Genomic DNA, 70,450 nt, shown 5'->3' with positions numbered 1-70,450 from the left:
ATTTTAATTAATGGCAAATTAATTACCATGCATGTAGGAGAATCTTAGAAATTAACCTTATTCTATATAGAATGATTTGTAAATTACCTTCACCCCCTATGATAATGAAGCCTACCAACATCAAAAAAGGATGTAGCTGTAGAGAGAAATTAATGGACATGTAAGGCTTTTTTTGCATGATAGAAATTGCAAACGTACATAAAAAATCAAGTCAAGCAAAAAGGTATACTTTGCATAAAATTAAAGTTTTAGTTGATCAACCACAAATTTTTTACAGAAATAACCGATGATTTAGCAAATATATCTTACATATATATATATATATAGACAAAACTTAGGTACAGTATTTTAAGTGTTGTTCCTTAGATTTCTCTTTTAAGATTCAGGCATGTCGCTACTTAACTAAAAAATATACTTTCATCCCATGAAAAAAATTCACATGGCTGAATCTTAAGAGGAGAACCTAAGGAATAACACCTAAATACTGTACCTAACTCTTGCCTCTCTCTCTCTCTATATATATATATATATATATATATCACGTGAAGATCAAATAATTCGACATGTGGAAAAGATACTTAATTTTAACCATTATGGCGTTTAACATGTTTTTATTTATATATATAAATATATATATATATTTTTTTTCTTTAATATGCTCAAAATGTATAAATGTATGTATGTGTTTACGAGAGACCAGGACAACTCAAATTTGGGAATCTGTTTTGCACTCTAACATAAGTGATACTTTACCCAATATTTTCCTTTCTTATTTAGTATTTGTTTAGCTGGAAGGAAATGATATGCATATTTATGGTAATTGATTGTGATTTACCACCAATATGATGATTGTGCATGATTTTTAGTCCATCGAAAAAATATAAGAATTTATAGACCGAGAAGAACATAAAAATTTTCGGCTACAAAATTTCTGGAGGATATGAAATTATGCAAAGTATTGGTATGTGAATTAATAAAATAATAAAATAAAAAAAGCCAAAATAATTTTTTAAAACTCCCAAAGAATATCACGAATACACGTCTAGCTATAACTATAAGTCTATAATAAACATTCATTTGGCACCACACGCATGTTACAGCACATGAGTGTTCAGAATCACCCTAAAATAGATAATGGGATAAGCACAAGACTCACAGCTCATGTGAAGAAGGAATTCGAAACCTCATTAATTATTTTGATTCCAATATGGGTAGGTTGCTATGTGTCCTAGCTACATTAATTTCCTAACATACACACAGAAGGGAAAACAAAAAAAACAAAACCAAAAAAAAAACCCTTAAAGTCTAAATATTATATAATTTTTTTATGTCGTAAATATATATAATATAATAATAATGACCCTCACATGGGTACTTTTATAAATTACTATTTATTTAAAAAATAATATCAAATGTTTTAGGTAAATTTTACCTTTTTAGGTAAATTTTACTTGTACTAGAGTTAAGATATTTAATAATTTTGTGGAGCCGTATGATAGTGATACTCATTTTATTCAAATAAAAATTATTAATTCTTCCGAAAAAAAGAAAAGAAAAAAGAGACAATTAGAAAGGTAGGTTTTATTTGATGGGTAGGTACGTGCTACCAAACTAGGCAACTACCTATCACTACTACCAGTTTCTCAAAAAAACTATCACTACTACCAAACAAACAGCTTGGGATTTTAACTGGTTTAGGCTATAGGTAAATGTTACAATGGCAACAAGTAATTTTCCATTTATTAGAAAATATAACCCTAGTTCAAGAAAGAAAGTCTTTTTTTTTTTTTTTTTTTTGCTAATCAAGAAAGAAAGTCTTTTCATTTCATCAAGTTCGTACTAATATTTTATTATCTAAAAGAGTTGGTATTGTTGATTAAGAATCAACCTATCACTCTTGGTTTAAGTGTGAACCGCTTTACTAGAAGCTAGCCAAATTTCAAATAATTGACATTAAGACCCAAAAAAACAAAAAAATAGTGCTTGGCTTAGCTGTCCTGTGCATTTTGTTACTGATATTAAACTATATATATATATATATATATGATTAAAAAAGTTTGAAACAGTCCAAGCCAATTGGAGTGGCATCCAATACCATATTCAAAGTGAGAGAGGATCAAGAAAAATTCCAAATGCCAATAAACAAGAGGAATAATACCTAGGTCACCCATTAAACCATAACTTAAAAGTAAAAGTAAAATATTAAGATAGTATTCATTAACAATAAAAAGATCAAAAAATCAAATTTAACACTAAACTTGTTAATGTCCAGAGAAACCAAGAAACACAAGATTTCTTCATTTCCCAACACACACACACACACAAAAATCAAAACAAACAGTGAAACAAACACAAACTTTGATAGACATGGTCAACCGACTCAACCTCACAGGAAAACACCCAAAAACCAAACGAAAATTACAGAACCCAGAAGAGAGAAAGAGAGATAGAGAGAGAGAGGGAGAGAGAGCTTCTACAATTCTACAAAACCCCACAAATTACAACCAAACAAAACCTAGTACTGGAAATCATAACAAGTGTATATATGTATATACATGATACAAATTTAAAAACCCTTCAAGAAATCTAACAAAAACCACCAACCCAAGAAGCAAAAAGAGAGAGAAAGATAGAGTTAGAGTTAGAAAAACTTACATTGAAGATGAGGCTCTTGTTGGGAGCTTCCCATGCGAAACCACCTCTGAAATCTAAGGTCCAAACCAACACTAAAACCAGACCCAAAATTGCCAGCACGTGTGCCACAAACGTGAAAGGAATAGCCTTTACACCAAGTACCATGTTTCTCTGAACCAAAAAAACTCTATCCCCTCTACCCTGATCTTTGTAAAATAGCTATATACGGAAATGAAAGCAATCTCTTATGGCTAAATATATTCTGGTGGTAACGTCTTTTAATTGCTTGCCTTTTCTTGCTGATTGTTATTTTTAGCTGATTTGACCGTCGGATGAAAATCTTTTTATCATCATTATTGGATGGTTGCTGCCACGTTGATTTCTCTGATTGGGAGAGTACTGTTGGTTTTTGGGGTCTAGGGTGTACCCCACAACTTTGTGTCTTTTCTTCTACCCCTCATTCTTTACTTACCTTTCAACATTTTGCATATATTTCATCTGAGATATTATTGTGCTATTATTATTGTCGACTTTCTGATGTATGAGATAACCTATTGCGTTTCCACTCATACCTAAGACTTCAATACTTATGCTAGCAAACTTTTTTGTGTGTGTTTTTGGTCGTTTTCTCTTTCTTTGGTAAACAACCTCGTGGATGGAATTTGATTCCTTAGGGTTTGTTAGAAATTCATTTATTTTGTTATAGTTGAAAATTTTTTATTAAAAATATTGTAAATAAAAGTAAAAGTTAACTGAAATAATATAATAAAATCTATAAATAGTATCAAAAAGTATGGTGGAACCTATAAATAGTAATAAAAATAAATTACACTTGCTCACTAAATAGGACCTTACTGTTTTATATTTGATTATTCAAATATGATTCACGTTTATTATTAAAATATTGTTTAGCTACCTAGCTAGGCATCTTGGTTTATATTAAAAAGAAAATGAGATTTTTTTTTAATAAGTTCGACTCATTTTTATGTAATTATGTTGATTTGATATTGTATTGAATTGTGTTAAGCGTCGTATTGTATGGATTGAATTGTGTTAACTATTACATCGGATACTTATTAAGCGGTAAATATATAGGAATATCTTATATAAAGAGAGAGAACTTTGGAATTAGTGAAAAAAAATTGTAAATTTTTGAAAAATAATTAATAATATATGGGGAGGAGATAGGTAACTTTTATAATTTATATACATACAGTGAACTTAGACACAATTTGGACCGCAAAGACTAGCAGCTTATGTCATCTGTGACGTCATAATTTTTAAAAAGTAGTGGGGGCTTATCAAATGTTAAATGACAATCGTCCTTTGTTCTTAGCATTGGCAGTTGGCTGTGTTAGTGATGGTGATTTCTTATGATCATGTGGAATGGTACGTGCCTCTTGAGGAAATTGGGCCCACTCAGTGACTCGACTCAACCGTGACTATCATTAAGAGATTGGAGCCAAGCGTATGGATTGGCATCTTTGAATTTTTGTACATCAAGAGATTAGCATTTAGTGACCAGTGAAAATCGGAGGATTTTATAAACAAAGTTTGGTTACAAATTACTTCTTTTTTTTTTTTTCACAAATTTCCTGTTAAATTATATATTTTTTCTTATATTATTTATGTTTGTAAAATTTTTATAAGATAAAAAATTAAAAGCTACGTTATCAATTAATTGTTTAAATTGTAAATTTTTATAATTTAAAATTATGTATAAAAAATAAGTTTATGAATCATATAATAAATAACATCTGATTGGCATAAAATTTGGCATGTGTATTAAGAGTGTAAAGAACATGTAATTTAACGATTTTCAAAATATATAGTAATGTTAATTTTTTTTTTTAACAGTTGTGTTCTTAGGTTACAACTAAGTTTGTAATCAAATTTTTTCTGAATTTTATTTTTCAGAAGATAATTACTTTGTGAATTTCAAGGGAGGGGAAAAAAAACTTTCTATAAGCTTATTATTATAATTTGTATGTATCAAAATTCGAAAACTAAGTGTCAAGTAAAGCTTCTTATATTTGTTACGTTGGTTGTGTAAAACTTTAAATTGGAATTTTTCTTTTTCTTTTTTTGGTAATCAAATTGGAAATTTTCACGACCATAATCTTGACGTAATGTTAACTTATAAGTTAGAAAATGGTCCATCATTTCCTGTCTTTAAAAGAACCCTCATTTGGTAAGCTTGTGGCTAATCCTCACTCGTATGTGACATTAGAGCCATTCACATTCCCTCATGACTTGACATTTGACAAATGACAACAAGTTAGATTTAAATCAGAAAAAGTTTTTTATTTTTAGAATCATATATTAGCAAAACCAAGATCTTTTCTTGTAGGATCATGAGGATCAGACCATGCATATACAAACAACCCAACTATCTCACATCAGCCCATCAAAAAAAAAAAAAAAAAACCTATCTCACATCAGTAATATCTACCAAGATTTTACTAAGACAGTCCATCAGAGTTTCGAAGACAGTTCAAGATTTCCAATGAACTCTGACAAAATTGAATAAAAATAAATTGAAACCAATGAAATATTAATTCACTACTATTCGGGCCTAAAAGTTTTAAGGGTGGCAAGGATTACAAATAGGTCGCTAAGCCCAATGTACAATTCATTGAGATCACAAAGAACAAGAGCAACAAGCCCAAGTTCAAGACAACATTTTGGGGCCTTAAATATGGGCTAGAGATTCTACACTACATAATTACCCCCCACCCCCACCCTTCTGTAATGCTACTACTATTATACTGGCTATTAGAAACCCAGGACCGTTTTGTAACGTTCTTCTAGTAATATTATTTGTATTTTTTTAGAAATATATGTGAGTGAAAAAGTATAGAAATAATTGTAACGTTGTTTAAAAACTGAAAAATGTTACTTAAAATGCTATACCAAATGGTCTCCCATTCTTTTTCTTATCTTTCTTTTTTTGAGCTATGGTCAAAACAGTTCCAAGCCCTTAAGAAAACTTTGTCGATTCCTTATAAAAACCATTGAAGTCTGCAGCACTGTTTTGACATAGGCAAAAAGTCATCCAGTCTTACTCTAATAGATCAAGATAGCTGAAACTTTTGAGTTTTGAGGGCTTTTGTTTTCACTCAAATCAGTCACTATTAATAATTCTTCTGCCAGCTATGTAAACTTTTTTTTCCTCTCTGACATCTATATATAATATACAGCTGTTAATTAGGAAATCTCTATTGTTTATAGTCAGTTTGAAACTTTGTATGGAATCCATGTTGTTTAATGTTTAAAGGCACTCATTAATAATCTATTTTAGGAAAATTTTGATATTAATTTTATAAAAAATGAAAAAAAAATTATCAAAACATTAATTGTTTTTTTTCTTTCCTCATAAAAACTTACTTTAACTGGATTGTTAACTAATGCTCTAAGGACACTCGTTAGTATAACCCTTATATATATATATATATATATATATATATATATATATGTGTGAGGTCCAATAATTTGTGGCTCTGGCCCATTTTTACATTGGAGTCCAAGGCCCGAGCCGAGGAAGGTTATAGCCGAGGATAGGTAATAAAAGTCCAAATAGTCTTGAGACTTAGTCGAGGATGATTCTGTCCTCAGCATATCCGAGGTCTCACTAGAAGGAAGGGCAAAAACGGTATAAGAACAGTTTGGAAAAAATCTAAAATATCTAGGTCAATAGAGAAGGGTACGCTGGAAAGTATAACGACCAGGAAAAGCTGCTCTTACTGCCATTCAATACTCTGCATCTGACAGAGCCATACTCTCTAACTTTTACAACCACCCCCAACTACTCTGGATATGGGTTGATGAGACAAGTATCAGTCTTGGAAAAGTCGATCCTACACGTGGACGAAGAATAAGGAACATAGGCTAGTATAAAAGGAAAAATAAGCAAACCAGAGCAGAGGCTGGGAAAAATGGCCAAAAACCAGAGCCTCCCAGCCCGCCTCCAGGAGAAAAACTCCTATGGCAATCACGATTTAATTATGTACGAACACCACGGAAAACCCCCGTCTTGTGACCGAGACCTAGCCTTTCAAACCCACGCTCTATAAATGATATTGTTTGGACCTTTTTACATGCGAATCCAACATTATTATGGGTCGTCTCAAACTGTGTCCTTACAATATATTTTAGAGTTACTTATAAGTTCTATGTGTTCTCTCTCTCTTTAATTTTTTTTTTTTTTCGAGAAGGACAATGTGTTCTCTTCTGTTAAAAAAATTTAAACTTGAAACAGTATATTTATTGCTAGTATTTTTTTTTTTTTTTTTGAATCCTTTTTGTGAGTATATTTATTGTTATTATTATTGTTTGGATGATATGACTCCCCAAACCCACTCCCACTTTTGTTGGCATTAATTGGCTTGTCCACTGAAATTATGAAGTCAAACCAAACTGTGGAGTAACCACTTTTTTGGGAACGCCTATTCAAAGTTCAAACATTGTCTGATTCATGTTTTAGTTCATGACATTCTTTATAACTTCATTATCTCTAGTATGATTTCATATCTTAAATGTCTAGATAATTTTTTTAAAGCATTTTATTTTTTATGGTAAGGTCTTGTACTCACAGTCTCATCATTTCTATTACTCTTATAAAGAAATGAAGTACAATAGAACTCGTTTGGCAAGCCCATAGACTGCATCATTATTATTATTTTTATTATTATTATTATTATTATTATTTGAGAAAGGACCAGCTAAACTAGTAGTGCAGAACTCCAGTAGCTTAGCTCTTGAGCAAAAAGTTCCTTTTTAGAAAGGTAACATATGGTCCACTCATACATATTAGATAGGATTCCCTTTCTTTGTCTACTCTCATTTTTCTTCCTCTCAACCACTTGTCATTGTCAGATTGTTTTAGGAACCATTTGTCAAGATTTGTGGAAGATCACTAGTGATTTTTGTGCTATTCTCTAAAAGGGCAGTCAAGTCTTAATGAAACTCCACATAATTGTTTGGAGGCTGATGAGTATCAGGAGTACTCATTTGCAGCATGATCTGAAGACGACTGACCCTTTTTGCATGCCAAGAAGACTAAGGAAACCTTTGCAAAAAGCTGGAATGCAACAATGAATAATCAACTGGAAAAGAACTGACAAGATAAAGGAAGAAGATTCCATTTGAAGAGAAGAGAGCATTGGTGTGGGGCTCGAGATATTAGAGGAAGTGAGTTTTGGGTATAAACATTGAAGATCTCTCATTTGTCTAAAAAAGCCAACAGTAAGATTTAACACAAGCTGACACATTTGCGTTATACCTTAAAAAAAGAATTAGTGAAGTTTCAATTAATTAAGACTCATCATAATTGTTTATATAGTCTAAATCAATCAAGTGAACACCACAATTCAACATCAGCTCTCACATGTCAAATACACCCAAAATCAGACAAATCTTGGGCATCACAATTAGTTGGCTAGGAAAAGATCACGACTTGCTGACTAAACGAAAATGTTCCTCTCAGACAGAATGTTGAATTGGCATTTTGCCTTCCAAATAGTGGTCCTTAAGCCTCACGTAGAGCTATGAAAGGCACCTAAGTAACGCTTATGATCCATACATGATACCAACGCATAGAAAGGCACCAAATTGACGCTCATGAACCACATATACGGCACCAACGCATGGAAAAGCACCGAATTAACATTCATGACCTATATTTGGTATCAACAGTTGGAATGATGGTAACAGAATGGGTTGGGGATGACATCCAATAATAATATTGCACCGACAATATTGAATTAAGGAAATAAATATGTACCTTATGGAGAGTAATAATTTTCTTAATTACAAGAGGATGTTGTACATTCTCAAAGATGAACCAAAGTTCTTTTATTTACCTGAAGAAAAGAATAAAGTTCTCTTTTGGCTACTTCAATAGAAGTTAAGAACCGTGTGACTTAAAACAGATACGAAACCCAAAGATACGCTTTAAGACTGACGTTTATTAAGAAAGTCATTTTAAAACATAGAGAAAAAGTGTATCAGAAGTCCAATTTAATGACTGACAAAGAGTACCGTGTAGAACACGTAGCTAGCATGCCAACTACGAATCTTCATAAAAATCACAAAGTAACGGAAAATGCTAATAGTAATCGGTCCAAGTCAATTCAGTATTTCACCAAAGCAAGTCCCTTGAATTTAACACAAATTCTTATCCATTTATTGCTTCAAGCCTTCAAGGAAAGTTTAACCTCAGATTTGTACCCAAAAAAAAAAAAAAAAAGTTTAAGATTCAAATAAAAACTTAATTAACTGACAAATGAAGGGTTTTTTATTTATTTATTTTTTGAACTGATTAAATTATGAAAATAATATAATCGTATCCACAAGGACTTTTTTAGTTTAGTGATCCATGATTGCCCTAACCTATATTTGTTTTCAATTGAAAAACGCAGAAATAACAGCTAGCTACACCCTTAACAAGTAATAAATAATGATCTGGTTCAAGAATTGGGGAGGGAGAGAGAGAGAGCACATGTTCCCACGTGTTTTCACACATTTACAGACCATATAAGTAGTGTATATGACCCAACTAGGCACCAAAAAAATTAATAATTGCGGGCACTTTATGTATCATGCTATGTTGGAAAGGATATGATATTGTTTTTCATATTTTGGGGCAAATTTGTGGAAGCCAATATGCTTTGGTCCACCATTGTCTCATAATTGATTTATTCTAAGGCAAAATATATCATCCTCTAGCTGTGCCTTTATTACACTTCGCGATGCTCTACAATTTTAGTCAAATGAAATCATGTTTTCATTCAGTACTTTCTAAAAGAGAAGAGGGCGAATTGGGAGGATTGAAAGTGCAACTCAAAGAGAGAGACTGAGAGAGGAGATACAAACAATATAGAGAGGTAGGTGCATTATAGAAAAAAGTTCAAATTGTGAAAAATCCTGATGTTTTTAATTGTATCTTTATTAAAGCACATACTTTATAAACCATAATAATTTATAAAAACTTAGCCTATATCTATTAAAAATAATTAGCAAATCGACCTATCTATGTGGAAGAAAGATTTTGATTAGTGCCTACTATACTTAGATAACATCGTTTTACTTTTGAGTGTTTGTCATCTTCTCTTTAAAGCTGAAATCGATTTTAAGAGGGAAATTGAAGTAATGACTACAAAAACTAGATTCTATGTTACTGGTTTTAAACATATAGATTATCTGGTTTATAAGGTATGAGATTTAAAATGACAAAATAAAAATTCAGGGTATTTTATTGGGGAGAAAAACATTCAAGTGGGTAAACTTTGGTTAAAAAAAAGGAATTGTACCACTTCACTAATAATTATACCATTAAACTAAAATGTATAAATTAGGATGGAAACAATATATGATAGAAAAAATATCAAAAAGTTTTTACAAAATAATATTATGCCTATCAGCCTAGGAAAAAAATCCACAGATTAATCTTGTTTAGTAATACGTAGCTTTTGTAAGATTTGTATTTTGTAAATAGAAAAATAAATACTACTACAATTTTGTACATTTATTACTAGAATGTTTTGAATGCATGGTTCATGTCCTTGGATTGGGCATTAAAGTCACACGACGTTGTAACAGTCTGTGGTTAGAAGCATAGCCATTGGCCGTGAGGAACATGAATCTATTTATTGAGAGCAGATCCCCAATAGTAATTCTTTTTTGGCTAAAGAACCCAAATTAATTCCCTTAATGATATTGATCATCCAACCATCTCCTAGAATAGTATAATGCAAAATGAAACTCATTCTTTGAGGGAGATTTGTTACCTTATTTCCATAGCAAAAAATGCCTTTCATATGCATTCAATTTCTATACCAACTCTTTCTCCAAAAAAAAAAAAAAAAAAAAAAATTCTATACCAACAATTCATTTTTTTTTATTATAAAAAGTAATAAAAATTAGGTGACCTGGTATAAGTATGACTCCTACTGATTAGGGAACAAGCCAATAATATAAAGGCCGCATTGAAAACCTGACCTAAAAAAAGATGACTTTCGTATGAGTGATAACGACGTATCATTGAAGTATAGGGCCATTTATGTCATTTGAGGTCTCCCACGCTCGTGGTTTATGTAAGCAAAAAGTAAACCATAATGTGTGATTCCAGACTTTCCAGTCATGCTTCTTAATTTTACAATAATACATGTGGATCGGTTAAACTATGAACAGAGAAACTTCCTTTTCTATACTGCAACATTGCCATTTGTTTTTCCTAGTAATCTCCAACTGCTCACTTCTAAAACTCTACAGAATTTGATTGTCTTAAGCTAGAAATTAGATTTGAAAGGACCGCATGTATTTGTTTGTTTTCAGTATTCTTGTAAAAGTACAGTGGAAGAGAAACCAAACTGCCTTAGTTCTAACAGCAACAAAACAACATTGTCTGCCAAAATCCCAGTGAGGTGAGTGAGACTTGTGATGAACATTTTCTGAGATCCGAGACTCATATAAGACCAAAAAAAATGTTCAAGTCATGGAGCAGGAAGAAGAAGGTCAAAGTTGTATTCAAATTGGAGTTTCAGGCCACTCAGGTATCAGTTTGACAAAGCAAAGGAAAACCATTTCTTTTTCTGTTACTATATGAAGATGGGCTTGTTTAGTTTGGCTAATTGGTTTGAGTTGCACCAAATGTCTCAATTTTTTTTTTTTTTTTTTTTTTATATATTCAATTCAGACATGCTTATCCCACAAATATATATATATATATATATATAGTGTGAATAATCTGATAGAGCTTAGAGCAATTGACAAGATCTTACCTGGTTTTGCATCTCCATTTTCAGGTGCCAAAACTGAAAAAATCAACATTGATGATATCTTTGGTGCCAGAGGATGTTGGAAAGCCAACAGTGAGACTAGAGAAAGCTGCAATTCTGGATGGAACCTGCACATGGGAGAATCCTATCTATGAGACAGTGAAACTCATTAGGGAATCAAAAACAGGAAAACTCAATGAGAAAATTTACCACTTCATTGTTTCAACTGTAAGGAATGGTCACAGCTTCTCATTCTTTTTCTCCTCTTTCTGGTTGGGTTTTCTCAAAAAATTCCTGTGTTCTTGCAGGGATCATCAAAATCTGGTTATCTTGGAGAAGCTTCAATTGATTTTGCAGATTTTGAGGCAGAGACTAAACCATTAACTGTTTCTCTGCCTCTTAAGTTTGCAAACTCTGGCGCAGTTCTGCATGTAACTCTCTTTCTCTCTCCTCTCATACACACAAACACACACACATACATGTTAGAAATCTAATGGTTGAAGTTTCCCAGAAATTGACTCTTGTGTTTGAGTTCTAACTATCAATATCAAAATTAATACAACTTCAGCATCATTTGCTTGTAAAAGACTTCTGTGATTCATCATATTTGACATAATTTTTAAAACAGGTGACAATTCAGAAGATGGAGGAAGATACTGATCAAAAGTAAGTAGGAAGCAATGCACATTAACCTCAATTTATCCACCATAACTTCTTTTTTCTTCTCCTATTCTTTTGTTGTTGTTTTTACCACCCCCTACTTTAGAAAGTTACATTTACACAATTAAGATTCTAAATTCAGAGATGGTGAAGAGTATGGAGCTCAATTACTTACACATGATGAAAGCATGAATAGTCAACCAAGCAATTGCAGTGCAGATGATAACTTTTACAATTTTGCTGAAGTAAGGTCTCATATCATAGAACTTTTCGTAACTTTTCCATAAAAAAGGTTCAAGAGTAGGACAACAACATCAATAAGCTTCAACTCAAACTATCAAAATAGTAGAGACAAATGTCATATCTGAAAAGTAATTGTTGAACTATCTCTTAATTGTTGCACAGGATATGAATCTGAAAGAAGCCACATCTCAGATTGCTGAACAAAATGGCATCTTTAGAGCACCTACAGGCTCTAATGCTGCATTAGCATCATGTTGGGATATCAACTCTATACAAAGTACACAAGAAGATCTTGGATTCAGAAGTAGCGTCCATCAGGAACCCACCAGCTTCCGCACACATAACAGACAAAACTCCATGCCTAAGGGAACATTTGATGCCATCACCACAAAAAAGAATGCGCATCGGAGATCAAACACAGATTGGTCAGTGGATTCAGCTTCGGATGCAAGTTTAGTTGACTCAATAAACAGCCTGGAGGACAATCTTCCAAGAGAAAAGTTACAAGAGGCATCAGAAGATTCCCTCGAAAAACTCAAAAATGAAATTGCTACTCTAAAGAGACAAGCAGATTTATCGGAAATGGAAATACAGTCCCTTCGGAAACAAAATGTGAAGGAGAAGAAACAGGGAGAAAATCTATCAAGACAAATCATTAGCCTTAAAGAGGAGAAAAATGCACTCAAAATAGAATGTGAACAACTCAAGTCACAGCAGAAATGCATTGATGATGCAGAAGCTACAAACAAATTGCAGTCTGAGATTAAGAATACAAGGGTTCAGTTAGAAGCAACAAGGCAAGAGCTTAATTATGAAAAGAAAATAAGTAATGATCTTCAGTTACAGCTGCAGAAAACACAAGACTTGAACTCAGAGTTAATTCATGCAGTGAGAGACCTTGAAGAAATGCTGGAGATAAAAAATAAGGAACTGGCTACAGAGTACAATGATGCCAAGGAAGTAGACTTGTTGAAGCAGAACATCAGCGACCTGAATGGTGAAATAGAATTTTACAGGAAACACAAGGAAGAGCTAGATATGCATACAAAACAGCTCACCTCGGACTATGAGTTTTTAAAGCAGGAAAACCATGATATCTCATTAAAGTTAGAGGAAAGCCAAATACAACAACAGATGACACAAAACGAATGCTCAGCTTCTTTGGCTACTATAAAAGAACTTGAATCCCATGTAGAGATATTAGAAGAAAAAATCAAGATGCAGGCAGAAGAATTCTCAGAATCTTTGATCTCCATCAATGAACTTGAAGCTCAAGTTAAGGGATTAGAGAAAGAACTGGAAAAGCAGGCACTGGGATTTGAAGAAGATCTAAATGCCATGGCAATTGCCAAGACTAAGCAGGAACAGAGAGCCATCCGGTCAGAGGAGGCCTTGAGGAAGACAAGGTGGAATAATGCTGCTACAGTTGAGCGTGTCCAGGAGGAGTTTAGAAGTCTCTCTGTGGAAATGGCATCTAAACTTGATGAGAATGAGAAGCAGGCCATGGAAGCACTGACAGAAGCTAATGAACTGCGCCTGCAGAAAAGAACTCTAGAAGAAATGCTCCAGAAAGCCAACGAAGAGCTTGGATTGATTAAAGATCAGAATGAAGTAAAACAGCAAGAGCTTTTGAACCAAATACATTTAAATGAAAAGCAAATAGAGAAGATGTCATTGGAGCTACACCAAAAGTCCAAGCAACTTGAATATGTACAAAATCAGGAGACAGAACATCATGAGGCTTTCTCGATGGAGATGCAAATGCTTAGAGCAGAGGTAGAAAGGCTCACAAAAGAGAAGTATGAGTTCTCTAAGCAGGCAGAAACCGGACAAATTAAGACATCAGTTGGTGAAAAAGAGATGCTCGTGCATATATGGAACAAAGAAAGGGATGCTTTGGAGAAAAAATTAGCTTCAGCAGAGAAGGAAGCAGAAAAAATACATGAAGAATTTATTAAAATTAAGTCCTTAAAAGATGAGAAGGAAACAATAAATAAAGAGCTTCTGTCAGAAGTGGAAAAACTTAGAGCCTGCCATGATGAGTTAAAACATGGATTTTCTAGGGAAGAATTGGAGAAAGAAAATTTAAGGAAACAGATATTTCAACTAGAGCATCAACTAAAGAAGAAGGAAGAAGAAATCACCAGTATTGAGAAAAAGCTCATGAATTGCAATGGGCAGTCTAAAGAAAGCAAAAAGGTCAAGGAGTACCTAATGCTTTCTAAAATGGGCACTACAGATGGCACGTTAATCCAGAAAGGAGTTGGCGAAGCACCATGTGAAAGGTACACACATTCAATTAGGTGAACTTCAAGTTCATATCATTTTAGCTCAATCATTGCTCCTTTACAAGTAATATCTGTTATCAATACATTTAGCTTTTCAGCTGAATCAAATATTTAATTTGCACTAGGTGCACATTCGTTGTTTGCTCCTTTACAAGTATTATCTGTTACCAATACATTTAGCATTTAAGCTGAGTCCAACATTTAATTTGTACTAAGTGCACTTTTGTCGCTGGTGAACAAAAGAGCACCTAGTAGTGACATAGTTGAGTTTATATTCACTAATTATTTTCTTTTACTCTTTTTTTTTTCATTTACTTATTTATTTTAATTATGTTTTTAACAGGAGAATAGAAACTCACTCAAAGAAAGATCTTGAAGTCTCTACCAAGAATGAGTGTAACAATACCAACTTGTTATCTGAAGTGACATTACTAAAGGAAAGGAACACATGTATGGAAAGAGAACTGAAAGAAATGGAAGAGAGATATTCGGAGATAAGTCTCAAATTCGCAGAGGTAGAAGGTGAAAGGCAACAGCTAGTAATGACTGTACGGAACCTCAAGAATGGTAAGAAGAATTAGCATTCTATAATGCACTGGAGATCCAAGACTGGGAACTATGCATTGATGGAGCAGCAGGATATGTTTAGCAATTGAGCAACTAAACCAACCAGGTGTGACCATTACTTTCATTGCAGTATCATCAATAAAATGATATCAAATGCATCAAGTAGCATGTCCTCATGAGTCTATTGCTCATTTCTACATGAAGGGGAAGTACAAGATTACCAGAAAATCAACCAATTGAGCTCATATGCTCAGTGACAGATCCGAGTTTGCAAGCAAGTAGATCTAATTAAGATAATGTATTACATCTATTATTATGAACAATTTTTTTTTTTTTGTGTCATGCTGACCTTATTCACTCATTTATGATATTCATCTAGGTTTTTACTCATAGGAAACACTGTCAAATCCCTGGAATCTGACAAAGAAAAGGTTTATATTGCCCAAAATGACAGTAAAAAAAATCAAAATGGTTTATAATCTCTTCTTTTTTTTCTTTTTCTTTTTCAAAATAAAAAACTCTGAAGGTGTTGCCAAATTCTACCTCTAGCATGGCCAAGAAAACAGATGCGATGTAGCTTGTCATCAAGAAGCCACTAATATATATGCTTCAAAAACCCTCTGTCATGTTGATGCTAATTACAACAGGTTCACACATGACAGCTGCACAGAACAACCAAGTTAAATGAGATTTATAACACTTATTTTATCATTTCTATGTTTAGATTGAGAAAGATACTGTTGTTATGTGCAAGATTTCAGAACAAACCTGAAATTTTGTCAATATAATCCTAACTTAATACACTTTGCAGAAACACTTTTCTGCCATCTTATATTTGATTTTGAAACCTTTTGTTCAGACTGCGAGCTCCATCACTCCAAACCAGCTTAGTTTGGCCTCCACTTCCATTCATTGCAAAAGATAGAGTCTGAAGTTGATTGATCTTAGGTTGTATTAATATTTAAAAAAAAAAAAAAAAAATCTGTAAATTTGTATAGAATAGAACAGAAACTATCTATGATATGAGGGTGTATACAACACCTGTCTTGCTCTCTTATCAGCAGGTGTTGATGTGGGAAGAACAGAGGATGAAATCTTCTCATTTTTAGATGAGCTTGATGGCATTATAGATCGCTTCTGCCTCTTTTGTTCTGGTGCCTTTTTAGGAGTGCTGCCTCCTTGGTACTTGAAAAATTCAAGAATAGAGGGACTTCTTCTCTTGGAAACTTTTGATACATTCCCTGAATACTCCAAAGAAGGAGCAACTGCATCATATGGAAGGGACTGGTGACGCATTCTGCTCTTTTCCCTGATTCTGTTAAGAAACTCTATCGTCCAAGGTGAGTTTTGTTGCGGATGGGCTGAACGGAGAGCATTTGAGAGTGGTGTTCCACCATAAGATGACATCTCCTTCTCTTGGAATGATAATTCCTTTGAATTTCCTGCAGATCTCTGTGTTAAGCCTTCGTTGGGCATTCCACGGTGTTTTACAGGAAAAATATCATTGAAATCTGTATCTGGGTAATCATTGACTCCTGGCACAGTTTGCCTCTGATCTTTCTTAAAATTCCAGATATCTGAATTTGAATTCATCTCCACAGCCATCAAGCAAGTAGGGTGACCGCCTTCATCAAATGACAATCTTCTTGCAATTTTAGACTTTCTTGAGGAGTCACCATCCATCTCAGGCACCCAAAATGAAAAATTCGGGGAATTATCAAAAGAAGACAAGTCCTTACCTGATACAGGACTATCGGTTAGGTCAATAACTTCACCTATAAGGTCCTGCAGATTCTCAGGTTTCTTGGCACTAAGCCAATCCAAATTGTTCATCATAGCCAAATCTGATCCCTGATTTTGACCAAACTTTTTGTCACTCAAAGAGAAATAAGGCTTTTTTATCTCATTTGATATGGGAGGACTTTTAGAGAATTGAGAATCACATGGCTTGGTAACACTGGAGGGCTTTATCATCATACCCATATCCAATCCCTGTTTTTGACCAAATAAACCATTTGAAGTTAAACTTGGTGTTCTGAACTCATCAAATAGCTCATAATCTTTTGACATCCACTGATTTAATGACTTGGATACTGTAGAAGGATCCAAGTTGTCAGCAGTGATTTGGTTTAATGGCTCAAAACACAGTAAGTCATCCATATCTATGTCAATTTTGTGAGGGCTGCCACTGTATTTTCGTCTTTTTCTTCCAGAATCCACATTAAAACGACACCTCTCTGAGTCAGGACCAGAAGATACTGAGGAAGAGCAGTCCGTCATTATAGATTTAGAATCATCCCGCTCACCATATTTGCACAAAGCACTAAACAGGGTGACACTCTCGTCAGAAACAAGGTAGTTTTCGATTGCATGGATCCTGCGTTCATGTGACCCTTCAAGAAATTCAACGAGAATGCCTCCTGAAGACAGTATTGCATGAGCTGTCAAAGGATTAATGGAAGGAAATTTGGTAAGAAATGATTCTGCAAGAGTTTCTGACTCGGGCATTTTAGGGAATAGGCCTCTAGTCAACTTAATCACATAACTGATGCAGCTCAATATAATATCATCCGTCAACTCAGATGAATAGGAGCAAAAGATCTGCAAATCAATTCCCAGGCTTGCTGCTGCAGCATAGAATCCATCAGAGGATTCCATTACAGTGGAAAGGAAGTTGACATCTCCCTCAAAGACCTGAAAGAAAGATACATAAATAAAGAATTAAAATTAGTTTAGTGCATAACTGTCAATAAAACCATCAATAATAGCTTTCATCTTTTAACCAACCATTCTACATTATTCCACCTTATTGTGCAAAAGCAAATAAACAAAGTTTTCAAATTTTGTGCCTTATTCTAGATCTCATTTCTCTTGCAAGCAGACACAAGATTTTGAGGTTCCATTTATAATTCATCAAATCAGCTAAAACCTGGCCGGGCCAAACATACCAAAGCTATCATAAATTAGAACAAATCAACATATTAAAAAAAATCACAACTAAAATTTATAAAAAGCAAATGCCAGAATAACTCAACCTTTCATGGAAGGTATAGAAGAGAAGCACTGATGGAACAAATCAATACAATTTAAACGAATCCATCTTGAAATAAATCATTACGAAGTGACTTTCTAATCATTTTCATTTCATGACCATAACTTATCAAAGCATTTGCAAAAAAAGATCACTTATACATGGATGAAATGGAGGAGATTAAATTCATAAAATGTAGAAGTCGTCATGGAATGCTGATGGTAAAATAAGCCCACATACCAATGTTTTTCCCCCTCTTTTCCAGCTGTAGCATATCAATGAATTCAAAGAAAGCTTAACCATTCTTATCCAAAGTATCCCCCAAGAACCTCAAAAAGATGTTCTAAAAAAATGCGCACACACACATTATTTTTCCCTTTGAAACAAGGGCTTAAAAGAGCTAATTGAGTTGAGTACTAGGCTGCTCAAGCTTTGCACATTTATCTTAAGAGCAATCTTGAGTGAAGTAAAGTCAAATTTTGGGCTGCCCAATATCAGCTTATTCTTTTTAGAATCTGAGCAAAAGATCCTCTAACAACCACTTTGCTAGGACAATCTCAAGAGAAGCTTGAGTAGCTAAGTTTGCCTCACATCCTACTGTAGAAGGAAATATTTCTCCATAGAACCAGTTAACAAAGATCAAATATGGCTATAGTTAAATCACTTAGATATAGAAATTACCAGAATGCAGCCACTGAATGCAAAACTCAGCAATGTTAAAACATTTGTTGCAATATTCTCAACACACATAGGCATGGATGAAGAAGCTTCATCTAATGCAGTTGCTTTCTTTCCAATGTTTCTGCAATCGTACCATGCTAAGCAAATAGCAGAACTCATTATAACATCCACAGGCAAATCTGAATCTCGTTCCACAACCTGTGCTCCTTCTTTCTCCATGGCAAGAATTTTTTGGTAGGTACTTCTTCTGGATACTATCATTTGCTTATCAAAATTTTGAGTGTTCACAATGATGATTGTTTCAGGGGAAGACACCATGCTTTGTGAAATATTCTCAGATTTCATTGCAAATGGCATGGTGGGAAGTGGCAGAGGCATACAGCAAGCTTCTGCTTCATCTGCAGCTCCTGAAGATCCCATGTCAAAAGTGTTCTCAATGGGTAAAAAGTTTAGCAGTTTCTCCAACTTCTTGATATTCCCATCCTCTTGCTAAAATAGAATTGGTGTTAGCATAGTTGTCTATAGATTTAAATATTCTTGCAAACTGAGAAGTTAATGACATGAACCAAGAATTGACCATAAAATTAGAACTAGACAGCTAATTCCAATAAAGAGATAGAACTCATAGAAGTAAAAGATCCCTTTAGCAGATCAGTATCATGAACTCGTAATCCATGATTGGAAAATGATCTCAATTTTGACATTATCCAAGTTTCATGCAATAAAGCCATATCTGTCAAGGATCCATAGCTGATCCCAACATTTTGGGATACTTTGTTGTTATTGTTTTAAAGGTTGAAAATAATATAAAATCCAACTCTTATGTCACTGGTTTGTCCCACGATAATTTATCTAGTTGAATAAAAAAAAAACAAGGAAATCACAATATTTATTTTCCAAAAAAAAAAAAAAACTCACTTCTCAATGTTTCCATATGCCCCTCAATTTTTTTCCCGCACTCCCACCTTTTCTACCTTCAATTGGACTCAATATTATCAGTTGTAAGCATTTAATTGTCAACAGCGACCTTCTCTTTTTTTTTGGAAAATGTTTTCCACTGAAATAAATGGAACATAATTTAGTAAAACTTTACACACAAAAACGCATCATAAAGACATATATTTGGACAAGCAAGGCTTGTGTCTCCCCTCCCAGGACTTGGTCTGGCAGGACCAACACCAAGTGATGGCCTTCTGCTCAAGTGTCATATTCATCTGTCTGTTTCGCAAATTATGTTGTTCCATTTGTTCAAATTGGAAAACATACATCAACCTTTACCTTGATATTGAACTCCAGTCTTTTAATAGAAAGTAGTCTCAGGCACATGTGTGTACATGCATCTTCATAGACACATGCAAGTCGAGCCAAACATATTCCCATGGAAAAATTAACATGTAAGTATGTAACACTCTGAACTCGTCTAATAATATTGCATTTGCACTCAATATTGTGACACATAACTGTTGATAATTATGACTAGGAAGATTTTTACACATGAGTGGCATGTAATGTTCATTACTGAAAGATGTGCATGTAATTTGACAAATAGACAGATAAGAAATGTGTCTTTACAAAAAAGGGCAAAGAGTTACCATTGTCGTTTCACTATAACAGGGCATATCAACGCCTTCACACAGTGCTTCGCAAGTGCTAGATTTATCCAGTTCCACTTTCAAGAAGTGAATAGGAGGCAATCCAACCAGATTTGGGGAAAAAGACGATATTCTAGATATGCCATACGAACCTCCATATTCCAAGATTATGTTGAATTTGTTGAAGGGAAATGATGCAGAAATATGCCTTCAGGAAAATGAAAGCAATTATTATTTACAGCTTTGGAATTCCTTAACAATAAGTATAGCTTACAATAGACCTTTGAAGTATACTATGCAGTTCTCCACTAAACACAAGACTGATTTACGATGACACAAAAACGGATATTCTAGAAACATAAAAGCCATAACTATCACAAAATAGATACATAATAGAGTTAAAGAAATAATATGCAAGAATGGCATAATTTCAAGTTCAATACAATGTAAATTTTAATTTAAGGGGGAAATGAGATCAAGATATTAATGAGGCAAAGGAAATCATCCATAAAAGGATAAATTGGATATAAATTAATAAATAGTGCTTCTCTCATTTAATGACGACTTTCAAGAAAAGGACAGGGATGACATAAATCAAACATTTGTTCATGCAGGAAGCACTGCACAGGTTAAAAATGCTTAAGAACCCTTTTCATAGTAAAAAGGAAAAGAAAACACCTAGATGTATTGGAAACTATAACAGATATAGAGACATTCATAATATTGTTCAGAACTGAAAAAAATTAGATACGTATTGTTATACTAAAGTCAAATGCAGAGCTCTACAATCTATCAATGGTGAGAACATCTTGCATGGCTAGTATCGTATTAAAGACACATTTCTTACTCATGGGAATACCATAAAATACCAAATCTTATGAGACTAAAACTTACTCATGGGATGCCAATAGGCAATCTGGAACCAGCGAGGTATCTGTTCTAGTAAACTCGAAGTCTGTTTTACACAGATCTGGTTCCTTTGCATGTGGATAGTAATTTTGGAACTCACTAAATGATAATCCCAACGACATCAACAAACTCTTCAACGACCACCAGAATATTTTTTCAGCCACAATCAATACCTTTAAGTTACTCTTGGTAGTGTTTGAACGCAAAATCTCCTGAATAACAGTCAGTGAGGGATGTAAGCTACATATTTCTCTGTCAGTCTTCTTGTGTGCATCTTCAATCAAGGACTGTAGGATGCCGAGTCTTGATTTTAAGCATTCCAAGCTTTGACATAACTTGTCTACATAAAGATGCACTGGAAGGATTCCATAAAAACACATGAACCAAGCCATCTGTTTAATTGCACATAAGGTAACAAGTTCCATAATGTTTTCATCTCCGTGAGAAGTGGTTCTTTGTGCATTTATTTTCTTAATGCAGTCCATCAATTTTTGTTTTGGAAGGCTGAGCAATTTATGGTTATCTGCTGCTAGAAGTGGGAGATCTGTCTTTATCAGCTCTCTTTCATTTTGCAGGACAGCTAGATAGCTCTTTTCGAAGTTGTCTATGATGAGCATAATAGTATTAGAAAGCTTAACTTGATACAACACAATTTCCCAACTCTGCAATTGTACTCCAGTGGACAAACATGCTGCCTTTGAGTGACTGGATGGAACATCGGGAATCATAGCATTAGTGTCAACAGTGTTAATAGTAGAGTCAACATTCCCAGAATTAGCTTTCCGAGGATTCAAGAAAAAATCAAGATCATTGAATTGTGACATAGACTTGAACAACAAAGTCCTCTCAGCACTTTTTTCAGCTAAATGTTCTCCATTTCCTGGTTCTGGATATTGATCATCCAACAATTTGTTTGAAGTCCCTCCCACAATATCACCATTAGGCACAGAAATGACATCAGAAAGAAACTTCCGTGATTCCTTGTTTTCTTCTGTGTTTGGCCCATTCAAAGCATTATCCGAGAAAACAAAGTCAAATACCAACTTGCCATTATCAAAAGCTTCCAGATCAAAATCAAAGCTATGTGAATCTACCTCCTCCAACATACTCTGATAGGAAGAATAGATTCTAGAGTTGCATTTATCTTCATCCAAAAGATGCCAATCCAAGTATATCCCATCAGATGCAGATAGGGGCTGTGGCTTTAAGTCAGCTAGTATTTCTTCAACAATGGAGGATAGTGACCTTATCTTTTCATGATCAGAGAAAAGAGGAACAGGCAATGATTTGAATATGTTATCTACCAAGGCTAGTTCATGACTAACAATCAATTCATTAAAATTCTTAAAGTTCATGTCTCCCCTAAACATGCAGTCACATGTTTCTGGTTCATCTGTGGTCTGTGTCTTAAAGAAGACAACAAAAAATTGAGACGAATCCATATCAAGGAACTGGAATTCCTCAAAAATAACAGGGCTCACAGAGGAGTTTCCTTCAATCTGTAAAGTTTCCACCATGCTTATGAAGTCCATTTCTGGGAACATGTCCACAGATGCCAGTTCAGATTCCAGGCATTGCTGTGATAGAAAATTATCTGAAAGAAACTGTGAGATATCACATCCCCTTGAGCCCAAAAGTTCCTCGCTGTCAATGACCAAGTCATCCTTATGAAGCCAACATTGGCGCTCAGTGTTTTCAAGATGTAAAAGAAGTTCTTCCTTTATAGACGAGCATGTCAAAGTTCCCAGACTTGTTTCATCAACTTCTAGAGAAGGAAATATGCTTCGGCCAAAGCACATTTGATCCTGAACAGAACCGTCATCTTCCAAGACATAAATGTTTTGCTCCATGTAGTACTCTGAAGCAACATTTTCAACTGAATAAATCAATTCTTGAACCTCATAAGGACATTGCATCGTAAGTGCTTGCCTAAGCATTTCCTGCAAGAAAGACCCGATCAAAAAAAGATATATTTTTAACTTATAATTTTAGGAATCCTAAACAGATGACAAATTACAAGAACATAAATGGCCCCCTGGACACTGTTAGACTCAGAAAAATCATACATTAACACTATAAGGCAGCTATAACAAACAAGCTACCATCAAAAGTTTAAATATAACAAAGTAACTAGAAAAATTCTTTGAATGAATACGGCAACTCTCTTATGTTGACTTCTTGTGACGAACCAATCATAAAAGTTTCACTGTTTTCATGCACAAGCAAGAAATCCTAATCATATATATATATATATATATAGAGAGAGAGAGAGAGAGAGAGAGAGAGATGGATAGAAAGGGAACAAATGCAAGGAAACTAAAAAATGTCAATGTTGGTACCAAATCCTATTCATATCTAAAAATCCCATTTAATCTCTTTTGTTTCACATCATATATGAAACAACAATGAACAGCAAGAGTTATCAATCCCAAATGATTTTAACAATAAGAGTGACAATATTTGACACAACCAGCAAACATAACACAATTTTTTGCAAGTTAATATTTAGTGGAAGCTTTGTGCACTGGGCACAACTTTTTTTAATGTTTTCTGTAAATGGGTTAGTGTTAAAACAGGTTGACATGCTTTGACACAATTAATAAATGGGTCAATTTCATGTTGACCTACTTAATTTGCAATCAATTTGACTGATAGACATATTTTGACATGTAATCCATTTAACCCATATCAATAAATGTCATTTTTATCCAACATAAATTTGCATTTTAAAAATAGAATTGAGTAATTAAATGGATTTTAATGGTTATATTGATACATTCTTTCATTTTACCCTAAAATCCCTGACCCTTTTAACCAATATGAAGAAAAAAAAATCCCATTTAAATCTATTTTTCTTATATAATGTATTTCTAAGAAAAGTAAATTTATTTTTCTTGTATGCTATTAGTATTTTAATTGACATTATTATTAAAAATAATTTGCATGGAATTTATTTTTTAAAATTATTATAATTTATGTGATTATTACAAAAATATGTTAATCATAAAAAATTTGGGGTTATGTTTATTAAACATGTCAAAATTGATCGTCTCTTTACATAAGACAACTTGTTTATTAAATGGATTGAAATGGGTTATGTTTATATCAACCCGTCATGATGCAACCTAGAGGTTGGAGGCTTGGGATGAGTTGTAGACCCACACATCATGGATTCGATCCCCACTAGAAGCAACCCTGGATTACCTGATACGCAGGTTTGGCGGGTGGGGTCATGTATCCGTGGTTTACTCCTTAGGGTTGAACCTTGTGAGCTTCACATCATAAAAGAGGGGGTGTCTGTATCAACCTAATATAACCTATTTATTAAGCATATTACATAGGCGGTGATGTGTGACTCATCAATCCGTTTAATGAATATGTCATTTAGGGTAGATGGATTTTGACACAATTATTAAATGAGACGTGTTTGTGTCAACTCATGTAGTAAAATACTCATACTTGGACACAACACAAACACAACATGCCAACATAAATTGCTACCCGTTTTAACACCATGTCATCCAAAAAAGACCCCTGACCTGTACCCGAAATTCAAGTAGATATACAGGAAGTTCAACTACAAGTTATTATATAGTAATTAGCTCTCATTTTGCTTTATAATATTTTGAAATTTAGATAATGCCAATAAAAGAAGACTCAAAAGATAATAGAAGTAGTATGTATATTGATATCTACAAGAGAGAGTGAGAAACAGAAGAAATAAAAAGAAGACCAAAACAAGGGTGATGCAAAATGATGTCTCCCTTAGGCAGTTTAAAATCAACTAGCTCTCGCAAGTACACACACAAATATCAAATCACCCTATGGATATGGTAACTGTAAGTAGTTTACTCCTACAGCCTTTAAACCTAGGGGGCAGGGGGAAGAAGAAAGTATTCCAAGGCTAAAATTATAAACATTATCCACTCAATATTGAAATTTCTTGGGACAAATTACCTGCAACAACTATGAAGAAAGGCCAAGGCAAACAAAACCGAAGAGAACTAAATTTCTAACATATTATCCAAATACCACGAGTTGTAGTATGGTTAAGATAAATACCTGATTATTTTCATTGTCTGGAACTTCAGACAGATTTTGTATTTCATATTTCTCAAAAGAGCAGGCATCTTCCTGAAAATTACAGGCCATATTACGGAACAAAGATCATAAACAAAGAAGTTTCAAATAGACATGGAAACCAAATTATCCACATTTCTATTCTTTTTACCAAGAACACGTTCGGTTCTGGTGTTTCGAATTGGATTACTTCATATCTGCTTGCATCTCTATTATCCTTCTGCGATGAAACAAGTTATACGTTAACAAATGTCCCTACATAGACCAAAAAAATACAGCTAATGAGAAATTATAGTGATTATACATTTGGCAGTCCAATCTCCAGAGTTTCAGTTCCACAAGTTCCTTGACTCTCCACTTCCTTCTCCTCATAGAGAACCTCAGCTTCTTGCTGCAAGTTAACACATACCATTTACACTAAAACGGCACAAAAATGAGCTAAATTCACAGATATTTCAATGTACTTTCAACTAAATACATCAGATTATACTCTGATTCCACCTAATTTTCACTCAAATTTCAAAGCATAATATAAGGCAATAATTCCTTGCATCTAATGATTTAACTAAGCTCAATTTCTTAACCTTCAACATCGCATTAAATCATAAAACTAAAATTTATCATCCAAAAATAAAAAACTAAAATTCAAAAGGAAAATCAGTAATCAAGAAATAATCGACTACATTCAAATTACACTGGATCTGATTAAACTTACTATTTCATAATTTAAAATTTGAACTCAAATTTCAAAACAGAACTAACCAGATTGAGAAACACACTCAAAACACCAAAAACAGCATCGGTTAAATCAAGCTTACGTTTCGGCACAAAGACCGAACCCTAACACGAAAGAAAAATCTTCAAACAGTTCAAAAACATCCACAGAAGAGAGTGAGAGAGATATTGTTTTCACCTGCGAAAGCCGAGTCTCGCGGAAGCGAGGTGTTGGAGCGGCGGCATCGGAGTGTTCGATATCGGCATGGTCGATGCGGTGAGGGAGAACGGCGGAGAGGAAATCGGAGAGAGCGGAATCGAGAGGGAGGTCGTGGAGAGCGGAGGAAACGTGGAGAGGCGAAGCGAAGGAGGTGAAGAGGTCGTTGAAGGAGGAGAGAGAGGGAGGAGGAGGAAGGTGAGGGACTGGGAGGTGGAGGAAGGCTTGGGGTTCTAGGGCTTGGATCGGAGAGAAGTAGTCGATGTTCAGGAACCGAGTTCGCATTTCAGAGAGATTGAGAGTCAGAGAGTGAAGAGTGAAGAGTGAAGAGAGAGAGAGAGAGGAGTAACGGTTTTTGGAATGAATTGAAATTGAATTGAATTTTGGCGCTCTATAAATTTGGGCCTTTATATGGTTGGGGATCGTGGATGTCTTGCTAAGTTGCGCTTTGGGTGCGCACAAGTGGGCGTTGTAATTTTCCGTACCAGAAATAGAAAACTTTCTTTCTTGTATAGACTTTTTATTATAAAAAAACACACCCTCATCAGTCATCACCAATTTTGTTTTGGGGGGAAATTTCTAAAAAACTATTTTATTTTTTTAGTTAAATTTGGGTCATGATTGGGTCTAATGTGCAGGTGTATTGAATCCATTGAAACATGGACACATTACTAGTATTCGACAAGTGTCCGCATTTCAATGGTCCTAGTGCACCAATAAACAAGTCAATTCCATTCAAATTTGTTGTAAATAATTAATGGTTTGTTTAGATTGAAGGAGAGTAGAGGGGATTGGGGAGTAAAGTAGAGTTGGTCCAAAATTATTCCATTTTCAATCAATTATATTCTATTCCTCTCCACTCTCTCTCTCTCTCCCTCCTCAATCTAAACAGACCCTAAAGAAAAATTCATACCAACATTCTTCTTAGAGAGAGCACTGAGAAATAGCATTATACCATAAAACTCTTAAGTAAAAAAAGAAGGAAGTTGGAATATATTAAAACTTAGTACATCCTAATTATATTAAAATTTGTTGGTGGACTCTATCAAATAAAAAATTAAAAACTTATGGATGAACATGGACAAATCGAAACTCACTAACTATACCTAAGACCAACCAATAAGGCTAGTCGGATGTGATGATCGTGATGCAATGATCAAAGTTATATCCAAAATTCCAAATAGATGAGAAGAAACTTTGACAAAGTAAGTGTATTTGAATTCTCATATATATCTTGGTTGGAATATGACATTGGTAAATAAGACCCATTTAAGGGTATTATAAGAGTTTTCCTAAACCATGAATTCGGGGATTGGGTTTGACACCACACACCCTTGAATAGGTAAAGGAAGGCAATCCAGTTGTTGATACTCTATTTATTTCGAAGTAAAATATTTTTAAATGCATGTAAATATGGTTGGTTTATGTTTGCATTTTCAAATGTTTAGGTTACATCAAACACTTGAAAATGAAAATATTTTAAACCGACAAAACAATCCAAAAACCCAAACACCGTCATCAGGTCTCCATTTTAGACAAACAAAAGTTACAAAACCCATTTCAAAACCAACCTGCATAAACCTAGCTCTCCACCGCAGCACTTCCTTTGATTGTAGCTACCCAAATCATGCCAAAAAGCTACCTTGACCACCAACGACATCACACCTCTCCACCAAGAAGCCTCCTTGTGACTTTCTTTGTCTGTATAAGATGGGCAAGAGAGAATGGCGAGAGAGCCGATGAACCTGAGAGAGATGAGCTCCTCGGTGGCTTCGTAGCTCTAGTTTGTGGGAGAGAGAACTTGATAGTGATTGGGAAAAGAGAACTTGAGAGTGAGAGGGAGAGTTATTGTGAGAGACAAGTGTGAAATGTTTTACACTTGATTCAAGTGTAAAATATTTTATGCTTGGGAGGCTTAATTTTACAATTTGACTATAAAATATTTTATACTTGACCAAACATGGTAAAATGTGTAAAATATTTTACTTCATAACAAACAGAGTGTTAAGTTACATAACAAAGCACATGTTGAATAACATTTATGTAAGGTTGAATTTATTCAACCATCTTATTGGCTTTATTCCGTGCCAAATTTGCTTGTAATTCAGCATTTAGTAACCCTGTATTTAGGTGGGTTTGATGTAAGGATAGTGAGTGAGATAGAGTGAAGATTGCTCAAGAGTGTGCAAGAAAACAGAGACTCGCGGCTGGGACTCGCGGGTGACTCGCGGCTGCAAGCTGCCAGACGCAGCACACGTGCCAAGCATGCTGGAAGGTGAACAGTCATACTAGCTGGAGCACTACAGGACAAAACAGGACAACTGACCATACGGTTATCTCGCGACTGGATCTCGCGACTTAGTCAAGCTGCGAACCACCCCTGTTTTGTTAAACCTGACGTTTCACATTCCTCTTCCACTCCAGTATAAATACCCCTTTTACCCACGATTGAAAGAGAGCTTCTAGAGAGAATTTTGAGAGAGAAACCTTAAAGAAAAACCAGATTGATTCACCCACAATCTATACCTTTGAGTCTCTTCAAATTCCTCATCTCTCTTCCTCTCCATTGTCAAATCCTTGAGAGGCATTATACCAAACCTGGTTCTCACCATCATCATCACTGTGAGACAGCTGTTTGGATTTCTGGGAAGCAGTTAGGAAGGAACCAATCTTCATTGGTTGATGCTACGGTCTAGTAGCAGAATCCGGGAAGCTAGAAAAGAAAAAGGTTCGGCGCAACCTCGTTGGAGCAAGAAGCTTGGAGGGTTTAGGTGCACTGGGTAGATTAGGCTTGGAGGGTCTATTGCTGTCCATGTATCCCAACTGTATTTTCTAGTGGATTGTTTACCGCTTGGAGGGCGGCGGAGAGGTTTTACGCCGAGGGCTTCGGTTTCCTCTTCGATAACACATCGCGTATTGTCTTTGTGTTTGCATCTTCCTTCCTCTCTATCTTTACCTTTTTATTATCTGCTGTGGATTTTATTTTGTATTGGCTTAGATAGTTTTTAACCAATTTCATATTATAGCATATGTTAAGTTTCCGCACACTAGTTGTTTGACATATTGCTTAAATTGGTTAAGTTGTAATTTGGGGGTCTAAACGTTCAAGGGTGTTTTTACACGTTTTTGAACTTTCAATTTAATATGACTGACAATAATTGTTAATACTCCACCATCTAATTACATTTTCATCAACTCCCACCATTTTTTCTCCTCCCAAACTAGAGAGAAAATACTAATAACAAGGAAAGTATTAAATAGTCTTTACTTCTTCTTCTTCTTCTTTTTCTTTCTTACTTTAAATAATAAATTCATGATAAAAATTCACTATTTTCCGTTTTATTTTTACGATTTATCATCACTACTAAACATATACTTAATTAAAAAAAATAAAAATACAAATATTGTATATGTTACCCAACTTTTTCATCATTCCAACCCAAGTTTTTTTAATTTAAATGATAGAAACCAACTTTGTAATTTATCATTTTATATTCTCACCATTACATGCAGCAAAAAATATTTGTGTTATATTTTCCTCTTATTTTATGATATATATATATATATATATCCACTACTCTATATTTATGAGTAAAATAAAGTACAATTTTGAGAGTTTCATATCCACACTGCTTATAAGGATAATCAGTAAGGTGACTAGGCTGTTGCAACCTACAGATAACATACAGAAATTATTTGTCATGTAATGAGTTTGTGTGAAAGTATTGTTCATCACTTATGGTTAACTATTTTAACAAGTTGTCAAAAAGTCATCTGGGAGAGTCATCTTTCTTAGTTGATTTGTGGCTAAACAAATCATTCTTCCTAAACACCAATCGGCACATATCAAAGTGTCCAAAGACTCCAAACTACAACTCCTAATTCACTCTAGTACAATTATTCCAAATCATTCTTAATAATATTAATTACTCCATACTATTCTACTATTTCTAAAGTAAATCATAGAAAAATTATTGAATAATCCGGGAGTATATTTTTTCTTTCTCACGTAAAAGTGGACCTGATGGTGGGTAGAACCAATTTCTATGTGAGAGGGAGTGTGTATACTCCTGGAGTACTCAATAACAACTCAAATCATAATACATTATCTCGATATATTATAGACAAAATTTAGTTAAAACGTTACTGGGCATAGACTGGATTGGTTTATAATTGGTAGACGCGTGTTCCTCTCTGCACCCTAAAATGTACTCACTCAATTACACAATTCACTAATGACTGACGAGTAGGAGCTACCAATCTAAGAGCATCTCCAACAAATTAGTCAATTTTTTGTACTGTTTGGCTAATGAACAATGACATTTAACTTTTGCCTACTCACTTTTCAAATATACTTTTTAACAGACTCTCTATCCCATTCTCTATCTCATTTAAATATTATTTCTTCATTTTTTATTTATTCTTTTTTTAACAACTACACATCTTCCAATATTTTTTTATTCGACACCTAATTATTATAATAGAAAATAAGAATTTAAAGAATGGACAGTAACCCATCAACTTGATGGGCTACTGTTTATGAGCCAAAAAAAGAAACTGACTTTGCCAAATCCGCTGGAGCATCCAGTGCACAAGTTCTCTATATTATAGCTAATATCCCCGGATGGCCAAGCACCTGGAGATGCTCTAATCACAAATTCACAAATCAGTTTGACAGTTTCCCCATGCTCTTTCGATAAGATCATCCACTAAAAAAACAGCATTGCCACCTGTAGAAGTGGATAGGTACGTACGACGTGTCACCAACAGAGGCGTGCCGGTGATTCTACACGTGTCTTAACTGATAAACGGCACAGGCACATAGCCATGCAAAGGTGGCAAAGCGTTGTCCCTTTGGCTCTCCCTATAAACCTCCTTCATTTGTCTCTTCATTTCCACAATCTGTTTATTTCACAGTAAGCATAAGCATAACGACCAAAAAAACAGTTAATTTTTCAGTTATGGATTCACAAGTACTATCACACCCTCATGGCCATGGTACTTACGAGCATGACCCCCACAATGTTGCCCTGCCTCCTCGTATGTACTTTGTTTAGTTTTGTAATTTTTGTGTTCTCTGTTTTATTTTTGTGTTAATGTGTTTGTGAATTTTTTCTGGAAGTGGCGGAAGGTGAAAATGAGCATCACCATGAGAAGAAGTCAGTGTTGAGGAAGGTGAAGGCAAAGGCCAAGAAGATCAAGGAAACGCTCACTGGTCATGGTCACAACCATGACCATGACCACGATCATGATTATGATTATCATCGTGATGAGCGTCATATTCCCGATGATCATGATCTTTATGAGGAAGATGATGAGGATGAAGAATTGTTTGAAGATCCAGAAGGTCATGGTGCAACAAGAATGTTTTGCTTTAATTAATTAATCATATATATGCATTAAACTACCAAAATAAGAACGGGAATTAAACCATTGGTCCATGTAATTTTTCTATTGCTTATTGCTAATCTTTGAAATTACTGGATTTGATTGGAAAATTGGACTATAGGAGTACACTAGGAATTTGGATTTAGTAGTTAGTACACATGCATTCATGCAAGTGTGAACAAATGGGAATTTTTTAGTTGGAAGTTTAAATGATTTAGACTATGATTTTGTATGTCCATTTTTTTTTAATTGAATATCTCGTAGTTCACAAAAATGTGAGAATGGCTTTGGGAATAGGCTATATGTCAAGTGTGTGTGTGTGTTTTTTTTACTTCATTGTTTTATTGAATCAAAGTAGAATTATTGTGAATATGTGCAGCATTTGAGTCTGCTTCTGTTAGGAGCGCTATCCCTGGCCAAGTTGAGAATATAGGGCACTCTGGGATCAGCATTGAGAGATCAACAGCCATGAGAGAGGACCCTATAGCCCCAAAAGAGAGATGCGTGACCAAAGTCACTGAGACAATTATGGTCCTTGCTGTGCCTGGGCATGAGGAAAATACAGGGCAATCTAGGGTCAACTTTGGAAAGACATCAGTCATGGGAGAAGAACTACTCGCACCACTGAATACACCTGTTGCTCCTGGAGTTAATGGGACCAAAGTCAGTACTGACCCAACCAAAACCTTTGTTCCTGGCCAAGAAGGAAGGATGGGACAGCGTAGGGTCAATTTGGAAAGACCAATGGGCTTGGATGAGGACCCTCATTCGCCTAAGGACAGACTTGGAGATTATACTCCAAATTATCAGACTAAAGCCACTGATCCTACGGGCACAGGTCAGACCATTTTCTATACTGCAATACTAGTTGCAATAATAAATTTTCAAGAAATTGTTCTTTATTTTAAACTGTCTCTTTCCTAATGATTAGTACTAAAATCTCATCTCTTATATAACATTGTGCCGTATTATGAGTAGGCAAATTTTAACTTAATCCAATTAAAAAAAATATAGGAACATTTAAGTTAGTGTAATAAGAATGGGGTGTATATTATTAATTTGATATGAAATTGGACTTCAAAGGCAATAATGTTGTAAAATTTGACTACAATATATTCTTTTCCTAGTGATCATATATACTGCCTTGCCCCTCTTTTGAATTTTTAATAACCGAGAGACCAATAATTTGTCATTTGGTTTTCTATGGGATGGTGCCTATCTCTGTTAATGACATTGGTCATGGTGTGCCTTTGATCACAGGTAAAGGGTGTTTCCAGTAGTTAATTTATTTGCTTTTGCTTAGGGGAACTTGATTAAAGTTCTTAACTGAATGAATTATTATATGCCAATTGCACCAGGCGCTGAGGAAGCTGCAGGAATCACCCCATTACTTCAGTCATTTGACAAAATGAAAGTCTATGATGAACCGAAGCCAGAATCTGCTGGAACACACCATAACTTAACCACTACAACTCATGATCAGTTCACCAATTTGCCTACTGGAAGCCATGACCAGTTCTCCCCTGAACCAGTTCCCCCAGAATCCCAATCCATCAGAGACACTCCTCAACTCCCAGAAAGCTTTGACCCCAACAAACCAGAGGACTACATATGCGAGAAACCCTCAAACCAGAGTAGTTACACTGAGAAAATCTCTTCTGCTACCTCTGCCATTGCGGAAAAAGCAGTCTCCGCAAAGAATGTTGTTGCTTCTAAGCTTGGATACGGCGAGAAAGACAACAATATGAGTAGTGAAGTTCATGAGAGTGGAGATTATACTAAGTCATCTTCAGAATCAGCTTCACCAGTGGAATATGGAAAGAAAATTGCTGCAACAGTTACTGAGAAAGAGAAACTGACCCCAGTGTATGAGAAGGTGGCTGAAGCAGGTAGTAATGTGATGTCAAAAGTGCATGGTTATGGCACTGACAGTACTACTGGGAATGTCGTTGAATCAGAGAGTACCACTGTGGTTGAAGGGCAGGACAAAGGAGCGTCAGTGAAGGACCATTTTATGGAGAAGTTGAGGCCTGGTGATGAGGATAGGGCGCTTTCTGGAGTGATTTCAGATGCTTTGCATAAGCGGAATGAAGAGCCAGAGAAGGCGGAGAAGTGGCCTATTATGGGGAAGGTGACGGAGTCAGAGGAGGTGGCACGGCGGTTGGAGACAGAGAGGGATGAGAATTGTGGGGAAAGTATGCAAGAGAGTTTTGTGGATAACCAGGCACAAGGAAGTGTGGTGGACAGGCTCAGAGGTGCTGTTGGTACATGGTTTGGCTTAAGTGGAGATCCTCAATCTCAAGCTCCTCAACAGTCGCATGGTAATTATTTGAGACATTTTTTTTCTCGTGTTTCTTGCTCATTTTGTACACTTTTTATATGCGCAACGTCTATAATTTCATGCACTATGTACACATTTTAACTTAGGGCCACATTTAAAACATGAATGAAATGAGTGATTTGTCTGGACGATATATATACACTAACAGAAGAATCAATGCCCTCCATTTTCTAGTGGTGAAGTTTAGTCATATACTTCCTTTTGAACTTGATAATTCGGTGATATCTTAATTACATGTTTGTGGACCCAAATAAAGCTGTTGACAATTGGTTTTGAGAGATTGACGTAGAAAAAGATTGTGAGAGAAAGATCAGTGTGTTTGAATTGTGTTTCTAAAAATCACATTAGTCTTCTTGGGTATTGAAGCAATGTGTGGGTTGATAAACACACCGAGTAGAGTTGGAACTGGTTAATTTGATAATTTGATTTCCTCTTATGTTTACAGGTGGTGGTGAGCGTATTTCCAATTCTGCTAGTGGAAATGTAGGATACAATAGCCACGCGGCAGAGGGAAGAAGACTTCAAGAGTCGAGCAACTGATGAGAAGAGTTGGATCTTTTAAGTCTGTTTTTCAATCAAGTGTACGGTTTGGTATGTGCATGGAATATTAATAAGTTTATGGACAATGCAGTTGTAGCAGCTATAGTTTATGTATGAATGGACTTGGATTCTGTAAAATTGTGTATGCATCATGTAATACTCCTGAATCCGGATTGAGATGTGGATTTTGATGAGAGTGTTGTGCGTGTGTTTGTTGAGTTTAGCAAATTTCGTTGATCATATTTCCCTTTCAGCCAATAATGTATCTTCACATACTGTTCAAATATGATCTCTTGTGATTATTGAATACAAATCTCCTGTAGGATTTGTATTCGTGATTATTAGAGCTTTGATGAGACTTGAGAGTTTTATTGTTTGACTATGATATTTTTAAGGAGCTTTGCCCACACTTTCATTGCCCAAATGTAAGTTAAGTAATAATAATCAATAAATTACTGATCTTTGATTTGGAGAGGACTTGTAATTGGAAGGGAGATTCGGGTTAACCTATTTTTGAATATTACAAACACAGAACAACGCTGTTTTAAGAGACTTAGGGTCTGTTTGGATACAACTTATTTTTGCTGAAACTGAAAACTAAAAACTGAAAACACTGTAGCAAAATAATTTTTAAATGTGTGAATAGTATCGTGGGACCCATTTTTAATTAAAATTTAGGTAAAAAAAGATGTTTGTGGGTCCCGTGAACAGTGCACGGGACCCACAAACAGTGCTATTTCAGACCAATATGTGGCCATCCAAGTGCTAGTGGGTCCTGTGTACTGTGCACGGGACCCACTGGCAGGTTTGTCCCCCACGTGAAACTAACTTCAAGTAAAAAAAAAAAAAAAAAAAGGACAAAACGTGAAGGAGAAAAACGCAACGTGGATAAGTGCAATCCAAACATGCACTTAATGGGGTTTATTTAGTGCATGTTTGGATTGCACTTATCCACGTTGCGTTTTTCTCCTTCACGTTTTGTCCTTTTTTTTTTTTTTTTTTTACTTGAAGTTAGTTTCACGTGGGGGACAAACCTGCCAGTGGGTCCCGTGCACAGTACACGGGACCCACTAGCACTTGGATGGCCACATATTGGTCTGAAATAGCACTGTTTGTGGGTCCCGTGCACTGTTCACGGGACCCACAAACATCTTTTTTTACCTAAATTTTAATTAAAAATGGGTCCCACGATACTATTCACACATTTAAAAATTATTTTGCTACAGTGTTTTCAGTTTTCAGTTTTCAATTTCAGCAAAAATAAGTTGTATCCAAACAGACCCTTAATGACAATGGAGGAAATGACAAAAATGATTATGTTGTCAAAGTTAATGGACTAAGTGACAATATTTAAACTTAGTGGTATAAAATGACAATTGACCAAATTTATAGTGTTTGAATTCTATTTTTGCTATTATTATATATTCACAATTATTAATCTTTGAAATTATAAGTTATGAAGTTTAGTAGTAGTCTTTTTTTTCTGGAAAAACAACTATAAGGTATTATCATATATATGCATATTTTCTCTCACATTGTGAAAATCTATAACTCAATTGAGGGGCCTTCAAACTGTAGAAGACGAATTTATATACTTAATATATAACATAATTATTTCAACAACAGCAACAACTATGTTTTAGTACCAAAAATTTAAGATTACTATTCATTATGAACAGAGAAAATAATTATACTCCAATATTTTGATAAAATTCTCATAAATATGCATATTATGATAAGCTGTAATTTAGTACCAAAATCATTTATCATTATCACATATTTAGAAATTGTTCACACAAAAAAAAAAGGTTCTAAACTAAAATTCGTAATTTTAATTTAGGTCAAACTCTAATATTGGTATATTTGTCAATAGTTTCAATTTTGTCCCTATACATTCAATTGTGTCAATTCATTTTTCAACTTTCAAGATCAAGGTGTTTTGTTTTTAAAATTAAGGCCAACAAAATTAAGGCCCCATAATTATTAATTGTGTCAATTTTGCTCCTCAAATTTCAACATCAAGTTAATTTTATATTAAGAAATTAGCTTAATTAAGATTAAAATTAACTTAATTAGTTTTAAAATTGATGGAAAAAAATTAACAATTGATAATTAAAGAATAAAATGATACTAAATGTATAAAGTGAAACGATGCCAATTGTTGGAGAAAAATAAGTGCTGCTTGGATTAATTTTTGTTTTTTGTTTTTTTTTGTTTTTGTTTTGAGAAACCTTTGATTAATTTATAACATGCTTCTGTGTTAATTTATAATTGGATTCATTACACTTGGGTTTAGTACTAATGGTGAAAAAGAAAAGCTATTGTGCACTATTCACAAATTTACACCCAAAAAGTCAAGTATATTATATTGTGAAATTGGATTTGAGTGTAATTTTTTTATTTTCAAAAATAAAGAGAAGTATGTTCACAACATTTTCACAATAAATTTTAAGTAGTAAGTTGTTACTTGTTCTAAATTGAACTCATTTCTGAAATTAATTTTTTGCTCATAGTAACAGTAAGTATCAACATGCTAAGTAAGATTTGTTATGAAAATATTGTGAACACAATATATATATATTTTTTTATACAAGATAGAAATTCTAATCTAGCATAATCTAATTGTATATGTGTGTAAAGTTTCCTCTTGAAAACTTGAATTCTAGCCTTTACTCCCTACACCTAACAAGCATTTATCATTGTAGAATGATTATCGCGTCAATGGTGCGCAATAATAACATAACATTTCTTAAAATGAGTGTAATTAGCTGTTTTTGGGGGTAAAACTATAATTAAGAATTGCACGTTCAACTCACAATTTCAGTTCAAATTCACGTAGGTAAGGCGTGTGTGCATAATTAACACTGCGGTTAAAAGTACAATCAGGGTCCTAAAACGGTGTAATTTTGCTGAACTACCAAAATCTCCTCCCCATTCCCCGAGCCACAAAGGGCAATTTTGCTTTCTCCCCCAAAGTAGTGTTTCATTTCCTCTCTTTCTCTTATACCCAGCAAAAACCTCAGAACTCAGGTGGGACTTAGAGCCAGCTCGAAGTGACTGTAGCTTAATTCCAAGTAAGTCCTCCGCCACAACCTTCAATCCTGTACTCTTTTTTTTTCAACGAATCAAACTCATATACTTCACAAGGAAGAGCTTCACTCGATGAACATTTCTTATTATTCGATTCAACCCCATTTGCGTATCTGGGTCTTTTCAATTTAATGGCTATCGCTCATTTTTTGGAGCTCTATATGCTAAGAATTCTTTTTCTGTTACTGGGTTTCTTGGATTTGTTAGCTACTTTCAACTTTCATGAACTCTATATTTCTGTTTGGTCCAAGACTAGTTCACAAGTTGTCATGTTTTTTGGTCGTTTCGAGGAAATTGTGCGACCGGGGTTTTGATGGGGATAAGGTTGATAATGGGTTTGTATGCATTGAGGAATCCTTGAAAGAAATGTGGAAATATTCGGATTCTGATCCCATTTTGGATGAAAAACCCAATACCAGTGAGGATGGGAGTTCCATCCGGGGACATTTCTCGGTTAGGCGGAGTTTTTTCGATAATGTAAAAAGTGATGCTAGTAGGGTTCTTGATATTCTTGAGCAAGATGGGCCGGGGTTCGATACCAAATTGGCTCTACACGAGTTGTGTATAAGGGTTTCGGGGCTGCTTGTGAGGGAAGTTCTGTTGGGAATATTGAGGAATGTAAATTATGCGAATAAATTGCGGTGTGCAAAATTGGGGTATAAGTTTTTCGTGTGGTTTGGTCAGTAGGAGAATTATAGGCACACGGCGAACTCTTACCATTTAATAATGAAGATATTTGCGGATTGTGAGGAGTTTAAGGCAATGTGGAGGCTAGTTGATGAGATGATTGAGAATGGGTTCCCAACTACAGCTCGTACGTTTAATATACTTATATGTACTTGTGGTGGGGCGGGATTGGCTAGGAAGGTTGTGGAGAGGTTCATTAAATCAAAGACGTTTAACTTTAGGCCATTCAACATTCATACAATGCGATTCTACATTCCCTTCTTTCGGTTAACCAGTACAAGTTGATTGAGTGGGTATATCAGCAGATGATAGTTGAGGGTCATTCTCCGGATATTCTAACGTATAATGTTGTCATGTGTGCAAAGTATAGGTTGGGGAAGTTGGATCAGTTTCATAGACTGCTTGATGAAATGGGTAGGAGTGGTTTTTCTCCAGACTTTCATACATATAATATTCTTCTTCATGTCCTGGGTAAAGGTGACAAGCCTCTTGCAGCTCTTAATCTTTTGAATCACATGAAGGAAGTAGGTTTTGATCCTAGTGTTCTTCACTTCACCACGTTGATAGATGGACTTAGCAGGGCTGGAAATTTGGATGCCTGCAGATATTTTTTTATTGAAATGACAAAGAATGGGTGTATGCCAGATGTGGTTTCTTACACTGTAATGATCACAGGATATATTGTGGTTTCGAGGAAAGCGCTCCATGAGCAAACTTTAGGAACCAACAATGTAGTTTTGCCAAAAAAATATATTAAAAAAAAAAAAAAAAAAAACGCACACACACCCTCATCAGTCATCACCAATTTTGTTTTGGGGGGAAATTTCTAAAAAACAATTTTATTTTTTTAGTTAAATTTGGGTCATGATTGGGTCTAATGTGTAAGTGTATTGAATCCATTGAAACATGGACAAGCCACTAGTATTTGACAAGTGTTCCGCATTTCAATAGGTCTTGTGCCCCAATAAACAAGTCAATTCCATTCAAACTTGTAGTAAATAATTAATGGTTTGTTTAAATTGAGGGAGAGTAGAGGGGATTGGCGAGTAAAGTAGAGTTGGTCCAAAATTAGTCCATTTCCAATCAACTATATTCTACTTCTCTCCACTCTCTCTCTCCCTCCTCAATCCAAACATACCCTAAAAAATATTCATACCAACATTCTCCTTAGAGAGAGAATTGAAAAATATCATTAGACCATAAAACTCATAAGTAAAAAAAGAAGGAAGTTGGAATATATTAAAACTTAGTACATCCTAATTATATTAAAACTAGCTGTAAACCCGCGCGATGCGCGGAAAATTTTGACGTTGTTTTTATTTATTTATTATTTATTGATAAGTGAAAGAAGAAATAAGTACATGGAACTTATAATTATTAGTCTAAAACTCAAAATTATATATCTATTTTTCTAATGGGGTATAATTGATGAGTAATGCTACAGTCACAAACTATTTTACAACATTTTTACAAAATATTGATGTGGTCAATCTCTTATTGGTTTTCATCTAAGCCCATCATTAATATCACTTTTTCATTTACCAATAATCACTCACCATATTAGTAATTTGTAAATTTTTTTTTTTATAAAATAGTTTTTATCTCTAGCATTATTCATAACTGATATAATGTAATATATATTTTGTAAGCTAAGATATTAATAATTAATTGTTAACCTACATAATAAACGGTTTGCTTTTATAAACTCCATTTATAAACAGTTTACTTTTATAAAATGTAAACTTATTCAAGACAAAACTATTTATAAATGTCCATTTTTTTAACCTGAATTGTTCTAGGAAAGAGAAATGACACCATGGTCAAAGCAACATTTAGATGTGTACATTTGAACATGATTTAGTTTGCAATTTATCATACAGTCTATACTTTTGTAAAAAAAGTTATGTAAATTATCTAAATATCTAGATCATATGCATATGCTCATATGCTAAATCTGGTTTGACACCAACGTTTGTTTTTGTGATACCATGGAATAATGAAGAATCGCTTCATTATGCTGAGGTATTGATTGGAATATATACATGTGCAATATGGAAATGGCAACTCTTAGTGGGCTAATTTTCCCGAAAAATTTGTAACTATATGCCAAATTCCCATCTCATGGAAAAGTCAGAGGGGGAAAAAAAATGAAACACTTATGAGCAAAAAAAATTATACATTTTACTCATTGCTTATTGAAATTTAGTTACATGGACATTGATTGACTTTAAGAAAATCATGGTTCTTCCAAAGCAACTTTACTACTCTTGTTCTCTGAAGAATCATTTAGTAGCTTTGGAATCGCCTACCTCTTCAGGGTATTCGGCTTTCACCCAAAGCACAACATTTAAACCTGTGATCATAGAAAAAGAACCTAGCAACTTAGCAAGTTGAAGACAAACACTTCTTTTATTACATAAAGGGAAAATGGTTACATTGATTGTGAATAGAGAGTTGGACATTGTTGAGAAGAGGGGACCTCTTTGTGATGCACCAAGCCTAAACAAAAAAGTTAACTACAGATCCAATTCAACATCTATATGAAAAATTTTAAGTAATCAAAATGTGTACATTACCAAGAGTCATCGGAAAACATCCAAGTAAGAAGTATGGCCATGAAAAACTTATTCCTTACTTCACATCAAAATTCCTACAAAAAAATAAAATAAAATAAAATAAACACCAAAAGAGTTATATGCACATACCATTTTTCTAAGTTATACCCGAGAGCAATGCAGTATTGACTGATTTGCTAACGCTAAAAAACATCCCTATTATCTTGGCAATACTTCTTGAGCTTCATATATTAACATTCTCCATTCTAATCAATTTAAAGAGTTTTTAAAACATTTAAAATGTTTATATAATTGAATATAAAGAGACACACAAAAGAAATATGCATAAACATTGACATTTTATAAAATAAATCAACATGGTCTAGTTGCTTTCCTATTTTATCTATCTATGTTATTTTTATCACATTTTTTAATATTCCAAATGAATCAGGAATTGAACCATAATATATCATGCCATGAGCCTTGTAAAACAATAATAATATATTTTTTGAAAGACCCATTACACAAAAAGCCACCTACAAACGCTTTACACTTGCATCCTCTATATTACCGCAACACTTTCCTTTGTCCAGCAGCGAGCAATTAGAGTTTTTTATAATGTTAAAATCAAACATTTAATCTTCTGCATAATGGGAGAAAATGCAATTTGTACCAAACAAACCAATGAAGATGGAGGGGAAAACAGAAAAGGCAAAACTCACCTTAAAGGGACTTTCCAACTCTGCTTGTACTTTGGCGACTTCTGCAGTAGTGGAGAGAGAATTGGAAATCTATATATAAATAAATAAAAAACAAATTAATGGGATTTAATTCCAAAGGGGCAGGCATTGAAGGTTTTGATAAGAAGAGGAAGAGCCCAAAAAGATAGAGTTAAAGGAGGGCCAAAATGATGAATGTGATTTAATGGGAAAGTAAATAAAGGGAGAATTGTTAACCATTTTTTGTTTTGATAAGGAGATGAGAAGTCTTGTGAGTGGATGGATAATATATAATACGTGGGACACTTGGACAGAATTAATAGAGAGTTAAAGTAATAAATGAGGAAGTAGAGTTTATTGGAAATATTAGAGGGAAATATTGAATAATTGAAATTGATTAAAGCAAATTTGGGGCGAAAATGGAGAAGAAGAAAGAGACAAAAGCTAAATGCAAATCACTCTAATAAAGTCCCACATGGCAGAACCTCATTATAAGAATAATCATAAATGTAATATAGAAACAATCATAAATTTAATAATTTTTTTTGTACTAAAATGAAAAAAAAAAATACAAATTTTCTCAAAAATTCAAAAGGCAATTTAACGAAAATATTTATTTTTTAATAAAAGTTATTTATAACATTTTGTGAATCATTAAAAAGAAAAGAAAATTTAAAAATTATTCTTTTAGTATTAAACAAACTTCCTCAAACTTATTTTTTCTGCCTACAATCCAAAACACTGAAAAAAGTAACTAAAAAAATTAATAAAACTTAACTATGATTAATTGGACCAATTAGGAAAAAAAATTGTTATTTATAATCTACTAAGGTTATTTTCTTTGCGGAAATTGTAATTTAATCCACCCAAAACATATTATCAAATAATCAATTATTAGCAAAATCTAAGAATTAAATTTCTATATATGCATTGTTATAAAATAATAATAATAATTAAAGTAAAATTGCGAAAGATAAAATTTGTCTCTCATCCAATAACTTTTGTTTAGCCAACCTTTGCTTGTCTCTAAATAAATTGCATTATAGGGTACTTTTAATACTATTAAAAGTACTTTGTCCACCACAAAGGATTAAAAAATAAACAAAAATGATTAAAGTCTCATAGTTTAACATCTAAATTGAGCACTATAAAAATCATGCTATCAAATTACAGTAACTGCCAAATTAAATTATCCAAATCATGCTATGTATTAGAATAATATTATTTTTTTATATTTAATCCTTTATAATGCAATAGGATAACATTTAACAATCAGAGAGAGAGAGAGAGAGAGAGAGAGAGAGAGAGAGAGAGAGAGAAACTGAATCGCATTAACCTAAAGTAGATTAAAGAATATAAAAAGTTATCAACCTAAAGCGAAGATGCAAGAAAAATAAAAAATAAAAATCCACTCAAAAATTGTGTGTGTGTGTGTGTGTGTGTGTGTGTGTGAGAGAGAGAGAGAGAGAGAGAGAACCTTTTTTTTTTGTAAGGGAAAACTATGCATGGAATGAATGAGATAGTGACGAATTTATAGTAATAGAGTGTGAATAAGAAGAGACAAAAATAGAGGAAGATGAAGGGAAAGATGAAGAATGATATTAATGTAGAGAGTAGTGGAGAGATGAGAAGGTGAGAGAATGAGAGAAGGAGAAAGGTTAGAGAAGTAGTGGGGAGATGAAAAGGTAAAGGAGGGAGAAAGGTTGGAGAAGTGTAAATATGAAATAAAAAAAAATTATAAGAAAATGGAAAAAAAAAAAAAAGATGATGACATGGACGTTGACGTGGCTCAACGTGAGAGCAGCAACATTAAACGCTACGCTTCAACTTTTAGTAATATATTGATTTGTTGGTGGACTCTATCAAATAAAAAATTAAAGACTTATGGGTGAACATGGACAAATCGAAACTCACTAACTATACCTAAGACCAACCAATAAGGCTAGTCGGATGTGATGATCGTGATCCAATGGTCAAAGTTATATCCAAAATTCCAAATAGATGAGAAGAAACTTTGACAAAGTAAGTGCATTTGAATTCTCATATGTACCTTGGTTGGAATATGGCATTGGTAAATAAGACCCATTTAAGGGTATTATAAGAGTTTTCCTAAACCATGAATTTAGGGATTGAGTTTGACACCACACACCCTTGAATAGGTGAAGGAAGGCAATTCCGTTGTAGACACCCTATTTATTTCAGAGTAAAATATTTTTAAATGCATGTAAATGTGGTTGGTTTATGTTTGCATTTTCAAATGTTTAGGTTACGTCAAACACTTGAAAATGAAAATATTTTAAACTGACAAAACAAATCCAAAAACCCAAACACTGTCATCAGGTCTCCATTTTAGACAAACAAAAGTTACAAAACCCATTTTAGAACCAACCTGCATAAACCCAGCTCTCCACTGCAGCACTTCCTTTGATTGCAGCTACCCAGATCATGCCAGAAAGCTACCCTGACCACCAATGGCATCACACCTCTCCACCAAGAAGCCTCCTCATGACTTTCTTTGTCCGTATAAGATGGGCAAGAGAGGATGGTGAGAGAGCCGATGAACCTGAGAGCGATGAGCTCCTCAGTGGCTTGGTAGCTCTGGTTTGTGGGAAGAGAGAACCTGATAGTGATTGAGAAAAGAGAACTTGAGAGTGAGAGGGAGAGTTATTGTGAGAGACAAGTGTAAAATGTTTTACACTTGATTCAAGCGTAAAACATTTTACGCTTGGGAGGCTTAATTTTACAATTTGACTATAAAATATTTTATACTTGACCAAACATGGTAAAATGTGTAAAATAGTTTACTTTGAAACAAACAGAGTGTTAAGTTACATAACAAAGCACATGTTGAATAACATTTAGAGTGCGTTTGGATTGGGCGTTTTCTGCCCAATCCTGCGTTTGCGTTTTTATTTATTTATTTATTTATTTTTATTTTTTTTTCACGCGTTTTGGGGCGTTTTGGGTGTTGCAGCTACTGTTCATGCACTGTTCAATGAACAGTAGCCGCAATCTTTGACTTTTCAAATTTTTTTGGACCAATCACAGCACATTGTGTACTGTTCACGGATCCACAAATTTCACTTTTCAGCAACTTTTTCATTAAAAATGGGTCCCACGATACTATTCACACATTTAAAAATTATTTCGCTACAGTGTTTTTCAGTTTTCAGTTTCAGTTTTCAGTTTTCAGCTGTATCCAAACGGACCCTTAATATGATTGACAATAATTGTTAATACTCCACCATCTAATTACATTTTCATCAACTCCCACCATTTTTTCTCCTCCCAAACTAGAGAGAAAATACTAATAACAAGGAAAGTATTAAATAGTCTTTACATTTTTTTTTCTTTCTTACTTTAAATAATAAAGTCATGATAAAAATTCACTATTTACCGTTTTATTTTTACGATTTATCATCACTACTAAACATTTAAAAAAAAAAAAATACAAATATTGTATATGTTACCCAACTTTTTCATCATTCCAACCCAAGTTTTTTAATTTAAAGGATATGGACCAACTTTGTAATTTATCATTTTATATTCTCACCATTACATGCAGCAAAAAAATATTTGCGCTATATTTTCCTCTTATTTTATGATATATATATATATATATATATATATCCACTACTCTATATTTATGAGTAAAATAAAGTACAATTTTGAGAGTTTCATATCCACACTGCTTATAAGGATAATCAGTAAGGTGACTAGGCTGTTGCAACCTACAGATAACATACAGAAATTATTTGTCATGTAATGAGTTTGTGTGAAAGTATTGTTCATCACTTATGGTTAACTATTTTAACAAGTTGTCAAAAAGTCATCTGGGAGAGTCATCTTTCTTTGTTGATTTGTGGCTAAACAAATCATCCTTCCTAAACACCAATCGCCACATATCAAAGTGTCCAAAGACTTCAAACTGCAACTCCTAATTCACTCTAGTACAACTAATCCAAATCACTCTTAATAATATTAATTACTCCGTACTATTCCACTATTTAGAGAGTTCAAGCTAAATCATAGAAAAAGTCTTTCTAAAAAAAAAAGTTAAATCATAGAAAAATTATCGGGTACTCTGGAAGTATATTTTCCCTTTTTTACATAAAAGTGGACCCGATGATAAATGAGACCAATTTTTATGTAAAAGGGAATGAGTATACTCCGGAGAATATCCAATAACAACCCAAATTATTTTTTTATTTTTTTTTAATTTTTTTTTGCTGCAAATAATAACAACCCAAATTATAATGCATTATCTTAATATATTATGAATAAAATTTAATTATAAAACTGGTTATAAGCTAGTTAAGGTACAATCTTGCCGGAGTGGTTTATAATTAATTGGTAGACGCGTGTTCCTCTCCGCACCCTAAAACGTACTCAACAACACAGTTCACTAATGACTGACGAGTAGGAGCTATCTGTCTAATCACAAATGCAAAAATCAGTTTCTCTTTGCCCATGCTCTTCGATAAGATCATCCACTAAAAATACAGTATTGCCACCTGTACAAGTGGATAGGTACGATGTGTCTCCAACAGAGGCGAGTCGGTGATTCTACACGTGTCTTCACTGATAAACGCCACAGGCACATAGCAATGCAAAGGTGGCAAAGCGTTGTCCCTTTGGCTCTCCCTATAAGCCTCCTTCATCTGTCTCTTCATTTCCACAATCTGTTTATTTCACAGTAAGCATAAGCATAACGACCAAAAAAGCAGTTAATTTTTCAGTTATGGATTCACAAGTACTATCACACCCTCATGGCCATGGTACTTACGAGCATGACCCCCACAATGTTGCCCTGCCTCCTCGTATGTACTTTGTTTAGTTTTGTAATTTTTGTGTATTCTCTGTTTTATTTTTGTGTTAACGTGTTTGTGAATTTTTTGTTGAAGTGGCGGAAGGTGAAGATAAGCATCACCATGAGAAGAAGTCAGTGTTGAAGAAGGTGAAGGCAAAGGCCAAGAAGATCAAGGAAACGCTCACTGGTCATGGTCACAACCATGACCATGATCATGATTATGATTATCATCGTGATGAGCGTCATATTCCTGATGATCATGATCTTTATGAGGATGACGAGGATAAAGAAATGTTTGAAGATCCAGAAGTTCATGGTGCAACAAGTATGTTTTGCTTTAATTAATTAATCATATATATGCATTAAACTACCAAAATAAGACCGGCAATTAAACCATTGGTCCGTAGAATTTTTCTATTGCTTATTGCTAATCTTTGAAATTACTGGATTTGATTGGAAAATTGGACTATAGGAGTATACTAGGAGTTTGGATTTAGTACATATGCATTCATGTAGGTGTGAACAAATGGGAATTTTATAGTTGGAAGTATAAATGATTTAGACTAAGATTTTTGTAGGTCCAATTTTTTTTTAATTGAATATCTCGTAATTCACAAAAATGTGAGAATGGCTTTGGGAATAGGCTATATATCAAGTGTGTGTGTGTTTTTACTTCATTGTTTTATTGAATCTAAATAGAATTTTTGTGAGTATGTGCAGCATTTGAGTCTGCCCCTGTTAGGAGCGCTATCCCTGGCCAAGTTGAGAATATAGGGCACTCTGGGATCAATATTGAGAGATCAACAGCCATGAGAGAGGACCCTCTAGCCCCAAAAGAGAGATGCGTGACCAAAGTCAGTGGGACAATTATGGTAATTGCTGTGCCTGGGCATGAGGAAAATACAGGGCAATCTAGGGTCAACTTTGGAAAGACATCAGTCATGGGAGAAGAACCACTCGCACCACAGAATACACCTGTTGCTCCTGCAGTTAATGGGACCAAAGTCAGTTCTGACCCAACCAAAACCTTTGTTCCTGGCCAAGAAGGAAGGATGGGACAGCGTGAGGTCAATTTGGAAAGGCCAATGGGCTTGGATGAGGACCCTCATTCGCCTAAGGACAGACTTGAAGGTTATACTCCTTCAAATTATCAGACTAAAGCCACTGATCCTACGGGCACAGGTCAGACCATTTTCTATACTGCAATACTAGTTGCAATAATAAATTTTCAAGAAATTGTTCTTTATTTTAAACTGTCTCTTTCCTAATGATTAGTACTAAAATCTCATCTCTTATATAACATTGTGCCGTATTATGAGTAGGCAAATTTTAACTTAATCCAATTAAAAAAAATATAGGAACATTTAAGTTAGTGTAATAAGAATGGGGTGTATATTATTAATTTGATATGAAATTGGACTTCAAAGGCAATAATGTTGTAAAATTTGACTACAATATATTCTTTTCCTAGTGATCATATATACTGCTTTGCCCCTCTTTTGAATTTTTAATAACTGAGAGACCAATAATTTGTCATTTGGTTTTCTATGGGATGGTGCCTATCTCTGTTAATGACATTGGTCATGGTGTGCCTTAGATCACAGGTGAAGGATGTTTCCAGTAGTTAATTTATTTGCTTTTGCTTAGGGGAACTTGATTAAAGTTCTTAACTGAATGAATTATTATATGCCAATTGCACCAGGTGCTGAGGAAGCTGCAGGAATCACCCCATTACTTCAGTCATTTGACAAAATGAAAGTCTATGGTGAACCGAAGCCAGAATCTGCTGGAACACACCATAACTTAACCACTACAACTCATGATCAGTTCACCAATTTGCATACTGGAAGCCATGACGAGTTCTCTCCTGAACCAGTTCCCCCAGAATCCCAATCCATCAGAGACACTCCTCAACTCCCAGAAAGCTTTGACCCCAACAAACCAGAGGACTACATATACAAGAAACCCTCAAACCAGAGTAGTTACACTGAGAACATCTCTTCTGCTACCTCTGCCATTGCGGAAAAAGCAGTCTCAGCAAAGAATGTTGTTGCTTCTAAGCTTGGATACGGCGAGAAAGACAACAATATGAGTAGTGAAGTTCATGAGAGTGGAGATTATACTAAGTCATCTTCAGAATCAGCTTCACCAGTGGAATATGGAAAGAAAATTGCTGCAACAGTTACTGAGAAAGAGAAACTGACCCCAGTGTATGAGAAGGTGGCTGAAGCAGGTAGTAATGTGATGTCAAAAGTGCATGGTGATGGCACTGACAGTACTACTGGGAATGTCGTTGAATCAGAGAGTACCACTGTGGTTGAAGGGCAGGACAAAGGAGCGTCAGTGAAGGACTATTTTATGGAGAAGTTGAGGCCTGGTGATGAGGATAGGGCGCTTTCTGAAGTGATTTCAGATGCTTTGCATAAGCGGAATGAAGAGCCAGAGAAGGCGGAGAAGTGGCCTATGGGGAAGGTGTCGGAGTCAGAGGAGGTGGCACGGCGGTTGGAGACAAAGAGGGATGAGAATTGTGGGGAAAGTATGCAAGAGAGTTTTGTGGATAACCAGGCACAAGGAAGTGTGGTGGACAGGCTCAGAGGTGCTGTTGGTACATGGTTTGGCTTAAGTGGAAATCCTCAATCTCAAGCTCCTCAACAGTCGCATGGTAATTATTTGAGACACTTTTTTTCTCATGTTTCTTGCTCATTTTGTACACTTTTTATATGCGCAACGTCTATAATTTCATGCGCTATGTACACATTCATTCAAAACATGAATGAAATGAGTGATATGTGTAGACGATATACACTAACAGAAGAATCAATGCCCTCCATTTTCTAGTGGTGAAGTTTAGTCACATTCTTCCTTTTGAACTTGGTAATTCGGTGATATTTTAATTATGTGTTTGTGGACCCAAATAAAGCTGTTGACAATTGGTTTTGTGAGATTGACGTAGAAAAAGATTGTGAGAGAAAGATCAGCATGTTTGAATTGTGTTTCTAAAAATCACATTAGTCTTCTTGGGTACTGAAGCAATGTGTGGGTTGATAAACACACCGAGTAGAGTTGGAACTGGTTAATTTGATAATTTGATTTCCTCTTATGTTTACAGGTGGTGGTGAGCGTATTTCCAATTTTGCTAATTCTGCTAGTGGAAATGTAGGATACAATAGCCACGCGGCAGAGGGAAGAAGACTTCAAGAGTCGAGCTAACTGATGAGAAGAGTTGGATCTTTTAAGTCTGTTTTTCAATCAAGTATATGGTTTGTTATGTGCATGGAATAGTAATAAGTTTATGGACAATGCAGTTGCAGCAGCTATAGTTCATGAATGAATGGATTTGGATTTTGCAAAATTGTGTATTCATTATGTAATACTCCTGAATCCGGATTGAGATGTGGATTTCGATCAGGGGCGGAGCCACCTTATGCATTGGGGGGGGGGGGGGGCATGGCCCCTCCAAAATTTTTTAAAACCTCTCTAATTATAGGTAAAACTAGACTAGAATCATTTTGAGTTAAGACTTGGCCCCCACAAGATTAAAAGATTGGCCCCCCTTTCAACACGTCACTCATAAAATTCTTCTCACCCCAAATCCTAACTGTGCAATCATAAAAATTAACTTCTTTTGTCTTTTCCATTCTTCTCTAAAGCATGATAGCCACAATTATATTTTTTTAGTTTTTAGTTATTTAATTTTTGTGAAGAGATAAAACTGAGGTGTAGTACATCAGATTACCTGATTAAAATCATATGTATTGAATTTAATTGTCCTTAAAAATAATAACATTATCTGTATGTTATTGGTCACGTTAAACGTATGCTTGAATTTAATTGAAGAACCTAATGTATTATATTTAGGATATTGTACTTAAATTTTGCACTTTCTCAAAACTATTACAACATCTCTTTCCACTTAAAAACTACTGAAAAGACTCTCCTCATCACTTGGTGTTCTCTCTTCAGTTACTCTTCATTAACTCTTTCATGGGATGCTCTCACATAATCACATTTTCATTAGTTTCTCCCTCTTCCTTAACAAAGAGTTTTCTTATTTAAAGCTAAGAAAATATTGAGAAATACCAACTTCTTCTTTTTCTTCTTCTTTTGCAGTTTTGTTGTATACTTATATTTGATTTCTATGAATGTTATGGACTTATGGTTTTTCAAAAGAATAGGAGAAACTCAAGAAAAAAAGACTTAAGATGCTCAATTGGTCGATTAACTTGTTAGTATTTTGATATTTGAGTGCTATAGAATTACAGTGACAAAAAAATTCTATCAATAATCTTGTGTTATAAATATATTGTACTTTGAGTTTTTCGTTGAATTGCAAATCAAAATGATAGTTTTACCTTGGTCCCCTAAGCAAAAATTCCTGATTACGCCCCTGATTTCGATGATGAGCGTGTTGTGCATGTGTTTGTTGAGTTTAGCAAATTTCGTTGATCATATTTCCCTTTCAGCCAATAATGTATCTTCACATACGGTTCAAATATCATCTCTTGTGATTATTGAATACAAATCTCCTATAGGATTTGTATTCGTGATTATTAGAGCTTTGATGAGACTAGAGAGTTTTATTGTTTGGCTATGATATTTTTAAGGAGCTTTGACCACACTTTCATTGTCCAAATGTAAGTTAAGTAATAATAATCAATAAATTACTGATCTTTGATTTGAAGAGGACTTGGAATTGGAAGGGAGATTCGGGTTAACCTATTTTTGAATATTACAAACACAGAACAACGCTGTTTTAAGAGACTTAATGGGGTTTATTTAATGACAATGGAGGAGATGACTAAAATGATTATGTTGTCAAAGTTAATGGACTAACTGACAATATTTAAACTTAGTGGTATAAAATGACAATTAACCAAATTTATAGAGTGTGAATTCTATTTTTGCTATTATTATATATTCACAATTATTAATCTTTGAAATTATAAGTTATGAAGTTTAGTAGTAGTCTTTTTTTCTGGAAAAACAACTATAAGGTATTATCATATATATGCATATTGTGAAAATCGATAACTCAATTGAGGGGCCATCAAACTGTAGAAGAGGAATTTTTATACTTAATATATAAGATAATTATTTCAACAACAACAACAACTACTACTATGTTTTAGTCCCAAAAATTTAAGATTACTATTCATTATGAACAAAGAAAATAATTGTACTCCAATATTTTGATAAAATTCTCATAAATATGCATATTATGATAAGCTGTAATTTAGTACCTGTTAGTACATTTTAAATTAAATATGTTGAAACTCAAAATAATTGAAGATGAATAAAGTGATGAGTTATAATAAAAGTTGTTAAAGAAAGAGTTACTTGTATGTAAGTTAGATTAAATAAATTAAGAGAAGTTTTCTAAATTAATAAATAACATGTAGGTTATGTGAAGGGTTGGAAGACTATATATACGGCTATGCTATGGACTAATTTCATATCAAGAGTGAATGGACAAAATAGTTAAAAGCAAAGAGTACTGTGTGAGAGAGTGAACTCGATAATATTCCTAAATACTTGAGAGATTTCGGGCCAAAGAAAGGTGTTCTTCTGGTGGAGCTTTGAGTTTGAACACTTTGTGCAGAAGCTGTTCTAGCCATACAACATTTGTTGGGCTGTTGTATCCTGGGGGAGACAAGTTAGAGAAGGTCTGCACCGGTTACAAAGTTTAGCCAACCAAGAGCTTGAATCTCCTTAAAGAGAGCGAGTGCCGCGTCTCAGTCTAAATAGTGTTGTGTAATTTTTCTTATTGAATTAATAATATTCAGAAGTACTATTTAGTTTCTCATTGTATTATTTCCATTATTATTGTGTTTGCACCAACAGTACCAAAATCATTTATCATTATCACATAATTAGAAATTATTCACATAAATTTTTTTGAATTGAAAAAACAAAAAAAAAGGTACTAAACGAAAACTCGTAATTTTAATTTTAGGTCAAACTCTAATATTGGTATATTTGTCATAGTTTCAATTTTGTCCCTATACATTCAATTGTGTCGATTCATTTTTCAACTTTCAAGATCAAGGTGTTTTGTTTTTAAAATTAAGGCCCCATAATTATTAATTGTGTTAATTTGGTTCCTCAAATTTCAACATCAAGTTAGTTTTATATTAAGAAATTAGCTTAATTAAGATTAAAATTAACTTAATTAGTTTTAAAATTGATGGAAAAAAATTACCAATTGATAATTAAAGAATAAAATGATACTAAATGTATAAAGTGAAATGATGCCAATTGTTGGAGAAAAATAAGTGCTGCTTGGATTAATTTTTGTTTTTTTTGTTTTTTTTTTTTTGAGAAACCTTTGATTAAATTGTAACATGCTTCTGTGTTAATTTATAATTGGATTCATTGCACTTGGGTTTAGTACTAATGGTGAAAAAGTAAAGCTATTGTGCACTATTCACAAATTTACACCCAAAATGTCAAGTATATTATATTGTGAAATTGGATTTGAGTGTAATTTTTTATTTTCAAAAATAAAGAGAAGTATGTTCACAACAAATTTTAAGTAGTAAGTTGTTACTTGTTCTAAATTGAACTCATTTCTGAAATTAATTTTTTGCCCATAGTAACGGTAAGTACCAACATGCTAAGTAAGATTTGTTGTGAAAATATTGTGAACATAATATTTTTTTTTTATATAAGATAGAAATTCTAATCTAGCCTAATCTAATTGTATATGTGTGTAAAGTTTCCTCTTGAAAATTTGAACTTTAACCTGTACTCCTTACACCTAACAAGCATTTATCATTGTAGAATGATTATCGCGTCAATGGTGTGCAATAATAACATAACATTTCTTAAAATGAGTGTAATTAGCTGTTTTTGAGGGTAAAACTATAATTAAAAATTGCACATTCAACTCACAATTTCAGTTCAAATTCACGTAGGTAAGGCGTGTGTGCATAATTAACACTGCGGTTAAAAGTAAAATCAGGGTCCTAAAACGGTGTAATTTTGCTGAAATACCAAAATCTCCTCCCCATTCCCCGTGCCACGAAGGGCAATTTTGCTTTCTCCCCCAAAGTAGTGTTTCATTTCCTCTCTCTCTCTCTTATACCCAGCAAAAACCTCAGAACTCAGGTGGGACTTAGAGCCAGCTCGAAGTGACTGTAGCTTAATTCCAAGTAAGTCCTCCGCCACAACCTTCAATCCTGTACTTTTTTTTTTCAACGAATCAAACTCATATACTTCACAAGGAAGAGCTTCACTCGATGAACATTTCTGATTATTCGATTCAACCCCATTTGTGTATCTGGGTCTTTTCAATTTAATGGCTATCGCTCATTTTTTGGAGCTCTATATGCTAAGAATTCTTTTCCTGTTACTGGGTTTCTTGGATTTGTTAGCTACTTTCAACTTTCATGAACTCTATATTCCTATTTGGTCCAAGACTAGTTCACAAGTTGTCATGTTTTTTGGTCGTTTCGAGGAAATTGTGCGACCGGGGTTTTGATGGGGATAAGGTTGATAATGGGTTTGTATGCATTGAGGAATCCTTGAAAGCAATGTGGAAATATTCGGATTCTGATCCCATTTTGGATGAAAAACCCAATACCAGTGAGGATGGGAGTTCCATCCGGGGACATATTTCGGTTAGGCAGAGTTTTTTTGATAATGTAAAGAGTGATGCTAGTAGGGTTCTTGATATTCTTGAGCAAGATGGGCCGGGGTTCGATACCAAATTGGCTCTACACGAGTTGTGTATAAGGGTTTCGGGGCTGCTTGTGAGGGAAGTTCTGTTGGGAATATTGAGGAATGTAAATTATGCGAATAAAATGCGGTGTGCAAAATTGGGGTATAAGTTTTTCGTGTGGTCTGGTCAGCAGGAGAATTATAGGCACACGGCGAACTCTTACCATTTAATAATGAAGATATTTGCGGATTGTGAGGAGTTTAAGGCAATGTGGAGGCTAGTTGATGAGATGATTGAGAATGGGTTCCCAACTACAGCTCGTACATTTAATATACTTATATGTACTTGTGGTGGGGCGGGATTGGCTAGGAAGGTTGTGGAGAGGTTCATTAAATCAAAGACGTTTAACTTTAGGCCATTCAAACATTCATACAATGCGATTCTACATTCCCTTCTTTCGGTTAACCAGTATAAGTTGATTGAGTGGGTATATCAGCAGATGATAGTTGAGGGTCATTCTCCGGATATTCTAACGTATAATGTTGTCATGTGTGCAAAGTATAGGTTGGGGAAGTTGGATCAGTTTCATAGACTGCTTGATGAAATGGGTAGGAGTGGTTTTTCTCCAGACTTTCATACATATAATATTCTTCTTCATGTCCTGGGTAAAGGTGACAAGCCACTTGCAGCTCTTAATCTTTTGAATCACATGAAGGAAGTAGGTTTTGACCCTAGTGTTCTTCACTTCACCACGTTGATAGATGGACTTAGCAGGGCTGGAAATTTGGATGCCTGCAGATATTTTTTTAATGAAATGACAAAGAATGGGTGTATGCCAGATGTGGTTTCTTACACTGTAATGATCACAGGATATATTGTGGCCGGGGAGCTAGAGAAAGCTCAGGAAATGTTTGATGAGATGATAATCAAGGGACAGCTTCCAAACGTATTCACATACAATTCCATGATTCGTGGTTTTTGTATGGCTGGGAAATTTGAAGAGGCGCGTTCAATGCTTAAGGAAATGGAATCTAGAGGTTGTAATCCAAATTTCCTCGTGTACAGTACCCTAGTGAGTAATTTGCGAAATGCTGGAAAGCTTTCTGAAGCTCATGAAGTAATAAGACATATGGTGGACAAGGGACAATATGTCCATCTTCTCTCAAAGATCAAGAAATACAGGAGATGCTAAAGTGGCAAACTATGTATCTGGAGATTATTCATGTAACCTCATAGCAACATAACTTATTCATCCAGCTCAGTTAGACACCATGTACCTGTTGGCAATTTCAGCCATAGAAGCAAAAAGAGTAAAGTTTGCACAACTTTTTTTCCCCTAATATTGTTTTGATTATCTTTTCCGTGCTTAGTGATTGGATCAATATTGAGTTGAAATAGTCATTCACTTCTTATGCTTCATTGTCTTTGAAAATCAGCAGTTCCTTCAAGTTCTATACATACTGTAGATGTATTTTCAGTTATTACTCTTCCTTATCACTTACATTTTTTCTGGTATTATCAGGAGTCAATAAGAGCTGTAGATAAACATTCATCCTTTTACCATAGCTACGGTTTAAGGTTTGATCATTATTGCATGAAATAATGAACATTTTCTAGGGAGGAGTTGAATAATAGAGCTGATATTGATGGAAGATTTGCGCTTGAATCCCAATAATGAAGTAACTCTTAAGAAGTGATAACTTTATATTTCTCTACCTATGTCCACTTATCTATCTCTCTGCATAAAATACAAGAAACATTAAATCTAACAATTAAAAGGAAAATTAGAAACAACCTGCTTGTCTGAAGCATGCAGAGTCTATTAGGTGAAATATTTATTACTAGTCAGTTGTTAAAATTCAGGTCTCTACTACTACTTGTAAAAAAAAAGAGAGGTACTCTGTTATGAAAAAACAAATCCTTCCACCTGAAAGTTTCTAGCTCAAATACCTATGTTTGTAGTATGGATTTTAATTGACTTGCTCAAATAGTTAAACAACATTTCTGCAGCTCAATTAATACATCTTGTGAAATGGTGAAAATGCCTTAATGAGAACTATATTCATCTTCTATTATGAAAATGTTGCTTTATTTTCACAAGCAAGGATTTAGTGACAAACAGTATTTAGTTTATGCCAATGAGCTCTAGCTCAAGTAGCACTTCCTCTCCCCATAAAAATCTGAGTTCAAAATTGACTTGTCACAAGTGTAGCTTAGCAATAAATAGAAAAACATAGCTTATATGTATGTGTGTGTGTAAATCTTTTGTTAAAATTTTAATTTGATTTACTATTGTTGTGCAAGTGATATTCTAAGTGTGCAACATCCCTAGTTTTGCATGCCTAATCATATGTTGTAAACCTTTCATACCTTTTTTTTCTCCTTACAATTATATTTTTTTCATCGCCTAAAAGGTTCACATCCTACCAATCATGGTGTACCCGATGCTTATCCCATTACTTTCCTTAAAGTATTTTCAAAGTTCTGAAACATTTATGAAGCATCTGATGTGATGGAAGTATCTAAAGAAATTCCATATCATTGTTAAGTATCTGAAACATTTAGAAGTATTGACGCGAAGCAGTTGTTACCTAATCATGGATATCTGACTGAAGTGGGTGCTATGCTGATTTGACTAATGCTTCCGTCTTATGTTTTCAAACTTTAGTTACTGTTCAATGCTAGCAAAAATTGCTCTGAATGGCCTCTCATCATTCGGTCAATTTCACGGCCATTGACATTTGAGAAGAGCAGAAGGCAAGTTGGTGTTGTATTGATAAATGGTAATCTTGGACACCTGATGCCTCTCCCATTTCTGCATTTTTTTTCTAAGGTTCTTGTACCATTTGGTTTTCTTTTTGTTGTCTAGTGGGTAGCTAGGTGATTACTATTGTTTTTCACCTTTTGTGCCAAGTTATAAGTATTATTCTGGAAAATTGAGTACCATCTGTTCTTGTTACTCTTTGTTATGTTGGTGTAATTAGATTGCCATTCCTTTTGACCTTCATGCACTTTTTTCTTGTGTCACTTTGTAGCTATATTGAATATATTTTAAGACGCATACTTTAGGATCTTTACTTTTCATGGATTGTTGGAAATCTTTTGAACCTTTTGGCTTTCCCCTTGATGAGGACAAGGAAGAGCTCAAGGAAAAAGAGGATTAAATATACAAAGATTCAAGAATTGTGGTCTAGTTTTGATGTCGGACCTTCTTTGCACCTTTGATAGGTCATTTTAGTTATTAGTATTGAGTCTTTTAGGTTGAGAAGCTGCTGGATCAGTTTTAATTAAGTTCTATTAGAATAAGGGCAATTTGGTAATTCTAGAAATCTGGAATGGGATGTCCTTGGCCGTACCAAAGGCCCATGAATCTTATTTTATGTTTACATATTATTAAGTCTTTTATTTAATTATTAATAGTATCCCTATTCATTCTAGGAATAGGTTATTTAGAGTCCAAGTCCTACTAGGAAAAGGATAACTATAGTCTCTATAACAAGACTCTTTTGTAGTCATGTTATTTAAGAATATTTTGATTAATAAAATTCAGCAGCTTATTTTAAGCTTTGTTTGTGTGATGCAAACTTCTCCGAGGTGTGATGCCAAGGAACCCTAGGTGTGATGCTTAGGAAGACCTAGGTGTGATTGCCTAGTGTTTTATTTAAGTTATTTTCTGTTTATCCCCTGTTTCAGCCCCCAAACAGCCGTTAACATCCATACTTTTTCTAACCTAAACTCTTAAACAATAATCCTTATTCAAGAATTCATCAAGAAACATAGTATAGTGCAGAAACTTCTTAATGGTCATGCATCACCCCTCATTCTTATGTGATGGTGAAATATCTTCTAAAGCTGATTATGTATTCAAAAGTTAAAATTGAGGAAAAGCTAGCCCAAAAATTTTCGACTGAGGACAAAATGGGGAATTTGTCCACATGTATCTGTGGTGGCTTGAGGAGGATTTGTAGATCAAGGGTTTAGAGTTCTAGAGAAAAGGTTAAGGCTCAAATTGGCTAGGGTTTTATTTAATTTTTTTTAATGGTTATTTAGTAGAGAAAATATGTGGTTTTTATGATTTTGATAGGCAAGAGAAAGGGCTTGACTTGGGATTGTGAGGATGAAGATAAGGAGAGTAATGGATGGCATTCAAGGGTTGTATGAACAGTATCCACAAATGGTAGTAAAAGAAAGAGAAGAAGAAATGAGAGGAGAAAGTGAGAAAAGAACACACGAAGGCCAACGTGCCTCAATGCTCAAAACACACAATATTTTGAATAATTAACTCCATCTATTCTTCTAGTACATTGAACATATATATAAGGACTCCATCTATTATGGTGGGTGGGGTTTTGTATCTGAGGTTTACTCACTAGGGGTGGGTCCAAAGGGCTCTTCCTTGGCAAGGTTCCACATCACCAAAAATATATAAGGACTCTTTCTTGTATTAGTAGCGTTAGGAATCCTAGTTTGACAAGTAAATTAAAATCCTAATAAGATAATAGCTAATAAAATACTAACTTGGACTCAAAGGAAATAAAACTTGAGATACTTAGGATCTCAACAAATTCTAGACTCAAACAAATTATTAAATACCCTTAATTCACAGAGATTGTTGAAATTATGATCTTGCCCATAATACATAATTGACCATAACTTGTTAAATAAAAACGCAAATTAAAAAATGTTAGCTTATGACACATATAACTAGTCCTTTAAAACTGCAAGACTTTTACTTCAGCTGGACTTCACATGTGGGCCCCATAAAATAAGTCATAAATAGAAGAATTTGCAAAGCAGTAACAAATTAATCTTCTATGGCTGCATCAATTGCTGATTGTAGTTTCCACTCAAATACCCCTGTTTGTTCTTCCAAAAGGAAGAAATTACACCATTTTCTTGCTGGTCATCTGTAAGGGATATTTATCCACCGTTGATGCCTTGGCTGGTAAATTGGTTATACTTTGATTTGTTTTTATGAATCTACCTGCTTACTAATGATTGTAACTTTAATTAGTTTGTATGGAGTTTCTTTAGACTTAATGAATTTGTTTAACTTCATGGTTCAGTTAAATTGGAGCTTATGTTCCTCAAACTTCTATGAATTAATGTCCTCTCCAGGACCTTAAATCCTTGTGTGCAATGATTTGTATACACACCTGCTCTTTACCGATGACATCCAAATCTTAATTTCTTGGATGACCCAAGTTAAAAGATTGAGACTTTGCTTCTTCTTCTCTCTAAGATTTTTTTAGTAATGATGCTTACGTAGAGGTAAACAGAGAAACAATGAAGGTTGTTTTGATTTTGCAGCATGATAAGGGTGATGTTGTTGGTTGTTGGGGTAAAGTGTGATATGTAAGTGGATTTAAAGTGGAGTTGGTTATGAAGGTGTGGGGTGTATGGTGTCAAAGATTGGTCCCACTAGTAGTGGTCGTGGTGTGCGTAATGGTGGTTCTAATGTAGAAATGGGGGCATCAGTGGCATAGCATAAGTGAGGCAATGGTTATGGTTTTGTGTGTAATATAGTAATTCAGAGGCAGTTGTGGTCAGAATCTGAGTTAGAATTGGTGGTAGTGGAGAACCATGGTATGATAAGATAGTGATGGAAGTTAAGTGGTATCAGAGTCTGAGTTAGAGTTGGTGGTAGTGAAGAACCGTGGTATGACAAGTTGGTGATGGAAGTTAAGTGGTATCAGAGTCTGAGTTAGAGTTGGTAGTGGAGAACCATGGTATGATAATGTGGTGATGGAAGTTAAGTGGTATCAGAGTCTGAGTTAGAGCTGGTAGTGGAGAACCAAGTTATGATATGGTAGTGATGGAGGTTATGTGGTGTCAATACTGCTGATGATGACAATGCATGATGGTGTATATGTTTCATGTCATTTAACAATTGCATTCCACCCATTAAGGATGGTATTTGTTTTTAAATGATGTGGCAATGTGGCAACATGTAATGTACACCTTTATATTTGTAAAAGACTAAATTTTTACCATTATTATCCCTCTCCATTTGAAACAAATGGAAATGATACTAATAATTGCAGGACTCATGCAACAAATTGATACTACTAAGTACTAAATATGTCTAGTGTAAACCATGTTGTTGATCAGTAAAAGTTCCTAACTTTATCTTGTCAGAGAGAGAAAGCATTCCCACTAAAGGCTGAGGATTGTATGATACACTAAACCTGTATTATTGATATATATATATATATATATATATCTGTGGCATTGGAAATCTCTAAAGCTGTTGTTTTTGTATTACCTTTGTTTAATTTCTCTAGTTTATGTGACCAAAATAGAAGTAAGAGATTATTAGGTGCAGTGAGTCTCTATTTCTTTCATGAGATGTGCTACCACTAACACTGAAATCAGCTGGGATAATTTCAGGCCAATGCAGAATTTTCCAGTGGCATCAACCCCGTCATCATTGGTGAACTGCAATCCTGAATTAGGCATCTGACTCTGTAGAATTTTAAAATTTGTGGCTGAAAATTTGGGATGGAGATACCCTTTGGCTATTGCTTTGCGTATGCATGTCTACTGACATTTTGTTGCCCTGTAACCTCAAGGATGCCCGAGTGTATTTCTTCCACTTCTAATATTCCAGATGATCATTGAACCACTACAATCTCCAGTAATTCACCGGTTGAGTTCTCATTGTATGTTGTTGCTGTTATTTGAGTGGTTTCTTTAATCCAAAGATAACAAATGGCTTCAGTCATTTGCCAGCTTGAGTTCTCATGGCATGTTGTTGCTGTTTTTTGAGAAGTATCTTTAATCCAAATATAACAAAATGGCTGACACCCCAAAATTTTGGAACTAAGGTGTAGTTGTTGTATAACAAACGGCCAGACAATATGGGCTAGTTGTCCCCTTACCCATAAGCATCTGTGAGGTTGATATCTTATGTCCATACAAATCCACTATTACAGTGACCATGTCCTGTTATTCTTTTAATTGTAAAAAGTTTTGTCTTATAGGGCTAGATACCCTCCTGGAAAAGCATGGAAGACTTAGTATTTACTCAAGTCTAGATGTATAATATGTACTTATAACTGAGTTACTAGCATGTTTTAAGTTCCAATCCAGAGCTCTCTTTTTTCTTTACATGATGACCTAATGGAAAGAATTTACATGATTGTTGGCTTGTGCAGTGTTTGACCTCACTTTCTCACATATAGGAGTTGCGAGGCAAAAAGGGCTAGGCAGCTACTTGAGCCATTGAATCAGCAATAATGTGGTTTTAAGGTCAGGAATATTTTCTCCAATGAACATTAGTAACTGTGGATTAGAATTTACTTGCAAAAAATATGCTGAAATTGTTTGGAGATACAGACATATATATGTAGACGATTAGACACACAAACACATACATGCGTTGGGTTAATGCTATAGTTAATGTGACTCTTTTTAATATTAAATCATTTAATAAATTTGTTTAGAATTAATATTTTGTCAAGTCTACAGTTGGATTAAATGCTTTTCATGTGCTCATCATGCATGGAATTTTACATTAATATCAGATATCATTTATCATCCATTTTTTTTAATAGTATCATTTACCATCCAATTTAAAATTTATAGATTTAGTAGATTTTTATATTACAAGAAAAATTATTTTTGAATATTTTCTAAATGAGACAGTTTTAATCTTTAAAAATGATGAACATGTAAAGATTATGTAATCCAATGGTGCATTTGGAAAATTAATGATCCAATGGAAGGTTATCCGTATTTGAGTAATATAATATATTGTAAAATATTTACACCAGCTCTCTCTCTCTCTCTCAAATAGAATTACAAAATAAATCATGTTCATTTCATTCTGAAAACCAGATCCATTATGACTGAAATAACGTTAGGCTAGTAATAACCTAATTGTGAGGCCTAAATTAAAATACAAAACAAAGAACAGCCTCTCTCTTATATGACTCTTAAAAGCTTTCCTGTCCCTATAGAGATATGCTTCAGGGGAAAAATCTTTTTATAGGTAATATAGAAGTACAATTTTCAACTTTATGGTGTATTGGCTGTGGAGATGGCTAACGGCAGCCTAGTAAGGAATTATGAACTTATAGATGCATGCATTTCACAATTCTGGTAGTTCAAAATGGATTTCTAGAATTTTGAATTAACTATCCATGGTTATGGACAGACAGGTGGTGTGGAGATCTTCCTCTCCATTTGGCTTTTCCAATCTTGTACAATTTTGCTGCAAACAGAGAGGCCTCCGTAGAATCATCTTTGATATGTCTAGGAGCAAGGAATAGGAGAACTTGGGATGTTCATTTCATTCAAGGTCCTAATGATTAGGAGGTAGATGTGGTGGATGATTTCTTTCGATTCTTGGCATCCAATTTACCTTTAGTGATTGATGGTGATCGCTTGAGATGGAAGTTGACAAAAAATGGGGATTTTAATATTCGCTCATATTATTATTAGTCACATGGCTCTTCTTTCGTTGTTTTCCCATGGAAAGGTATTTGGAAGGTTAAGGCACCCCGGCGTGTCTCTTTCTTTGTTTGGATAGCCGCATGGGATAGGATCCTTACGGGAGATAACTTGCAGCTTAGGGGCTTTGACTTCATTGATTGGTGCATTATGTGTCGTTGTTGTGGTGAGACAGTAGATCATTTGTTGTTACATTGTGGAAATGCTTATCAGCTGTGGTGCTTTGTCTTTAAAATTTTTGAGATTTCATGGGTTCCCTCATGTACAGTGTTAGATTTTCTATTTAGTTAGTGGAATTGGTTAGGGAAGCATTCATCTTACATTTGGAACCTAGTTCTGTTGTGTTTGATGTAGTGTATTTGGAGGGAACACAATCGGCGAACGTTTGAGGATTTGGATAGATCCGAGGACCAGCTACTTGCTCTCTTTTCTGGTTCCTTTTTTGATTGGGCTAAGGCTTGGGGACTCACATCTAGTAACTCTCTTCCTTTATTCCTTAGCTCTCTTCTTCTTCATAATTGATGTTTTTTTAAATTTTTATTTTTTTATTTTATGTTTTTGTTTTTCCATCTTTTTTGTTCTTTTGATATGATGGTGCTAATTTGCATCTAGCAGTTTTTTGAATATACATTTTTCTTACCTATCAAAAAAATAAAAAACTATCCATGGTCATACACGATGGCTTTTCTCACACATGCATGAGACATTTTTGTAAATCTTACCGCTATCGGATGTATAACTTCAAATTATGTAGAGATGGGTCAAAATCAAAATTTTCAAAAAATTAACTTTCTTGGAGATGGATCAAACCAAACGTGTATGGTTTAGGTAAACCCTTAATAGGTATGTACTAGGTACTATGTTTTAGGTAGGAACTTAAGACCTTCCCCAAGTTGCACCCCTATTACAGCAACATAGATTCTTGAAGAAGGGAAATTCTAGATGCAGGCCTTTTACTAAGCAATTTGGGACAAACTCCAGTATTCTTTTGAAGGGTTTGTCAAAAGTTGCTCTAACTTCAAATGATAATTTTCCCCCAAAAGTGGCTATGTACCATGTACTATGTTTTAGGGTCTCATTACTGTTTTTTTTTGGGTAAACGGGTCTCATTATTGTTATTCATTACTACTCTGTTGGATTTTTAAATTTGGCTTTGATGCGATTGGGAATCTAAAACAGCACGCTTTGTCTGGTATAGAACTGTTGGCTAGCATGAGCATGATAAGCATATGCAGGAGATAATACTCGACTGTGCCGAAAAGGGGTCTTTACTCTTTAGACAATGGTGTTCCGGTCACCCAGCTAAGCTGCCTAACATAACAGTGGGGGCAGTTTAGGCATTGTCTAAGTGGCCCACTGTTCTTATTGATGTCTAAGTGGCCCACTGTTCTTATTAAAGGAATGCTCTGATGCCTGATGAGACAAAATGATGACAAACATGTTTATTTTTCCAGTACGATTAGGAACACTTTAATTTCCCATTTAAGTAACATGGTTAATATGTTGATTGTTGAACACTATATAACCTGGATTTAGGGGAGCCTTTGTTTCTTAGAATATACTAGGTGCAAAATCTCGCAAATGATGCAATTTCTGTTGTTTGATTTATATATGAATTCGGTCTTTCTATCCCAAAAAAGGAAAAAAAAAACTAATATATCAAGTTGTGAACAGTGTATAATAAGTTGTGTGAGTGATAGACTCAGATGAGAATGATGTTGCTTTCATCATAAGTTGACAATGCAGTAAATTGATTATAAAACTGAGTGTGTTTTATTGTTGTTATTTTTCTGTGTCTTCTCTTTGACCAACTGGTCAATTTTCTGTTAAGCTAGTTAGATTATTCGTTGTTAATTAATTTAAAGGAGAAGAGTAGACAAAGATTTTATATGTTTGAATTCATCGTACATTTAACCCCCCACCTCCCCCACCAAAAAAAAAAAAAAAAAATCGTGATACCCAATCTTAGCAAGTACCAGTACGAATAATTGTAGTGGCCTCTGTCGCCAAACTCTATTTTGAGTTATGAGCTATGCATCCCATAGTTTTTATAATGCCTGGGCCATCTTGACAACTGTGATCCCCACGGAAATTTGATTATTAAGAGAAGCAGGTAAATACGTTCGTCCTTTTGTCCCACAGACTTTTTCGTTTAGTTTTTTAGTTTATAAACAATACCAAGGAAAGAGCTATTTCTACATCCAATTTTACAACTTATTAATTTGTATGATTGCAAATGATTGACAAAAAGTGGTGAGTCGCAAAAGTTAGTAGCAGGCGAAGAATGTTAACTACTCACAATTGCACAAATCATTAAGTTATAAAATTGGGTTTTTGCTTACATACAATTTTTTGTCTCTAGAATTATTCCACTTTTAACCCAAAAAAAAAAGAAAAAGAAAATTAAATCAGAGTACTGTGAGTTAATAAGCTTTGTGTCTTTCTTCTTGGCTCAGATTTAATTAATAGTCAGTGTCTGTCTTTTTGGCATTTATCTTGGTGGATTTGCATCAAATACCCATGCCAGAGATTTATCCACAACGTTACATTAGTTATTAGTCAGAGCCAACAAAGGGCACTATCGAAAGCTTCTCCAAAGGGCAGTAATCTTTAATTACATCTTACATGACAAGTATAAAGATTCTACCAACCGCAGGGCCATTGCCCATTGGTTATGGCTGCTATGTTAATTTGATGCTGCCAAATTCATGCATGCCATATTAGTGAAATCAGTGACCAAATAAAGCAAAACCATGCGCTCATCCTACTCATATATTCCCCAATCAACATCAAAAACGTTATCAAGACACGTAAGTCACTCGTGGCGGTCACTAACCTTATGCTCTCAAATTGTGCATATGTCAATGGTAATCTTGTTGTCACTCTCAAAGAATGATGTAAATAACTAATTTTGTATGAATTCAATGCCTTTCGGTGAAGGATGTCTTGACAGATTTAAGACTTTGGGATCCTTGAAATTAAGATAGAAAATGACCCACAAACAAATAGAAGAGGAAACTCGTGGAATCACAATTTTCTTTACACTTTATTCTTCTTCTTGGCCTCCAACAAGGACAAAACTAGCGATGATCCCACAACCTCAAAAGCAATTTACATTAGTTGCCTAAGGTCCAGAAAGTAGAAAATCTCCATAAAAGAAAATAAACTAACAAAGAAAATAAACCCCACAAAAAAGTATGTTGAAAAATGAGAAAAAAAAAAACTTGAATTTTCATCAGGTGGACATAACATTTTCATAATTGTCTACGTAGACTATCTTGATTGATGCATAACAAAAATAATGTCAAAAGTCATAGCAAAATCATATGAAAGTGATATTTTGCTAGTTACAAATTTATCATTTTAACAAGTTATGAAAAATATTATGAACAAAATTAATCCCCAACATTTCTCATTTTATTTCATAGGACTAAGACTAACCTGCTATAAACTACATGGATGTAAATAAGTACCATGAGCTTTTGTAATAGATATATTTGTTCATGGGAAAATCATAATTAAAGCTTATCACAAACATTCCTCTCTGATATAATAAAAAACTGAAATTAATAACAAGAGCCTGAGGGTAATATTGATTGAAATTATTGGCATACTCATTTCTTCTCCTCTTTCTTTTCTTCCTTCTTCTCTTCTTTCTTCTCTTCTTTCTTCTCCTCTTTCTTTTCTTCCTTCTTTTCTTCTTTAGCTGGACCAACTGATACTATGTCCACTTTCCCTACTTTCTTCAACTTCTTCACAATTGCCACTGCATCCATTGATCCTACAACTGTTAACTTCTGCTCCTTCAGATCTGCTGCTATTGAATCTATCCCTGTTGATCAAAATACAAGGAATCAATACCATAAAAAAAGTGACCAAAAAACTTTTTTAAGGTTTTGCACAAGAACTTTTTTTATTAGTATGTGGAAAACTGTAAGAGAAAACATAGACATAAAGATTAAATACCATATATATCAGCTGCAGCTTCTATTGCTTTCTGCTTTGTTTTGTCATCGGTCATGGTCAAGACCTTCAAGATCACCTTCTGCGCCAGCAAATTCCAATTTTCAAGAAGAAAAAAAGAGTAAGGAATTAGAGAAAACTAAAAGAGGGTTACCATTATAGTCTATATACATATCAAATACATATAACAAAGAAAGAAAACACAGTACCTGAGCCATTTGGAGAGGAAGGAAGTTAATGTGGACACAAAGAGAAGAGAATGAAGGTTGTACCTAGCCCAATTATGGGGTTTTGGAAAAAAACAGAGAGAGAAGAATGAGGTTGCGTGTTTGAGTATAGGCTGTGTGTGCGAGTCACATCCACCAGATAGATCCTCTTAATAGAATTTCTGGCCGCATGGAACAAGCTTTGGTTGCCATATATATGACAAATGTTTCACAATTCACATGCTGGTGGTGTATTTTTTAAATAAAAAAATCAATACTAATGGGTGATTTTCTTTTTCTATTTTTTATTCTTTAATTTTTAAACAAGAAGTTGATCACACACGGCTGGAATAGTTAAAGGCATGTCATGATTACATTAGTAGTATGGTCAAATTTCTAAGAATGTGCTTTAAATTGTCATCAATTTCTATTTGAATTTAGTTCTTTTTTTTAATTAGTTTTTTCTTGGTACGAAAAAAAAAATATCTTGGTTACTTTTTGGTTTTTTGATTGTGTGAATGAAAAGTCTATTTGTTGCTTATCAAGAAATAGGACCTGTTGAAAAATTTGGTGTTTTTAACCAAAGTCATCCCACAAGAGTGAGAAATGAGTTTTGTTAGTACAGTGGATTCAATCAGGTTTTGATTATAGTGGATTTGATATTCCTCTTTCATAAAGGTGCTTAGATTGTTGATCCATGTAAATTTTTGTCACTATTATATGCTTAATTTTTTTCCTTATTTGTTTGAATTTGGTGGTGTATTACATAACAAGCTGTATTAGTAGTGGTGCTCATACCATCGCACACTCTTAGTGTGATAATCACTCCACAAATATAAGTGTTTGTGGGTGTGGAGAGTAAGGACTAAGGTATTATAGTTGGTTGGATTATAGTTGAGGTAAACTTGTCACTTGGCCTGAGCAGGATTGGGTTCAATAATTAACACTTGATATCAACTAATATGCCAATAAAAAATTAGCCCACGTATTTATCAGGTGTTGATGATCATTGAATGGACTAATTGCTCCACCAATATCAATCTCAAACAATGAACGAACCACCTATATGCTTCGATTCGAGCACATATGAGTGAGGTTGATCAAGGTGAAAGATGACATAATAGAACTCAACCAAATTTGAGCACAAAAACTTGATCAAATTTTACAGTAGTCACGAGAAAATAAGCAATGTCAATGACATAAAAACGGGTTTGATGAGAGAGAGAGAGAGAGTAGATAAGGGAGTTTGGGAGGATGCATATTAAGAGTATGGAAAATACTAGAACTACTAAAATTTTTACTATAAAAAGCTTATAAAAAAGCATACAAATGGATGAGTCAAGAATATAACTGTTGTCATTCAATCAATATAATAAATGAATGTTTATTTTTTGGTAAATAAATGAATGTTTAAATTTTAAATTACTTTCTTGTGATTGGTTATATAGTAAAATTTATAGTATTTATAGCATCACTTGTCAAGTTAAATTATTTAGCTTCAAATCCACCAACTCAAACATCCTCGTTGGGTTAGAGATTTTCAATATCGTTGTTTAAGTGTTATGGAAATACGTACGAGTTAAAAAGTGTTATAAAAATATATGTAAAGGTGTTTAAACACTGAAAACTATTGTTTAAATATTCCTACCAAACACCACCCAACCATTTGAACATTGGAATTCACACTTTAGATTCCAATCTAATTGACCATTAGGCGAAACCACCCAAAATCAATCAGATCGTGCGGTTTTGTCAAATGGGTTGGGTTTTTGTCTTTTTGAGCACCTAGGTGTTAAGAGTATTTGCTACCTCAACAAAAAGGAAGAAAGGACGTTACAGAAGATGAAGGAAATCTTTTTATGGATTGGTAGAGAAATCCCTAATCCTAACAAGAATAAGTCCCTCTAAAGTTTTTATTTTTATTTTTGTAATATATGATTTACAACTCTATAATAGAAATTCTTTGGAGTATATAATAAAAAGTTGTTAATAAACCATAAATATATTTATGACAATTATACATTTATACCAAATGAAACATTATCGATAGCTAGTATAGTGGATCAAAGCTGTAAACCTTTTTTCTTTCTCCCATTCCAAATTTCCAACCTATCAAAATTTTTCCCTTACAATTGAATGAAAGTCGAGCGATGTCAATTTTACTATTTTTTTTTTGGTTAAACGACGATATCATTAAAACTAAGCAACTATATCAAGATCAGTACAAAGTCTGTTGAAATATACTCCATTACAGTCATCCTCCAAAGCCTTAAACAAGTCCACAGGCGGACTAGAAAACAAAATGAAATCTGACTCTTGCTCAGCACCTATTCTAGCTAGCATATCAGCACACCAGTTTGCCTGGCGGTAGCAGTGGTTGAACTGAATTTGCTGGAATCTGGACGCCAATTGCCTGCAGTCATCCAAGACGGGGGAGATGTCAATTGTACTATGGACTATGGAGTATTTGATTTTATTTGTTTGTTCCCGTGAATAACAATATGACATCAAAGTTATCGATTTGAGTTGGAATTTTTGGACTTTATCATCTAGAACTATCAATGGCTTCAAACGAAAGTTGGTGGTCAAGTTGGCCAACCCATCCATTGGCTACGGTGGCTTTTTGATGATTTATTCAAGATCCTCTTTATTCAAAAAGTTGTAAAGGAAGACTTTCTTCCTCTTAACTCTTAAGTTATTGTAGTACAAATAATAAAGCAATGCAAGATTTGAATAGCACCACCATCACGTTCATCTACAAGAGAACCATAGCATGACCTTTTACATGGTAAAATTTGGTCAATAATTTGACCATTATCATTACAATAGTGGTTCCATGGACTCACCAATATGTGAATTTCACATACGGTAAGAGTGGAGATTCATGCCAAAAGTCTTGTAATTCAATTGGTTGTCACTTCTTAATGTGTTCATAACATTCAGAATTTAAATCTTTCTCTTCCTCTCCTACTGTAGCTATCAAATTCCATAAAATAATTTTCTAACCATAAATGCGGCCTATACAACAACTGTCCTATGAATAGGGAGGCATGCAGTGCACGGTACAATAGAAAAGTAAGGCAACGTTAAAGAAATAAAAGAATAATTAGTTGGTTTGGGGGCATTAATAATGATGGTGGATGGAAATGTGAATGCCAAATTTGAGTTCTTCCTCTAATATTGTGTCACTTAAAATTTAATGGTTTCAAATATCTAATACTATTCAATTAGGTTTTTTTTTTTTTTCCTAAGTATCTCTACTTGTCATCAATGTAGAGGGTCTTCTCAGAAATTAGGCAAAGCAGATTGAGATCAGAAAAGAGTCCTAGGAAGGTGCTACCTGTCCCAATATGTCTGGCACACTATGTAGTATTGAAAATGTACCCTGAATACTCCAAAATGAACATTGCTTGCTGATTCCTGTTGTTTATTTTTTGGAAATATTCTAGACTTGGATATTTTATTCATCACTTCTTACACAAACCGCATAAGAGAAAGAATGCAATCTATGTTCCTTGATGAGAACATTTTGACAATATATACAGCAGGTAGCTATTAGCCTATTACCATCGTCTCTTGCACTTTCTGCCCCACAATCAGAAAAAGAGGGCCATTTCAAAGTGCCTTTTGGTCATGTCTCGTAA

General features: G+C 34.3%; 8 protein-coding genes across 11 annotated transcripts in view; 5 read left to right on the top strand and 3 right to left on the bottom strand.

The window, feature by feature from the left end:
• Positions 1–3,114, bottom strand: part of LOC115960767 (transmembrane ascorbate ferrireductase 1-like) — a 4,867-nt gene extending 1,753 nt beyond the window's left edge. The window contains exons 1-2 of the mRNA XM_031079758.1: positions 2,656–3,114; positions 88–136 (exon numbers count right to left, since the gene is read on the bottom strand). Of these exons, the coding sequence (XP_030935618.1) occupies positions 88–136; positions 2,656–2,799 (193 nt within the window). The 5' untranslated portion in view covers positions 2,800–3,114. The remainder of the gene's footprint in view (positions 1–87; positions 137–2,655) is intronic.
• Positions 3,115–10,749: 7,635 nt separating this feature from the next.
• On the top strand, positions 10,750–15,559 carry LOC115959551 (golgin subfamily A member 4). 2 transcript variants are annotated; one of them, XM_031077990.1, is made up of 7 exons: positions 10,750–11,186; positions 11,439–11,639; positions 11,720–11,842; positions 12,040–12,077; positions 12,214–12,316; positions 12,477–14,599; positions 14,946–15,559. In XM_031077990.1, the coding sequence occupies exons 1-7, from the start codon at positions 11,118–11,120 to the stop codon at positions 15,181–15,183; spliced, it is 2,895 nt and encodes a 964-aa protein (XP_030933850.1). In that variant the 5' UTR covers positions 10,750–11,117; the 3' UTR covers positions 15,184–15,559. The 2 variants fall into 2 exon arrangements, with proteins under 2 accessions (XP_030933850.1, XP_030933851.1); XM_031077991.1 differs by lacking the exons at positions 10,750–11,186; positions 11,439–11,639; positions 11,720–11,842; positions 12,040–12,077 and having other exon boundaries at positions 12,237–12,321.
• Positions 15,505–26,745, bottom strand: LOC115959550 (protein SHORTAGE IN CHIASMATA 1). The gene is made up of 9 exons (XM_031077989.1): positions 26,376–26,745; positions 25,767–25,853; positions 25,614–25,682; positions 25,445–25,516; positions 21,368–23,322; positions 20,474–20,681; positions 18,882–19,370; positions 16,211–17,863; positions 15,505–16,097 (listed from the first exon to the last, which is right to left on the bottom strand). Exons 1-9 carry the CDS (start codon positions 26,676–26,678, stop codon positions 15,999–16,001), a joined length of 4,935 nt encoding a protein of 1,644 aa, XP_030933849.1. The 5' UTR covers positions 26,679–26,745; the 3' UTR covers positions 15,505–15,998.
• Positions 26,746–31,309: 4,564 nt separating this feature from the next.
• On the top strand, positions 31,310–34,904 carry LOC115959893 (low-temperature-induced 65 kDa protein-like). Its single transcript, XM_031078540.1, has 5 exons — positions 31,310–31,433; positions 31,516–31,740; positions 32,161–32,619; positions 33,140–34,102; positions 34,568–34,904. The coding sequence occupies exons 1-5, from the start codon at positions 31,355–31,357 to the stop codon at positions 34,660–34,662; spliced, it is 1,821 nt and encodes a 606-aa protein (XP_030934400.1). The 5' UTR covers positions 31,310–31,354; the 3' UTR covers positions 34,663–34,904.
• A 3,574-nt stretch (positions 34,905–38,478) lies between these two features.
• On the top strand, positions 38,479–40,289 carry LOC115961269 (pentatricopeptide repeat-containing protein At3g60050-like). The gene is made up of 3 exons (XM_031080274.1): positions 38,479–38,619; positions 38,715–39,170; positions 40,239–40,289. The coding sequence occupies exons 1-3, from the start codon at positions 38,479–38,481 to the stop codon at positions 40,287–40,289; spliced, it is 648 nt and encodes a 215-aa protein (XP_030936134.1).
• A 6,086-nt stretch (positions 40,290–46,375) lies between these two features.
• Positions 46,376–49,868, top strand: LOC115959892 (low-temperature-induced 65 kDa protein). 2 transcript variants are annotated; one of them, XM_031078539.1, is made up of 5 exons: positions 46,376–46,533; positions 46,618–46,848; positions 47,244–47,705; positions 48,226–49,185; positions 49,684–49,868. In XM_031078539.1, the coding sequence occupies exons 1-5, from the start codon at positions 46,455–46,457 to the stop codon at positions 49,731–49,733; spliced, it is 1,782 nt and encodes a 593-aa protein (XP_030934399.1). In that variant the 5' UTR covers positions 46,376–46,454; the 3' UTR covers positions 49,734–49,868. The 2 variants fall into 2 exon arrangements, with proteins under 2 accessions (XP_030934399.1, XP_030934398.1); XM_031078538.1 differs by having other exon boundaries at positions 46,379–46,533; positions 49,633–49,868.
• A 3,659-nt stretch (positions 49,869–53,527) lies between these two features.
• Positions 53,528–55,523, top strand: LOC115959894 (pentatricopeptide repeat-containing protein At3g60050-like). Its single transcript, XM_031078541.1, has one exon. The coding sequence runs from the start codon at positions 53,912–53,914 to the stop codon at positions 55,373–55,375; it is 1,464 nt and encodes a 487-aa protein (XP_030934401.1). The 5' UTR covers positions 53,528–53,911; the 3' UTR covers positions 55,376–55,523.
• Positions 55,524–66,023: 10,500 nt separating this feature from the next.
• LOC115960731 (heavy metal-associated isoprenylated plant protein 39) lies at positions 66,024–67,006 on the bottom strand. Of its 2 annotated transcripts, none has more exons than XM_031079712.1 (3): positions 66,810–67,006; positions 66,604–66,679; positions 66,024–66,469 (listed from the first exon to the last, which is right to left on the bottom strand). In XM_031079712.1, the coding sequence occupies exons 1-3, from the start codon at positions 66,816–66,818 to the stop codon at positions 66,252–66,254; spliced, it is 303 nt and encodes a 100-aa protein (XP_030935572.1). In that variant the 5' UTR covers positions 66,819–67,006; the 3' UTR covers positions 66,024–66,251. The 2 variants fall into 2 exon arrangements, with proteins under 2 accessions (XP_030935572.1, XP_030935571.1); XM_031079711.1 differs by having other exon boundaries at positions 66,604–66,682; positions 66,810–67,005.
• Positions 67,007–70,450: the final 3,444 nt, after the last annotated feature.

This window comes from Quercus lobata, chromosome 9 (assembly GCF_001633185.2).
Source record: "Quercus lobata isolate SW786 chromosome 9, ValleyOak3.0 Primary Assembly, whole genome shotgun sequence".
Classification (NCBI taxonomy): Eukaryota; Viridiplantae; Streptophyta; class Magnoliopsida; order Fagales; family Fagaceae; genus Quercus; species Quercus lobata.
Note: the sequence above shows the minus strand (reverse complement) of the source record. Positions and strands in the feature narration are given on the sequence as shown.

What these genes read in the sequence shown, in the direction of transcription:
- LOC115961269 (XM_031080274.1), top strand. Translation starts at nt 38,479, where the DNA reads ATGAAGATATTTGCGGATTGTGAGGAGTTTAAGGCAATGTGGAGGCTA. An exon ending in GGGCGGGATTGGCTAGGAAG is followed by an intron (nt 38,620 to 38,714) that starts GTTGTGGAGAGG and finishes TCGGTTAACCAG; the next exon opens with TACAAGTTGATTGAGTGGGT. An exon ending in AAACTTTAGGAACCAACAAT is followed by an intron (nt 39,171 to 40,238) that starts GTAGTTTTGCCA and finishes GAATTGTTCTAG; the next exon opens with GAAAGAGAAATGACACCATG.
- LOC115959894 (XM_031078541.1), top strand. Translation starts at nt 53,912, where the DNA reads ATGAACTCTATATTCCTATTTGGTCCAAGACTAGTTCACAAGTTGTCA.
- LOC115959550 (XM_031077989.1), bottom strand. Translation starts at nt 26,678, where the DNA reads ATGCGAACTCGGTTCCTGAACATCGACTACTTCTCTCCGATCCAAGCC. An exon ending in TGCCTATTGGCATCCCATGA is followed by an intron (nt 20,682 to 21,367) that starts GTAAGTTTTAGT and finishes ATTTTCCTGAAG; the next exon opens with GCATATTTCTGCATCATTTC. An exon ending in GTTATAGTGAAACGACAATG is followed by an intron (nt 19,371 to 20,473) that starts GTAACTCTTTGC and finishes ATTCTATTTTAG; the next exon opens with CAAGAGGATGGGAATATCAA.
- LOC115959893 (XM_031078540.1), top strand. Translation starts at nt 31,355, where the DNA reads ATGGATTCACAAGTACTATCACACCCTCATGGCCATGGTACTTACGAG. An exon ending in CAATGTTGCCCTGCCTCCTC is followed by an intron (nt 31,434 to 31,515) that starts GTATGTACTTTG and finishes TTTTTCTGGAAG; the next exon opens with TGGCGGAAGGTGAAAATGAG. An exon ending in ATTGTTTGAAGATCCAGAAG is followed by an intron (nt 31,741 to 32,160) that starts GTCATGGTGCAA and finishes GAATATGTGCAG; the next exon opens with CATTTGAGTCTGCTTCTGTT.
- LOC115959551 (XM_031077990.1), top strand. Translation starts at nt 11,118, where the DNA reads ATGTTCAAGTCATGGAGCAGGAAGAAGAAGGTCAAAGTTGTATTCAAA. An exon ending in ACCACTTCATTGTTTCAACT is followed by an intron (nt 11,640 to 11,719) that starts GTAAGGAATGGT and finishes GTGTTCTTGCAG; the next exon opens with GGATCATCAAAATCTGGTTA. An exon ending in ACTTTTACAATTTTGCTGAA is followed by an intron (nt 12,317 to 12,476) that starts GTAAGGTCTCAT and finishes ATTGTTGCACAG; the next exon opens with GATATGAATCTGAAAGAAGC.
- LOC115960731 (XM_031079711.1), bottom strand. An exon ending in AGCTGCAGCTGATATATATG is followed by an intron (nt 66,470 to 66,603) that starts GTATTTAATCTT and finishes TTTGATCAACAG; the next exon opens with GGATAGATTCAATAGCAGCA.
- LOC115959892 (XM_031078538.1), top strand. Translation starts at nt 46,455, where the DNA reads ATGGATTCACAAGTACTATCACACCCTCATGGCCATGGTACTTACGAG. An exon ending in CAATGTTGCCCTGCCTCCTC is followed by an intron (nt 46,534 to 46,617) that starts GTATGTACTTTG and finishes TTTTTGTTGAAG; the next exon opens with TGGCGGAAGGTGAAGATAAG. An exon ending in CACTGATCCTACGGGCACAG is followed by an intron (nt 47,706 to 48,225) that starts GTCAGACCATTT and finishes CAATTGCACCAG; the next exon opens with GTGCTGAGGAAGCTGCAGGA.